At 40.5% G+C, this 68,324-nt stretch overlaps 1 protein-coding gene across 2 annotated transcripts; it reads right to left on the bottom strand.

Annotated features, from left to right (window-relative positions):
* Positions 1 to 27,999: 27,999 nt before the first annotated feature.
* Positions 28,000 to 65,502, bottom strand: ANKRD10 (ankyrin repeat domain 10). Of its 2 annotated transcripts, none has more exons than XM_039549945.1 (6): positions 65,187 to 65,502; positions 59,156 to 59,308; positions 50,875 to 50,966; positions 36,123 to 36,358; positions 32,548 to 32,643; positions 28,000 to 29,652 (listed from the first exon to the last, which is right to left on the bottom strand). In XM_039549945.1, the coding sequence occupies exons 1-6, from the start codon at positions 65,385 to 65,387 to the stop codon at positions 29,186 to 29,188; spliced, it is 1,245 nt and encodes a 414-aa protein (XP_039405879.1). In that variant the 5' UTR covers positions 65,388 to 65,502; the 3' UTR covers positions 28,000 to 29,185. The 2 variants fall into 2 exon arrangements, with proteins under 2 accessions (XP_039405879.1, XP_039405874.1); XM_039549940.1 differs by having other exon boundaries at positions 28,000 to 29,670; positions 65,187 to 65,488.
* Positions 65,503 to 68,324: the final 2,822 nt, after the last annotated feature.

The raw sequence follows: 68,324 nt of genomic DNA, 5'->3' as shown, positions 1-68,324 counted from the left end.
TGTCATGCTGCACAAGAGGATACTGAGGAACTGTTGGAAGTGGGTTTCCAGGGTGTCCTACCATCTATAGTTGTTATTTTATGGAAGGCACCATTGGCCAGAAGGTAGCACTCACATCCTTGGAGATTTCAAGGGGAGCCAAGGAACCTTCACTGTTCAAGTCAGAGGCCAAGGGTTGTCTTATTCTGTCTGACAGAGCAGAAACAGGCAAAATTATATTTGACAACTCACTGTCAAGCCATAGCTAAGCAAGGTTCTCAAAAAAGCACAAATATTAACTTCCATGAGTAAACTGTTCATGTTTTCTATAGGTGACTGAGGCAAATGTCAGACACTTGTATTTCTGGAAATATTAGGTGAAGAGATCTGTTATCTAATGCTATTAGTGATAAAAGATGAAAACAAAGGAACTTCTGGAGGACAAGTTGAAAAGGTTTGTACAAAAGGTTAGAAAGAACAGGTGTATCTTTATTTGTAAAACTGATGTAAATATTATTTTAGGTTTCATCTAACTTTAGGAGGGTTCATTGCCCCTTCCTTTCTAACACAGGGCTTTTTAGATCAATTTCTTGCTTGAAGTAAAAACTAGAGCCACAGACTCAGATATGCTATCAGTGTGGGTGGCTCCTTTCTATGCTGGGCCTTCACCTGAATGTTCTTGGACAGCTGAGATTTCCCCCAGTGAAAATATAGGTCAGGCATCTCTACTCTGTAGCAAGCAGCTGCTGGAGACTGTTTTATTAGTACCATGAAAACACTGGTCAACAAAGTTTGGTTTTGTCTGGGATCTCTGTACTTTTATGGAAACCAATTAGGACACATCCTCCTGGTAGGTAGACAAGGATCTCACACACACTCTTTTTTTCACTCTGTGTGTGTGTGTGGGTGTGTGTGTGTCAGAGGGATGTCGTAGACAAGATGAGTGGATGTGTTTCATTTTCTGCAATATACTGAATGAACCTTTGAAAGCTTATCTTTCTCCTTACCTGTCAGTTGCTTCTGGTGGACAGTCTGTGGCAGTGGATGCACACAGTGGATTGGCAAATTCTGTACATGCTTGCAGCATGAGATGACGGTAACAACAGAGCCACTTCTCCTTGTCCAGCACTACTGAACTTGGACAGACTTTAGGGGACAGGGTTGGGTTTCTTCACTAGGAGCAGAAAGGATTGTTATAGGATTGGAATTCCCAGCTGTCTGAAGGAGCATTTCCCTTCAAAGGGACATGAGCATTTCTCATTCCACGCCTCTGCTCCCCCCAAATAATTTTAGGTAAACTGGGATAATCAAAAAGATGACCACAGGAGAGAGATGAAAGGATTTTACATAAACTGTGCCAGGTGTGCAGATGACTGTTTGTATGTAGTAGCGTGTGGAAGAGGCTGTTATATATTATTGTCTTAAAAAAAGCCAGAAGCAAAATTTGGGGAATGATTGGCAAATCAGCCTTGTTTCAGTCTCTGGGAAAATCACAGAGTCCATTTCTGGGCACATGAAGAAGAATGAGAGCCCTCAGCACAGCGCTGCACAGGCAAATCATACCCACCCAGCCTGTTTGCCTTCTGTGATAAAATGACCACAACTGTGAATGTAGGGAGAGCACTGGATCTCATTTACTTCAGCTTTAATGATGTGGGTGCAGTTCGTGTAAACTTTAGCAAGGCTTTTAATGTTGTCTCCCATCATATTCATGCATCTAAATTTGGAATTTGTAGTCTGAATGGGTGGGAATCTAGACGGGTAAGCAGCTCTTTGGATGGCTGGGCTCAGAGGACCATGGTTAATGGGTCATATACCTTCTTCCTGGGAGCCAGTCACGAGTGGAGCGCTGCAGGTCTGTGCTGTGACCTGTCCTGTTTGACACCATTACCGTGGAGGAAGTGATGAAGAGCCCTTTACCTTGACAAGGCTGCCAGTGTCACCGAGCTGGAATGGTGGTACCATCAATAGGCTCGATGCTGCCATCCAGAGGGACCTGGACAGGCCGGCGTGGGCGTCAGGCAGGAATCTTGCACAGTTCAACAAGGACAGCTGAATTCATGCGGCTCTCCAGAAGTCCCCAGGGAAACACGTGCTAACTCTTATTTCAGAGATAAGAATCCATTGAAGCACTGGAGACAAGCTTGTTATTCCATCCGTGGGGATCAGCACCATAAAGAAAAAGCAAATAAGCAGAGTAACCCCATTAGCCCACGCTTAAATGATCCTGACACAAGTTTACGGCTCTGCAAAATGCCTTGTTTGGTTTCTCCCTTGGACAAAGATATTCCATGGTGATTTCTGTCAAATACAAATGGATGAAAATATATCACCAGCTTTTCTAAACCTTTTCCTTAATTGGGATGAAGGAGAAGGGAATCCCTGGATTATGTAATTCATTATGTAAGTATTTATGTTTTAGTTTTGCTGTGCCTCAGGCAAGTTCACAGCTCCCCACATCTTGTTTATGATAAATTTTAGACAAATTTAAAACTTGACAACTATTTCAGGCTGCTGTATTTTTGTTACTACTTCAGCACCTGGAAGTGAACAGAGCTGTTTGAAATGCTCACAGTGGTAACAAGAAGTTCCATGCCAGAAGACTACTTCTGAGTTTCTTAAATAAAATTCCACAGCAATGGGATTTTCTGAGTTTAGCCATCCATACGACTGGAGCAACACGGTACTTGTCTGGTCTTGGAGTGGTGTTTTCACCTTTGCAATTTTCTTTCTATATATCCTGTAACTTAGGAAACAGGAGATTTCCAGCGAAGATACCATATTTATCAGAAAGGAAGGTGAAATTTTTCATGAAAAGGGTGAGAGAAGACAGCATAGAATTGCACACAGGCCTATACTGTGGATTGTGAGCTGATGCCTCTGCCACTCTGCCCTCTGTGCAAGGTGTGAATTCCCAGCCTGGAATGGCTGTGCTGGCTGCCTCTGTGATGTCTGGAGGTGTGTGGTGGGCACAGCAGCACCACCACACCTACCCAAACTACGGTGATGTTATAGGCTACAGGAAAAAATGAAATTTTTCCAATGGAGCTGAACCTGGTCCAAGAGACATCTATGGGATGCCACTTGCTTAAGTGCACAAGGCTTCATGTCCTGGGACCTGAAAGACTCAAGCACTGGTGATGCATGTCCACTTTTGTGTTCCAAAGTGTGTCTGAGAAGTTGGGGAGGGCGTCCCATACAGCAGGTTTATTTAGGTGCACAGTTGTGTTTGGGACTGGTTTGGGAAATAGCCCTCTGTAGCAGCAAGATGTTCCTGGACATTATGTCTCACTTTTGCTTCAGGATGCCAGAAGAGAGGTGCAAGAGTCTGGCAAAGTCATGGAGCAGGAGACTTTAATCCTGTTGCAAAAGTAGCAGCTTTGAGCCTTGTGGAGGGTTAGCATGAGCCAAGGATGGAATGAGCAAGTCCCTGTCCCTTTGTACGCCCTGGAGGGACATGGGGCAGGTGCTCCAGAGGGTCAAGGGGTCATGTCCAGCCCCAGAGAACATGTAGACCTTCAAGGGGTGTGTTTCTTGATTGTGGTAGTGTGCCTGTGAAGCCACAGTTTATTGGTTTGCTGCAACTTATCTGCTTTATGCTAATAGAGAGCTGTTTCTGCAAATTTTGAATTTATTTAGCCCAAAGCAAGACCAGCTAGTTCTCTTGTGTATACTGGAAGCCTACTGTAAGAATCAAGAGTGAAGATGAACATAAATGAACCCAAAGAACAGATGCTGCTGTAGAAGACTGGGAATTGGGACTAAACTGTCATTCATATGCAGAAGCACAATTCCTACTGATTTCATATCTTACATCTCTACTATCTATACACACAGTGTCTTGTCACCCTGTCGTTGCTATCCTTTCCATCTTCTGTGACCAAATCTGCTGTCAAATAAATTCCTACAGTTTTCACCAAAGCCAACTGGAATTTACAATATGTTTTATATTATATTTTAAGTAGAAGTCTTGTTTTCACAAGGTTCAGTACAACTGGGAATTCATTTTGTTGTATTAGCATATCTTGATTTTTCACAATGCAAATGTTGCTGGGCTTTTATGAGATTGGACACATTAAATTGGTCCTTATGATTCCCTCTGTCATCATGAAATGTCTTGCTCACAATAACTGGGTAAGTGCAGATTTTCTAATCATACTATGGGGAAAGTAAAAGAAATCTGCTAAACAGACCAACAAGGAAAATAAATTGGTGTCTGTAAGTTGAAATTGCTTGTTAAAATGTTAAAAATATTTATGTTATAGGATGGTGGCCCTTTGAAAATGTGACTGTTTACAAAAGGACAGAAGCAGAGATTGAAGTAATATGGATAGAAACCTTGAGACACTCATATCAAAACACTTCTCTGCTCCTGTGTCCGGTTACCCACTCGAGCAAAGACCTGTCTGCATTCACCTGCCTTACATCAGATCCACTTCCAGGATCAGCATCAACACCTCTCCAGTTATCACCATGTTGTGATCCAAGACCTAAATTTTCACCCTGAAAGACCAGACACTGACCTGACCTGAGCCATGCTGCTCAGGGAATCCCACACCTTTTCCCATGATGCCATCCAGGGAATGGCAGCTACCCCTCTGCTGAAGTTTGCAGCTCAAAGCCAGACCTCTGTCCAGAGCAGATTTGCCTGCAGTCCATGCTGGGCCCATGGAAGTCCCCATTCACACACAAAGAGAGTCTGGAGACACCCAAAAGGAAAAGCTTTTGGCTGCCCCCAGTCCCTTCCCATGGGGCCACCCACGCTCTGCTTTGCAGGAGCCAGATGAGTAAGTGTAGGTGAGGCATGGTGACTACGAGCCCTATTACACATTTTCTTGTCACTTCCCCAGCAGACCCTGTGTTTATCTTGCAGATGATGAGCTGATCCTTTTGGCAAGACAGTGAAGGAATGGCATCAGGAGCTAGGGTAGTAGCACTAGCGTGGTCTCTCCTCCCCATGGTGCAGGAATGAGATCTACAAGGGTTATGTCTTGCTCAGCCTTAAGGGATATATGAAATAAAAGAGACAGCTAGCAGCTAGTAGCAGAGGAAGAGAAGGAAACAAAGGGAGATTTAAAAAAAGGTCTCTATGAGTGGAAAGTTGACACCAGGATGCTGGTGTCATGTGGGATCTCTGCAACCTGGGATAACCATTGATCCAAATGAGTACATGTACTGACTGGAGCCTGGTTCAGCTGGGCAGTGCAACTGGTAAGCTAATTAATTGCAGGCCAGCTTTCCATGATGTAGTTGTTGGCTACTGTTGTAGACCCATAAATTTTTTGTACAGGGGTTTTTGTTTAGGTTTTTTTTTTGTCTGTACTAGGTATTATGTAAGTTTTTTCTCTCTTAGAAATAAGCAAATCAGCAAACATGCAGTATTAGAAGGGGTGCTTTAATAGAATGTGAATAGGTCGAGGTTTAAATGAACCGGTCCCCCTTTGAACACTGATGTTCTCAGTCCATCTTTGCTCAAGCAGCTTCTCACACTAAGTCTTCTCTGAAAAGTGCTTGGAAAATAAAATTTTAAAAATAGCACCAGTTAGAAAAATTGAAATCTGTATTTTTAGAAGAGTTGAAAAATATCAATACTTGCTTTTAAAGACCAACAAGTTGTTATTTGAGAATTTCCAGTGTGGTCTGCAGAAACAAGTTTGTCACACCATCCCTATGTGAAAGTGAAGGCTGAAGGAGACAGGAGGTATCAATGGGTTCAAGTGTCACAGCAAGCTGATGGAAAGCATGGATGGAGCAAACTGGGAACTTGTAGCACGTTCTGAGGAGGGCAGAGCAGAAGGTGATATTTTGGCAGCCAATGTGTCCTTAAATGGGGCTGTGGTTACTATTCCTCTTTATCTTAAGGTTGGCTAAATTTCAACTCTGTTTTTTTATTATTTAAAACACTGTTTAGCAATCAGGACACTTATGGACAGGGGTGGCTGGCAGCCCTAGGGAGCGATGCCCTGTCCCTCAGTCTGGGGACAGTTTCTCCATGCACACTGCCCAGCCTTACCCATACAGGCAGCCATCACCTGCCCTCCTCATGTGGCTGTGGCTCTCCTGCAAGGAGTGATGCTGCAGTAGGGGGCACCTGGGAGAAACCACACGCTGCTGGGCTCTGGGTCTTGGGTTATTTGTCATCTTGCCTGAAGCCTGAGCTGCCAGTCCCTACTCGGACACCTCCGTAGCTTCACTTTTGTTTCTGCTCCTATGAAGCCTTTTATTTGCCTCTTTCATATTCTTGAGAAAGTGGCTAAATTAGAATAGATTCAGTAAATTGCATGGATAATATACAGCTTCAGTGACATGGCCTGAAGCTTTTATTGGCAACTGTTGTATCTTACTGCAAATTCTCTTTTGCACATTATTCCTCCCCACTAGGTTATGGAGAGGTTATTGCTGAGGCAATAATTTTCTCATATACTTGTTTGTGATTTTGTTCTTTCAGCTCATAGGAGAGAGAAAATCACTGTCCCAAAAGGATGTTCAGAGCTAAGTGCCCAGCTTGAAAGTGTGATGCAATTTTGGTATGGGGAGAGTGTGAAGCAGGAATTGCCAGGTGAAATTCCCCTATCTGTGCTGTGCAGAATTCATAGCCCGAGGGATTTCCCTCGACATTACCTTTAATCAGCAAGAATTTTTCAATCCCTTGCTTTCTGCATTAGCAGCACATGGACAGGTGTTTGGTGTTCGACCATGACTGCAAACAGTGACCACTAGGTGCAATCCTGCTGTTTGCTCATGCTGAGGAGGATGACAGAGCTGATTCCTGCTTCCCCTCAGGTTACTTCATGTCTCTGACCACACTGGGAGCACAGCCAACAGCAGGCAAGAAAAAAGTACTGCCAGCTCAAGATATATATGCTTCCCAGTTTTTATATGGTAGAGTAATGTAAAAAAGACTTTTGACTGGAGATCTACATTTTCAAGAGTGGCTACAAGCTTGGGGATGTAGTTTTGCAGGATGGTCAGAGCAGAGCTGTGCGTCTCAGAGTTGGGATCACACCTTCTAGCAACCAAGCAGCACAAGTCTCTGCTCACATTTAAAGTTCCTTTACTATATCAAAAGACATCCAGAATTTTTTCTAGGTGTCTCTGAGTTATGCCAAAGCTGCCAGTACCTTCACTGGACCCAGTCACCTGGTCCACCTTGCACCTCCTCAGTGGATTTAATCTCAAGAGGCTTTTCCAGCCTTAATGAATCTGTAATCCTTATTTTGTTCCTCAGTTTGCTGAGCCCTGGCATCCTTCCAGGATGACAATCCTGAGCACTTAACAAATACATTTCGCCAGGACTCTTGGTGAAGAGGGTCTCGTGTGTGTGTGTCTGCTCAGGGCAGGAGGGAAAAGATGTCCTCAAGGATGGCATGTCAGATGCTTCCTTGAATGGCAAATTACAATAGTATGTAATGCTTATTAATGTTCTAGGTACAACAAAATAAATTGACTAATCTATCCATCTATTCTCTGATGAAAAGCTACTTGTTTGGACTGGCCTCATTTTCTCTTTGTCTGCAGCTCTCTGATCGCATCCTACTTAATTTCCTCTTCCATCGAGACACCACATATCCAAATGTGAGTGTTGTTACCATGTTCTGCCTAATTAGTTATAATCATCCTTGTTGAGGGAGGCTGAATTCAGAAAAGTCTGGTAAAAACTGATTATTTTACCCCTCCCCCACGATTAGCCTTGACTGTCAGGCTAGTTTTTGTTTTTACTGTGCCAACCACAGCTGGTAAAATTTCCATAGCTCAAAGGCCGTCAGTAGGGACAGCCAGCATGGAAAGCATTTGGCAGCTTCTGAAGGAGGGTGAAGACAAGCTTGGGCACCATCCTCCAGCTGGAGGAAGACAGCAGAGACCTTGGACCAAAGCTTAGTTTATGGTGTACTGCTTCCAGAGTGGTGTTACGGAATTTTATTTACAGTACCTCAGGGGTTGCACTGCCCACCTGTGGGAAACCATGTCACCAGAGATTTTAGGAGCCTCCAGACAAAGAGGTGCCTGGCTGGATGTTCTTACAACTGTTGCTTTCATGTGGAATTTACTTGCACTGATATATTCCTTCCTTGGTTTCTCAGTTGTTGCCCCTCCTGAAAATATTTTTGCAGAGGTTTACACCCTGGTCTTGATGGAGCCTTTTCTGTACCTATGCAACCAGACCTCCACATGAGCAAGGAGCCCACACCAGGCTGGCATGGAGCTGCTGACCCTGTGGGCAGACACACCATGGATTTTTGCCCTTGGATCCCACTGTGAAACCAGGCTGATAGCCAGGCATCCTACTGATAGATGTTTTCTTGTAGAAACAGCACATTGTCTGATACATAACTGCACCCTTTGACCTCATGCATCCAATGTGTGATTGTGCCCTGGGTTGAGCCAGCAGCTGATCCAGCTCCAGGTGGATCCAGTGCTGCTGCTCAGGAAGGCACACTGAAGCCAGTGCCCCCTGCTTAATGCTCTCAGGCACATGGTGTGATTCTTCATGCTGTCTTATGTAAGGACAGGATTTAGACTTATGATCCTTGTGGGCCCCTTCCAGCTCAGTGTATTCTATGATTCTGTGATTCACTTCTGAGGCTTTGGACACTTAAGAAGCATTGGACTTGCAGGGCAAGGCAGCAGCAACTCTGCTGGCTGTGCAAGGCAATGACACGTGTGCAAACTGAGGGTCACATTGTAAGGACTTTTCCTGGGATTCAGGAAAGCTTTGTAAAGGAACCATAGAGAAAAATGACTGTAATTTTTCAGAGCTCACTGTATATAAAGATGACATTTACCCAGAGAAGACCTCTTTCTGCAGCATACAGACGTCTGGAATACACTGTCAGATTGATCCCTTGTAGCTGAAAATTACCATTAATGTTCAATGGCACACAGACATCTTAAATTATTAATGGCATTCCTGCCTGAGGGTAAACATTGTAGATTCACATTCTGAGATCTTCTAAGAGCTCTCTGATTGCTCACAACTAGGGCTGTTAAATACAGTTATTTGCTTTATACATCTTAAATGGATCAATATCAACTGAAGAAATATCAGGGGGATGGAGAGGGAGAGTAAAGGAGTAGGAGTAAATCTACCATCAATATCCCTTGTGTCTTAAGGGACTTTTAAATCTGACTTGAGGTTTTGTCCCTTAACTTCTGTGGAGCAGTTTGGGAACCAGCCCCAGACCTGCACACTGCCCTTATATTCATGGATGTCTCACGGGCTGTTTTCCGGGGTACCAAGAGTCTGCAGTTTATGAAGGGGGAAGAAGAAGACCACGCATCCGCACATGGCCCTGGCAGCAGGGATGCTGTCCTGGCCAGTCCCATGAGCTCTTGGTCACCCAGAGAACTTATCTTTTTGCTTTCCTCTCCTTATGGGAAGTTATATTTTAGTCCTGGATATGAATAGCTTGTTTCTAAAAAGACACACCACTAGAGAAGGCACACAGGGCTTCAATCTGCTCTTTGCCTTCATGCTACACCTTTATTGGGCAGCTGTTTCCACTACTGTTGATCTTTCTACTCCTGCCCCCTTGCCAGCTTCTTAAAGCCAACTGCCACAGGGGAAAGGTCAGGCTGAGGTGGAAGAAGCTGCTTTGCCTCCTTTCCAGGCTCCTGTTTCTGCTGTTCCTCCTTTTGCAGCTGTCTTGGCGTAAGGTTTCATAAGACAGCCCCCTGCTGCCAGAAAGGGGTGGTTCTCATCCCAGCCCCTGGCCGAAGTTCCTACCACCGCCTCTGCCAGGGATGTCATGCACCAGGTTCCTCTCTGAGCAAAAGCAGTGGCCAGGTTTTGCCATTTTGGTAGGTGAATGGGCACAGGAGAGGGTCTAAGTAGGTGCTAGGCATGCAAGGGAAGTGGTGGGGTAGTGGGGCCAGCAGAAGTGGGACCGACTCCCTTTTCTCAGCCATGGGCAGCTCTGCCGGCTCAGCTGGGCATCCAGCTTCAGCTGCAAGCAGCAGCTCAGCTTTCTTTCTGCAAGTGCTCTCTCGAAGCAGAAGGGAAGAGCCCTCGGGTTCAGGCAGACACACGCTGTGTGCTGTGTGAGGGTGCCAGGTGCCCATGCTCGCAGGAGAAATGCCAGGGAGAATTTCAAGCCCTCCCTTTTGGCAGGACGGTGCTATTTGCTATTACAGACTCAGTCACGCAAAAAGAGGAAAGCTTCTCCAGACAAAACTAGCACAGAAGCAGGGTGCTGAAGCTTTGAAAAATACTTTTCTTATGTCTGGACCCTGAAGTATTCATTTTAATTCTTGTAAGCAAAATAACTTTCTCTCCAGGGAAAAGAGAGACCTACCCAGCTGTTTTCTTTTTAATCCAGGCTAAACCTGTGAAGGCACTGGCATATCCTTTCTCATATGAAGATCCATCCTGGCTGGATTAACTCATACCATTTCTATCTATTCCATTCAATCCACACATTTCTCCATGCAACCCTGCTGCCCTCTGACTTCCCAACAACGTCAGAAAACTTCAGCACTGAAGTGAGGAAAATGGTGATTTAGTATGGCCTGTAGGGAAAAGGAGAAAAGATTCTTCTAACACTGTGGAGAGAACTGTTGTTATATTTGATGCCCCATTTGCCACAAACAATATCTTAATACAAGCATGTTTCACAATATGTTAATCTTAAATCAAGCATGTAATTATTAAGACTGATGTAGCACACCTAGAATCACAGCACAGTAATTAGTCCTCAGAGTGCCATTAGCTTAGAGCATTTTAAAATGAATGGTGACATTCAGAGATATCATAGGGTATGTTCACAATTCCCAAACAGTAAATCAGGTAATTTCATTCATCCCAGTGTCAGGAAACCTGTGGCCTGCTAAGGTAGGCACAAATGTATTTAGGATTTGAAAATGAGAATTAATTAATAAGACACTTGGGTCTGGAAAGATTGGATGGAATTTCAAAGTTAACATTTGAACCATACATTAAGTGGATTCTGTGTCACTTTGCAGTGTGGTCCACACATGGTGAGCAAGTACAGTGTAAGGCTCAGAGGTAATCAAACAAAAAAAAATTTAAACCCCCTCCAACAACAATAACATTGCTTTTGATGGAATGACTTCTCAAAATTTTTAGGAGGTAAAATATCACACTGACAAAGCCTGATCATTCCAAGCTCCCCAGGAAGCAACACCATAAGGAATATTGATACCACAATATGTTTTTGAAGACTGAAAACTCAAATCTGACCCCTGAAGATGTATTTAGCTAGACTTGACATTCAGGCCCAGAAGGCCATGCCAAGTCGTTTGAAAGTCTAGGACGTTGTTTTCAGCCGGCTGTTCCTTCATTACAAATGCACAAATGCCATTCAAAGTTGACCTAGAAAGAATTACATGACACTAATATTGCAACATGAACCCACCTCCAGGAGATGTTGCACAGCTCTGATTTTCTCTACTACATTGTAGTAGTAAAGCTGAAGTTCAGAAGGGGCAGTGCAGAATTTTGGTAGCACTGGAGTGCAAAAGCTATCTGACATAAGGCAGGAAAATCCAAAGCTGTGATATTTCTGCAGTCTACCAGGGCTTCTAAAATAACTACCCCAAATCCCCCCAAATGCTCAAGCACTTTGAGTGTATCACAGTCCCTAGTGTGGATATCAAGGTCAGCAAGGTCAAGCTAATAACCATCATAAAGTCAGAGGTATTGCAAACACTTTTCCGACATGTACGTGGTCCAAATCCTTCAGTGGCATAAATCAACCTGAGTAGAGTCAAGGAGGTAATAAATGGTCTCCTTAAATGACAAAGCCCTCCGTGGCAAGTCACTCTCCATCAGAGGCATTTCCAAGGGCCAAGGGCTGGCTGCCAGGACTTCTTTGCTAGGCAATGCCTGAGCAGAGGGTGAACAGAGTTTGTGGGTGAAGGCACTGCACACGCAGGTTCAGGCACTGAAGTCCTCCATGTGTATCAGGACTCCCATTTCATGTGCCCCTCACTTATTTATTACTCACTGAGCATTGAGCATACTCTTCTCAGCTGTGGAAAAGCTGCAGATTTTTGCCAAAGACGCTGTTAGAGAAAATATTTCTCCTTTGGCTATCACTTGATATTACTAGCTCTTACACTTGCCAGATGACTTATGAGAGAAACATCACTGTGCCTGGCATCCTCCAACACACTTGCTGAACTGTATGCACTGTTAGCCTGTCCCAAGGCATCCTGTTCAGCAATTTGCTATTTCTGTAAGGAACATCATCACCTCCTGGCTTGCTTTGAGATCACTTTATTGCTAGACAAGACTCAAAATGGAAATAAACCAGGTTTATTTTTATTTACTTTAAAGTAAAATGTTAAACAAGTGTAAAGTGCTAGCCTGCTTACTAAAGACTATACCTGCTGCCCATCCTGTGTTTTAGCTGCTCTTTTCTCTTTAACTGCTCCCCCCACTTGGCACAGCTTTACTTCAAACAATATATTTTTAGCAAGGAATCCTTTTCTTAACTTTTTTATTCCTGTTTGCACGGGGACATTTTATGTTTTCTCTTGAAGTGCCAAAGCATGTGGCTTTACAAAAGTGGAGTACCTCCATGTTGTGTTGATATGTTGATACTAATTAAGTATCTTTTAAATGTGAGCTGTTTGAGTAGAGAGTCCTTGATCTCCCAGTTTTTCATCTATTTACCCTTTCTCTTGAGTGTCAAGCAATTTGCAACCATCAGCTGACTTCCTAACATTTTACAAATCACACATACAGAAGGAGCCCTTGGGGACAGCACTTTTTTGTCTTCTCAGAGACGATGGGAACCTTTTCGTGAGCTGCATGAAAATTTGCCACTTACAGAGTCTAAAATGCCTGACTTTGACACACTTCTATTAGTGTGGTTCGTGTGGTGCCCTCGGTATCTGCAGGGGCTGCACATGACTGTGGTGTCACAGATGTCTGACCCAACAGGCCAAGTGCCAGGGGATTCTCTGGCAGAGCACTGGTGTCTAAGTTTTGTGAGAGAAGCACACTTCATGAGAAAGTAGAGAAACTAATGAAGTCACCAACACAATGAGCCTCATTGTTTCATTTCAGCTTTTTTGTCACCAGTCTGATCTTGATCTCCCTTGGCAATTTTTTCAGATTTCTCCTTCTGAAATTGGTGCAATAATAGGCTAGTGAAGACCTAACTGGTGAGTTGTATTACTCCAGCCCTGACCTTTAAAATTCAATGCTAACATGGTTTGAGGCTAGTGAACAAAAAAAGTAAAACTATTTTTTATTTAAAGGGATTTTTGTCCCTCTTGCACAATAATCATTCCCGCTAAAGTAATAAAAATTGAAGGATCTGCAGACCTCTGTCTTATATCGAGTACTGAGTTCAGAATTGAGTTCTCTAGCCCTTGGATTAGGCTGTAGGAGAAACAACAGGCAAAAAACCCCAGGAGTGGGCAAGCTTGTCTGTCTGTGCTGTGACAGACACAGGGTTAACAGCAGTTTCCTTACTCACTTGGTGGCTTCATCCAAGTGAGAGTAGCTCAAGAAATGCCTCATGCTTCAAGTGTTCCCCCAGCACTGGACATGCAAGACCAGGTATGGGCCACAGACACGTTTTCTGTCTCAGTGCTGCACACCAGCCGGGTCCAGGAGCAAGCGGTGTGTGATGTGTACAGGATGGAGATGCCATATTTGCTCTGGGCTGGAAACACCTAGAGGTCCTGCCTTATGGAGAGCTGGTCTCCACGCCCTGTGGTGAGTCAAGAGCTGGAGGAACAGGACCATTGGTATCTGTGTCCTGCACATCCTGCCTGAAGAAGCAAGGGGTTCCTCCCTTTATCCTGACAGCCCAGGAGGCATATGGGGGAGGTGGGCTTGCAGGAGAGTCCATTTAGTGGGTAATGTGCTTCTCCGGGTTCCACCCCATCTCTGATCAGGCTGCCCTTGGACCAGTGACACTGCGAAGCTGTGGCAGACATTTCTGAGCAGTCCCCTCTCACGTCTGTCTCAGCTCTCTCATGTGCGTTTCTTAGGCCACAGCTGCAGAAAGGATGGGGGTCTGACTGACCTTGTGTGTGCACAAACACGAGCTTCTGTGGCATGTCTGCCCTCACAGGGTGCTCTGTGCTGCCGTGGAACCAGTGCACTGTCCTCCCTCAAGTGCCACCTTTGGGGTTTCACGGCAGAAGACTGGCAAGGCCACCACGGGTTATTGGGGCTGACAGTGTAGAGGTGTTGTGGCTCAAAGGGGGATGGCCTCAGCTCCAGCATTTCCAACTCTCCATCTCCCTTGACTCCCCCAGTCCTCCTGCTCTGCTCATAAAGAGGAATCACCTGTCAGGCTGATGACCCTCAGGGTGATAACCACACAGTCCTGGCCCGTGTCAGTGAGCAGCTGTTGCTGTCTTCTTTGGGCTTTCAGGGCTTTTCTAGGTGAGTTCTCCTGATGGCTTTCCATTAAAACATGCACAGTCTCCCTGTTAAGAGAATCTCCCCAGGTGGAAAAGCATTTCTCAAATGTTACAGCAAAAGGCATACAGGTGACACACTTACACCAGGTCCACTTCATTTCAGGAAGGTTATGGAAAAATGCTGGGTTTGCTCCAGGCAGAGGCTCTTCCTCTTTCCTAACAAAGCTGTAACTCTGCCTGCAAAGAGGCATGTGGTGAGACTGGCCGTGGTGCCTCCCGGTACAGAGCTGGGCAGCCTGGAGTCTCCACAAAGCAGTAGGAATGGTCCTCCTCTCTCAGGGATGAGACTGTTTCCCCTTGCAGACCCAGCGAGCAGGAGCCCACCCCTTCTCAGCTGCGATAACCGTGTGGCAGCACAGCCTGTAGCTCACTCAGGCACAGCTTTCTCAAAGGAGGCTTTGTCCTGCCTGAAGGGAAATGCCCAGCTCTCCTCCTAGCAGGGCCACTGATGTAATACCACTTACCTATCCTGGTAGAAGTGACCTTCTGCTAAATATTTGTTTAGAGCTTGCATTATTTGAGAAGGGCCAGCTCCATGTAGTTTCCTACCTAACAACTGGTGCAGATTTTAGATTGTGGCCACCTTCTGGTGCAGACTGACCATTTTCTGAAAGGTCAGTTCAGGCCAGTGGACAATGCTGCCCTTCCTCCTCTAGGCCCCTTTATCTAAGATCTTTGAGGAAACAAGGATACAGAAAAGCTTTAACAGTACCTTTAGAAGTAGGGATATAAAAGTAGAGATAAATAAGCAGCTGAAGAGAGGATATGGGTGAAGTCTGAGAGAAATTTGTGTTGTGACCTACATTATTCAAAATACTTGTAAGTGATGTAGGAAGGAAAGCATCCATCATGAGGTGGGAGGGTTTGTTGGTCAATCATGGGTTTGTTCAGGTTGGAAAAGATGTCTCAGATCATGAGCCCACCTGTTAAAGCAGCACGCCATGTCCACCACTAAACCATGTCCCTAAGGCCACATCTGCAAAATTAACCTGACGTATCTGAACTGTGACCAGCTGCAGACGGTTGCAGAAGAGCTCAAGGTACCAATTAACTGGAAATAAAGGCAGAGGTGAAAGCTGCTGTTACTGCATTCACGATAGGTCACATAAGGAAAACAATCTTAACTATGTACACACAGGTATTGGGGGGCTCTCTATCTCCTCTAAACGCGTAAGAATTATCTGGTAGTGCCTTGAGAACACCATTTCAGTGTTAAGTAGTAGAGAGACTCTTGGTAAATACTAGGAAAATAAGGGAGCACAAATCAGCATGCATCGTTACACTGTAAATTTATGATGCATCCTCTTTTCATATACTGTCATCTCATCTCAAAAGGTTATCATGGAAATGGAAAAGAAGTGCAGGAAATAACAAGAATTTGCGGTATAGATCCACTTCAAAAAAGTACTGAACAGAACGTGATTCTTCTGCTTGGAAATTGGATGATTAGAGAAAGTCATAAGGAGAAATATGATGTTTCTCTACAAAACTGTGTGCTGCATAAGAAAATTTATTCACTGCTTCTCACAGAACTGTGGGTCACCAAATGAAGCCACCAGAGACAGCAAATGAAAAGGAGCACTTTTTCATGAAAATTGAATTTTCACGAAATACTGATTTTTTTGAGCTCATTGGCAAAGGATGTTCTAGTAGTCAAAATTATGAGGAGGTTCAAAAGTAATGAGACAAACTGATGGAGAGGAGGAAGTCAAGAGATATGGAAAACTGGTGTGCAGAGACACACTCTGACTGGACCAGCGAGCTGGGCAGGAGCTGATAGCAAAGCCAGGCAGCAGCATCGGGGGCTGCCACAGCAGGAGTACAATGAGGAGCTTGGGGCAGGTCCCCTGTGGCCAGCACTTGTTGTCAGAGCACATCTGGGCAGCAGCAGTTTGGTGCCCCAGCGCAGAAAGACGTCGATAACCCGGCGTGAGGTCACCCCTGCAGTGCTCAGGGCTGGAGCTGGCCCCTGAGCAGAGGCTGGGCTGGTCCAGCCTGGGCAGAGACGGCCTCGGGGGCACCGCACAGACAGCCCGGAGCCCGTGCGGAGGGGAGCGAGAGGAGGCAGCCAGGCCCTTCCCAGCCAGCGTGGACAAGGCAGCAGGGACTGGAATGAGAGGGCTTCAGGCTGGGCGCTGAAACCTTTTCCGTGAGGACAAGCAGGTCCTGCACGGGGAGGCTGGGCAGGCTCCATCCTTGGGGGATTATGAAACCTGGCTGGGCAAAGCCCTGAGCAACCTGGTCTGACCTCACAGCTGGCCCTGCTTGGAGCAGTGGTGCATGAGGCACCTCCTGAGGTCCCCTCCAGCCTGAATTTCCCAGTGATCCTATCCTCTTATCCTCTGATTCTCTAATCCTAATTCCTTTAGGGAGAAATTGTCAGAGGTCAGAAAGATATATGGGGGAAAATATTATATTGAACAAGATTCCCCTGATTTGAACTCAATGTATCTGTTTATTTTTAATGTGTTTGTACAAAGAAGTAAATGTAGACAGTAAGAAAAAAAAAAAGTAAATTTTATAAAAAATGGAGCACAATTCTGGGCATAATAGAGCACATGAGGAGAAGCCCTGAAGCCTGACAGTGACCTGAGCCTTATGACAATATGAAACTGTAACTGCAGTTGATTCATGTCTACCCTACGGAGCTATTTCAAGGAAGAGAAAGTAGTTTAAGGCATCCACTCTGTCTTGTACATCTTCAGCTGGTTCCTTTTGCAAGTTCCTATTACTCAGCCAATCAATCACTCTTGCCCTGTGGCTGCAGAGGTGTCAATGAAAGCCTTCAGTACCCTGCATGGTCCTGAATGCACTCAGTGGTGTGTCAGGCAGAGATAAAAACAAGCTCAGACCTGTGTTCCTAGGCTGAGTTTGCAGGTTTTGTGGCTGAGAACACGTAGCACAGGTGTTTTCCAGAGTGACCAGAGCTACTGGATCTGTAGTGCAGAAAACACAGGGGTGTTTTTCACTTAATTTCACACAAGGCCATTTTCCACCTGATTTCAGCCCATGTTTTGGTACTGAGTGAATTCCTGAAAGGATTGCAAGTGGAAACTACAGTGAAAGAGCTGTTGGTCTCTTGGAAGTCCCAGGGTGATGTTTCACAAATGTCCATGGTGCTGGGAGGCTGCAGCTCACCTGGTGCAGAACAGTTGCTGTATGGGCTGCGGGGTGGGAACAGTGTGAGAGACATTCCCAGCCATTTCTTGGTTACAGAGAAATCTCTGTGGTGTTCAGCAACATCCATCTTTTTATCTTTATATCTTTTTAGCTTTTTATAAGAAGGACAAATCAACTCCTCCATCAAGTACTAGGCAGATGCTGGCAAACAGTGTTGTTTCGAGATAGATGTGTGTTCATGAGTCATTTCATGATGCATATTCATTTTACCCTCAGGTAAATTTTAGGCACAAGTGGGCTTTCCTGGGCAGAGAAGAAAACCTTGGTGACATTGCATCTGAAATCTAGACCTAGCACTGCCATCACAGAATCACAGAGTCACAGAATGGATCAGGTTAGAAGGGACCACAGTGGTCATCTCATCCAACCTCCCTGCTCAAGCAGGGCCATCCCAGAGCACATGGCACAGGAGTGCATCCAGGCAGTTCTTGAATATCTCCAGCGAGGGAAACTCCACAACCTCTCTGGGCAATCTGTTCCTGTGCACCATCACCTTCATGTAAATAATTTCTTCCTTATGTTCAGGTGGAACTTCCCGTGCACCTGTTTGTGCCCATTGCCTCTTGCTTGGCACTGCCGAGCAGAGCCTGGTCCATCCTCTGACACCCTCCCTTCAGATACTGACAGAGATCGATGAGGTCACCTCTCAGTTGTCTCTTCTTGAGGCCGAACAGGCCCAGCTCCCTCAGCCTTTCCTCATAAGAGAGATGCTCCCGTGCCTTAATCATCTCTGTAGTCCTCCACTGGACCCACTCCCGGAGCCCCATGTCTCCTTTGTACTGAGGACCCCAGACTGGGACACCATTGGTTGCATCCTAATCAATGCCTTGTTCCACTTTGTGTAAGAGCTGAGGAACAGGCTTAAAGCATCATATTTTTCTATCCCTGAACAGCAATGCCTGATTTCCTAGGGCAAGACATCACCCTTTCAAATTAATTGATATAGATATTTCCAAAGTTTGATGCTACAAATCAAGCAAGAAATTAATTTCAGAGTGCAGGAGCCCTATACTTTCTTTCCCTCTCAAATCAGTTGAGCTTCACTCAACAAGTTTCTCTTCTTTTCAATTACAGTTCTCCTGTGGTAGAAAATAAATTTGTTTCAAACACACACGTTTCTCTTCTTTTCAATTACAGTACTCTCTCAAGTAATTTAATTTCTTTCAAGTCTTCAATTCACATACAACTTTCTCCCCAGAAAATGTATACACCTGGTAACAAAAATGCATTTCAGGCTCTATTTTTTCTATAGAGGTTTTAGAAGCTGGGTTTTGTCTCCATTACTTTTGAATTGACTAAGGCAGTTCGGCAAGAGATACTCATAACACATGAAAGCTACACAAGTGGGCTTTTGTTTGGGTCATCTCCTTTGGTTCCAGCAGCTGCCCTAGTCCAGCCACAGGAGGGACTGGAGTGCTGAATGTCAGAGTTCAAAACCTTCAATAAAAAAAACTTCAATAAAAATTTATTCACTTTAATTTGCAGCAGTAGCTGGTGTGGTAGTGAAACCCAAGAAGGGCTCATCATTAGGTGCTGTGGGCTGATATTTATCTCCATCTCGTCTTCACCGAGTAATAGAAGATGTGGAGAAGGACAGGGCTTACGATGAACATGAGGTACGGACAGAGGGCTGAAGGAGCTGCAGGTCAATTACTTCCTTGGAGCTGAGACTGGGATGATCTGTACAGTCTCTGGTTGCTCTGGGACAGGTGTCATGAAAGACTGGAGGACAACGCAATCTGCCAGTACTTGCACTCTATCCCTCCTGAGAATAAACACAGGACTGAGGTGACCATTTGGCTATAGTGTTCTACATGTGCAACACCATATATTCAAAAGGGGAAAGGTGGCAAAAAATGCCCATAAATTCATTACAACAAGCACTAATTTAAACTGCCCATGTAACAATAAGGGGTTCAGGGAGTGAGGTGGTACATGGCCCTCACTTAGCGTAGCAGAGATTTGTGATTGGACTCTGGGACATTTGTTAATTCAGCCAGTTGAGTCAGTAGCTTACTGAACAGGCAAGAATATTTCTCTGATGCTTTACTACAGCCACCTGTCAGAGGATGGGTAGAGCAGTCAGTAATCCACAGAGATCCCCAAGGAGCTTTCTGCTGCCTTTGTTCGCTTAATCACGGCAGAGAGTAACAATGATTCAGGCTTTCATTAGAGCTGTATGAGGGTTATGAAAGTGAGAGACAGCTCTCCTGAGTCAGCTCTCCTGAGCTCCAGTGATCTATCTCTACAGCTTGCACGTGGGGACAGAGCTGCTGTGGTGTTTTCACTGCTCCTGCCCACCCCATCCCCTGGCAGGTCACCAAGCGGGCAGGATCGCGCCTCCCATGGTGCTGGGCAGGTTGACCTCAATGCCTGTGGCTTCTGTCTTCAGACTCCTGCAGCTAATAGTGGTTTATTTCTCTCTGGATTTGGCTTTTATTGTGCACCCCAATTGACACTTGCTGTTTTTATCTATTGAGTCTGTATTTGATGAGATTCTGTCTTTTTTTGTTCTTTCCTTTTTTTGTTGTTGTTTTGTTTGTTTGTTTGCTTGGGCTTTTATTGATAGTTTCTCTCTCCCCATTTCACTTTGGTTTCAGATCTATCAGTAACTTCCTAGTTCTATAGCTCTGACCCAGGATCTGGCATAGTACTCAGTCTGTCTCTTTGCATATACAATACCATTTCTTTCCTTACAAAGGCTTGTTTTCCTAGCAACTAAATTGTACAGAGAGGCCCATATGTTTCCACAGCCCATGTGCTCTAAAGCATAGCAAATCACTATTTGGAAAAAGTGCTCTGTAGTCCCTTGTGCAAGCCAAAACACACTCCTTGGCACGATGTCTTTCCCATTTACAGTACAAAGCAGTCTCAGGGAGAAGGTTCTCAAGAGGGCACCAGAGCTGATGTGCACAGCAGAAATACAGGTGCAACCAGAGACCAACTCAACCAGTACACTCAATGTGTAATAATCTGCAAGATAGAAACCTCCCACATTTTAGATGCTACACAAGGCACATGCTGAGCTCCCCTTCCTGCAATGTGCAATGATTAGACTCCTTTAGAGGTTCCTAAGTACACTGAAACCCACATCTAGCCATTTGGAGCAGACAAGGGATTGTGTGGGAGTGCATGAAGTGTTTGCTGGGGCTTCATTAAATGCCTTCCCCACTTTGCTTTTGTCCTTTCCCATTTTTATTCTGTGTCAAACATCAGTTCTCACAACTGTCTCCCAATTTACTCCCCTCGCCATTTGAGAGGGGACTTTGTTCTCACTGCACCAGCACACCTCCTTGAAACCCTCGGTAGTGGAAATTACGGGAGTGACTGGAGCTTGCTTTTGATCTGCCACAAAAAACCACCTACTCTCTCCTGGCAGCCGTGGCTTCTGCTGGGTAGGGGAGCTGCCCCTTTTTAGCAGCCCCAGGCAGGGTGAGGGAACATCTGCTTGCTGCAGGCAACAGTGACGAAGGAGCTGTGCTGCATCTTGCTAGGAAGAGCCAATGGTTCTGCTCACCTTTGGGTTCAGACACAGGGAAGGGACAGAGGAACAAAGCAGCTGTTGGAAGGGTTCTTCCAACCTCTTAGCTGGTTGTCCTCTATTTCAGTCCTGTTTGATCCAGTTAATCCTTTTCAGGTGGGAAATCGGATGTGGAATCTGCTTCTCACTCCAGTCTTCCTGCAGCGTTTAGGCTTCCACAAAGCAAGGAAGCCCTCTCCAGGACTGAGACCTCCTTCCCATCCTTCCTCCTCCTGTGAGCTACGCACCTCCATTGCTGCAGTTTGATATCCTATGTATTGTTTCTCCTTGTTTTGGTTTGGGTTTTTTTTCCTAGCAGATTTGGAATAATCAGTTTTGGTTTCTCTCTCTCCCTCACTTTGCTGGTGCCTCTTCACTTTCAGTTCTAGGGTATTGCCCAAGCTCTGCACACCCTCAGGGAGAAGCAGAGAATCCAGGGTGGGGTGAGAGCAGAGCTGGAAATAGTGTAATGATGGGTGGGGAATCCTACACATTTGTGTTGACTGAGAAGCCAGAAGGGGGTCTTAAAATGAAATCTGAGGTAAAGAAAGGATTTTTTTTCAGACTGACACATTACAGGAGCAGGATGTGGAGGAAGACTGTTCTTAAATGTATAATAAATCAAACTTTTCTAGCAAATAATCACAGTGGGACACAATCTGTAACATTCAGAGTATCTGATATTTTCAAATAGGTTCCTATGGGAGAACATGTAGAAAAGGAGAAATGACATCTCAGTGTTACTGCCACTCCATGTTGGAGCTGCTGTTTTCTGAACTTCTTTCAGGATGAAAAGAGGCAAGCATGCTCATGTTTGCTGTCTTCAGTCTCACACTGGCCAGCTGACCTGTCCAAGAGGTCACCTGTGCATAACTCAGTTCTTTCACTCTGCAAATTGAGTCCAAGGGGTGATCTTATTCTCCAGTCTCTGGATTCAGCAGGATTATTCCCTCAGCTGTTCTGCCTTTTACTATTGGGGTCATGACAGGCTTAACCTCAGGCAGACTACCAAAGACCCAAAAAATAGGGCTTGTTATTTTGGGCTTGGTGCCACGCTAACCTGGTTATAGAGCTATCCAGCTGGCACACATCTGGCTGGGGCTGCACAGTGCTGGTCAGAGCAGCTTATTAACAACGTGTTGCAGCCAATGTGCCCACCCAGTCTGTGCCATTCCCAGCAGGGCAGGCATGGCTCCAGGGACTGGGAGGGCTGCTGGTCCTGGTGTGGAGAGGGATCTGCCAGGGGTGAGGGCCACTCTGCCACTGCTGCTTTACTTCTATCTGGAACCTTGCATCCTCCACCCCTTTGCCCCTGCAGGCCACATGACAGGTCTGGCACAACAATTCTACCCTGCTGATGGGCAGGGGCTGCCCGTGATAGGAAAAGCTGGATTTGCAGACACCTTGAAAATGTAAAGGTGGGTGCTGCCACTGTAGTTCAGATCCTTGTTCCATTTCACATCAGCATGGATAATGGTGATTCTTTAGCTCTAAAACAGCAGCTGGAATACTCCTACCTCCTGTAAAACTGCCATCTACCAGATGTACAGGACAACTGCCCCATTGATGGAGGCAGCTCTGCTCACGTAGAAAATCGCTGTGCATTCAAAAAAGGGGTGATCAACCACGTTGTACTTGATCACTGTCACAATGCTAACCTGTACCTGCAGGATGATGTTCCAAGACGAAGTGAAGATCTATCTGGCAAATGGTGACAGTTTAAGTGTAAGAGTGTCCAACCCATCAGCTAATGGAAAACACATCTGTGATTTATCAAGACTAGAATTTCAGCTGAAAATGCAGACTTGAAATATTAGTATGAATATAGTCCAATAAATAAATCCCTAGGCATTTTATCAGATGTGTTGTATATAAAAAAATCCTAAGAATTTTTCACTTCCTGGAATTTATAGAATTTTCTGGTTGGACATCTTAGAGTAGGAAGAATTGCTTGACCTCAGGAACTACCATTTAAGTAAGTGCTTCTCTACATCATGCATATACTTTTTGCTTGGTTCTTCTTACACTGTGTACCTACTTGACTTTCATAATTTTTATTTTTGGTACTGATTTTTAGAAAATATTTGTATTATACTGTATGTCAAATATAAAGTAGAATAAACTCAGGTTCTAAGCTACATAGCTAATATTACTGACACTTGATTCAACTCCCAACACCTTTTAGAAACAATGAGAATAAAATTAAAGAAACAAATCTCCACTTCTCCTCCCCATACAAGACCTGCCAAAACTGCAGACACTAAGAAGTTTGTGGTTGCCACAGGAGAGCACAAGTATCTTTGGTGAGATTGAGCTGCCAGCTAGCACTTACAAAAAGCGCTTGACCTTTCAGTGACATCGAAAGGAGAACTCTACTAATACATGGTATTTCCTCTGTAGTAAGGTTACATCCTGCCTTTGAAGCGAAAGAAACTCAGACAAACTTATCTTTCTCCTTTAGCTCACAGTTTTAGCTGGCAAGAAGAAATGTAATTAAGACTACACAAATTAGTTTTGCGTTCAGCTTCAAGTACTTGGTTATTTCCCTTGTGGAACACTGCTCAGATCAGTGATGGAGCCAGGGCACTTGTCCTCAGTGTCAAATATGTGTCTCCCCTGATTGCACTTCAGTCAGTTGAGGCTAATTCCTACTGCTTTGGAAATGGTTATCAAGTCCTGTATGTGCAGCTCCATCTCAAGGAAACAAAGAGAAGTTACTCAGTAACACTTTTTGGTAAGAGAGATGATGCCCAGCTTTCATTCTCATACCACAGGTAACAGTCATTATCCTTTCTGGGGGGTGGGGTACGATGTGAGTGTGGCAAAGCTTTCAAATTGGGTATTAATAATGTTCATAACAGAGCCAAGTAGATAGCTCTTTTATAATTCATTGCAGTGTATTAAAAAAATTTTACAGCCAGATATGCTTTTAAAATAAACCATCTGCCTTAAACCAGAGTTCTTTTGATCCTTGCCTGTGAACAACTAGGCACCAATATGAGACAGGAAACTCTGGGAAAGGAAGGAGAGGTGTGAAATGTCTGGGAGTCATTAAGCAGTGCAGCAGAAATGTAGTTACCAGTTGCCAGGAATAGTAAATCCTGCTTACACAAGACTCTTTTTTTCCCCCCCCTTTTCCCTGATTCAGCTGGGTCTCAAGGATTTCCTGCTCTGTGAATCTGCATTCCCCAGTCCAGCAGCAGCAGCAAAAGGGATGCTCCCAGGGTACCACCTTCCACTCCTGCCTCTTATGCTTCAGCCTAATTGCTGCACAGCACTGTCCAGCACAGGAAGATGCCACTTCCATTCCTTTTTGTCCCTGTAGGACACCCACAACACTGCTCCATCCCCAGGCTACCTGACCCCAAACATGGCATCCAGGACTTCCACCCCCTGCAACATTAAGAAATTAATTTTAGCTGTACCTTGACAGGAAGTCATATTTGGGATTTAGGGGCAAATAACAACAGCAACAACAAAAAACCACAAAACACCCCAAACTTAAAAAATCACTTATTAGAGCGGCAGAGAAGGTATGGGATTTTTTGTCACAAAGCCCCCTAAAAGCACAATTTAGAAGAATTTCACCAGGTTAGTAACCAGCCTGGAGAAAATAGATCAGGGTTTGAATACACTAGTGGGAAGTTGCAGCATGTGTCACATGTAATGGCACAGCAAGGGAGGAGTGGTCCAGCTACTTCACCCTCTGCTGCTGCTGCCCCACATTCCCAAACTAGGGGACATAAAGGACATACTGCACTGGCTGTGTCAGCATGGAAACACAAACTGGGCAGTTCTGTGCCGGTGGAAGGTGGTTTTTCACTGGCTGGGAGAGAGTGGCAGTACACAAAACAGGTGGAGGTGTGTGCAAGGCTGTAGTTCAGAGTGTGTGCTACTGATAACAGCTGTACTGTAGGTCGGCTCTAGTGCGGGGGACAGCAAGGAATCCTTTTCCATCTAGGTGTGTTTTGTGCTCAGGACTTATTTCCATGTGTTGTGAGGCAGCTCTTTTGGATGTATTACATTTGTAAATCGGAATGCCAAGAAGCTCCGTAGTGATTTGTAACTTGGATATAAAGACGAAGGTGAGGTTCAATTTCAGACTGCAGGAGGATGAGAGTTTGTTAAAGCAGTGAAATACACTGTATTACAGAGTGTCTTTTGCTAACTTACAGAACGAGAGCCTGATCAAGCATCAGGATTTGATCAGTAAGATACAAGACTAGCAATCAGGAAAGTTCAAAGGGTGTGAAAGTATTTGGCTCTTGAAGCCAAGCAGCATCTCATCTTAATCTAATACGTATCCCAAATGAAAGCCTTCTTCCTTCACTGTTAGAAGTTTGGACTAGATTTTATTTGGAATCGGGGGATTGTTAAAAATATTAAAGACTGTAACTACGTAAGAAGTAGTGTAACACTTCCCTTTCCCTCTTGCAGTGCTGCTAATTTTAACTACTCAGTCAGAAGTACTCTGTATCAAAACACGGCCTGAATCTGTACTGACTTGTATTTCTGCCAAAACTCTGCAAATGGTTTTGAAAAACAAAATAGGAAAGGAGCTACACTGAGGGGGAATTAGGGCAAAAACATCTGCATCAGCCAGAAAGAAATAAACTGAAAGTTCATACAAAACTGAGAGTCAAAGAGATAATGAGGAAGATGGTGAGAATAACTGGTTAGTGAATTCCATATGACATTCACAGTGGTGCTATTGAGTTACATCTGGCAGATAGAAAGAAAACTTTGTTTTGGACAGCCATTTCCAGAACCAAGATAACAGTAAGACAAAGCAACATCTAAAACAATGTTCGCTTGATGAAAGCCTTGAAAATTCTAGACTTGGACAAAAGGCCCAAGTATGAACAGTCCTTCAATACTACTGCCCTTGCCAGACAAAAAGCTCGTGAGACTTTAACTGCAGGTGTTTAAAACCCAGCAGTCTTTTCAGGAATTGCAAAGCACAGCTTAATGGCTCAGCACTGTTGTCAGCAGAATCTGAGACTTGGTAACTCAGGCCTGAGGAGGGTTTGTGAGCTCTGCTAGGCTTCTCCAACCACCTCAGCTGGTCTAGCACAGCAACCCCAAGGAAGTCTTCTGTATTTTAACAGCAAGATATTTAAAAACAAGGCCTCAGCATCATCAACAGGTACATGTGCCTGCCCACGGCAGGGGATTGGACGTAAATGACTTTTAAAGTCACTTCTAACCCAGGCCGTTCTATGATTCTGTGATACAGAAAGATGCAGCCACACCTGGCAGAACTCATTCTGTGCTTGACAATTCTTTACTTACCAGTTCAGCACAGAAGTGCAGCTGGATCTGCTGAGCTCATTACTTTTGTAACTTCATTGCTCATATGTATCTCAAATTACAGGACAAACTGAAAACCAGAAAATTCCAAGTAAGCATGAGAAAATATTTTTCCTGTGAGTGTGGTATGGGCTCTCAACAGCAGCATACACTTGGGTATGTATTCACCAGCCTCAACCACATGGGGATTCTGTGATTCCCTATTTCATGTTCTATTGAAAATTTATGGGATAATTAAAAAAAAAGACTTTAGATGGCCTTTGCTGTAAGTAAATACATTGTCTCGAAGAGCACCTGCAAAAGTGCCATCCTGGAATTCTTATCCTTATTTGATGTTTTAAAATTGAGACACCTCAGCTCTTACCTGAGTCATACTCTGTCACAGAGTTCTACTTTTGCAACATTAACTGTAGATGAAGACACACCCAGGGGACACACAGAGTGCATCTACATCTTACGGCCCTCACTGGTCTTCTCCACTTAAATCATAATTTACCAGTTGATTTAATGGGGCCTGACAACAGATACAGACCTTGGAATCTGTCTATCAGCACGTGGCTGAACACACAGGCACACAAGTGCTTTTTAAAATAAAGCTGCAAGTTCTCCCTTTGAATTTGAAGTACAATGTCTTCCAAGGTATTTTTAGGTGAAAACATGTGAAGAGCAAGTGAATGAAAACCAAATGTACACAGATTTTATAAATCTTGCCTTATGAACAGAGTATAAATCTTACCATGCTAAAATTATGTACCTAACATTACACCCTCATATGCCAATTTAGTTGCACCCCAAGCGAGCCCTCTAGGGATCAGTTTACGGCCATGAAGGGAAGATGGCAGCGCTTACTATGAGTTGCTTTGATTTATTTGAAAAAATACAAGAAAGCATGTGGAGCAAACTCAGCAAATACTAAGATCCCCAAACCCAAATTCTACAGCAAATGAGAGTCGCTGTCTTGTGCCAGTTCAATGGCAATGGCACACGCTCCTCTGGGCACTACACCAGCAAATTAAACCATCTAAAAACAGGGCCTGGGTGCAGTCGTCCAAGCACAAGCAAGTGGTTAATATGCATGCCAGAGATCTCATCTCAGGTGACACTCAGCTTTCACTAATGGTCTTTTTTCTTTTGTCTCCAGAAGGCACTGAGGAGTTTTGCTGGTCTGGCCAACTATCTGCAAAAGAATTGGTCAATTTTCCTGTCAGTGCTACTTTCAACCTGAATACACTGTGAGCATCTTGTGTGTAGTGAACCACGTGGAGTGTAAAGGCTATTTCAAACACTGACTTCCCTGCAGTCAGTAGCATTTTGCTTAAAAATGTTTGAATGAGACTATACATATTTTATTTTTTATTTATAAACAGGCAATATTTTAACCCGGTATTTTTTGAGCTGAAGGCTGATATGACTGTCATACACCAAATATCCAGTTTGTGTTTCTGTAATTCAGTCAAGGACAACTTGTTGGGCTGTTTCCATTTGCTTTCATATACTGACAAAGAGAAATTCCACAGCAGCACTGAGAAAGATTATGAGAATTGTGACATATAACTTATTTAACGCTTTCTTGACTTGCCGCTAAATAATAACATCTGAACAAAATATTCAGATACAATGTAATATGTTTATTTTTTTTTTAAAATCCAATTTGTAAAGGTCCCTTTTTAAACAAAACAAGAACAAAAAAAATCAACACAATTCAGAGGGCTTATCTCATTTATCATATTCTTCCCCACTCTTCACTTATAACACAAGCAGCAACTTATAGTATTAGTGCTCATATAGTGCACTTATATGAATTTTGATTTGTGTATTAAGCATTAAATACAATGTATTTTCCGTGAGCATAGCCCAAAGAGTACACAACATTACATTTTCAAAGCATATGTTAAAAAAAAAAAGACAATAAATGTATATCCAAGACAGTCAAACTCAAATATTTTGACTTGGCAAATTCTATAACGAGTAACAGCAATTTTCAACTGCGTACAAAGCAGAACAGTGCCAACATGCCTCCAGTCTGCGAGCTATGGTAAAATATCAAGCACACACATAAAGGAGAGAAGCCAAAGAAACCCACCACAGAGCTAACCTGAGGCACACCCAACTGCGACCAAACAAAGGCAGCCCACTTCCCCACTCTGTAATGCAAAGAGCCCAACAACAACAGAAAGCACTTCTACGCTACAGAAAGTGAAACAGCAACTTCTTCCAAATTTGTCTCTGCATTTTTAAACAAACTTGTTTGTAAAATTTAAAGATGAACATCTAATTATACCAAACAAATGTACAAACTATAAAGTCAGAGAAGCTCCAGAAGATTGCCACTTTCAACCTTGCATAGTGAGAGCTGGCATTGATATTGCTACCATAGCTTCAGCAGAAGATACGGAAAAGAAAAATCTTTACCTCTAAGTGATGCACATACGTAACATTTTCTTCACAAAATTCAGTTAAACTTAATAAAAGGGAAACAGCTCTAAAAAGGGAAAGATAGTGTTCACAAGCTTAGGAAAAAAATACAAAACCGGAACATTCCATAATAAAAAAATGAAAACAATAAACATTCCATCATGACAGCACCTATTTTATCACTAAATAAGCCCCATACATGCAACAAACTACAACTATTGTATAAGGCCGTCAAATTAAAGGTTTACTTTTCATATAAACAAAGTGTAAAAATAGCAACAAGTTGCAATCTTCAAATTTAATGCTATGTGAGGATTCTGTCCCCCTAGTATCATTTGGTAGCAATTTCAATATGCATTTGATATAAATGTCATTCACCTAGGAACCGTGGTACAAATACATTGTGCCTAGGACAGTATTGTCATATCTCTGCTCGACCTTGACAGAATTGGAATGCTCAACAACACTACTGAGTTCGGGGATGCTCTCAGCAGTATCCCCAAAACCATGATAGTGTCCATAGTGCAAAGTATCTCCAGGGTCTTCCACCCATGAGGGCCGGTTAGAAACACAGCTACTCGGGCTTCCATTCAGGTGGAGAGATCCACACATATCGGTGGAATTACTCATGGCTTTTTCCGGTTCCTCGGTGCCGTTACTGGCATGAATTCGATGCCTACTGGGAGAAGTTACTCCAGGAATGACTCCGTTAGGTGTTAATGCTAAGCACTCCTCACGCCTGGCATCCATCCCACTGAGCTGTTGTGCGGCGGTGAAATCCAAATGTCCATTGATGGCACATCCATTTGTCAGTGCATTCAATATGGAGCTACTGCTATTCATATCTGCATTAAGAAATACACCTGTCACCAACAATTAAGAATAGATTGAAATACATCAAAATGTCTCCACTATACTTCACCTACTTAAAAAATGTTTCCATACACAACTTCGAAAATAAATCTATCCTTTCTTTATAACAATGCAGGTAGTTCCAAGTAATGAGATCTGACCAGTAAGTTTGTGGCATGGATTCTTATGTTGAAAATGCAACTATCTATCTACATCTGTTCTGAAAATATGCCTATGTTAGTCTTTGCAAAGACAATGTGAAATTCTCCGATTTTTTTTTTTTTTTCATTTAACTGTATGAAATAAGTGCAGCAGACAACATTCTGGGCAGTGTATTCAAGGGTGGAATAAAAGGCATCTTTCCACCTTAACTGTAATGCCCTCTTGGGATGGAAGATTATGTACATACAAGAAGTGAGTATCTGTGAGAGGGTGAAGAGTTGGTTTTTTTTTTATTTTTCAGCTGTGATTTAACTGTGGCTTTTTTTTCTTTTTAGTTGTAACTCTCACAGTACAGTATGCACTGAAGTAAGTCAAACAGAGAAATGGTACATTGGGGTGCTAATATAAAATGTTTTTAAGTTCCTTTATTCAGAAAGTACTTCAATGTACCTAGCAGCTTGCTAGATAACATACTGGGCAGGTTTGTATTTAATTCTACATTTATAATAGCATGTGTACAATCCACATGCAAAATGCCATACAATAGCAACAGCAGAGTACACAGAAGACTAAAAAATACTAGTAGTAGGAAACAAAATTCTAAAAATGTGCATGCAAAAATCACTGACAACTGTTTTGAAGTAATTTCCCCTTTGACGTTAGTAATTAGTACAATAGGTTTTGTTTCCATGAACAGATTTCATCAGTCTGTCTGAAATGCATGTTTTTGCAGTGGTACTCAAAAGTACTAGCACAAAAAATGCATGATATGTTCCACCTTAAAAATATAATTTATGTCTATATTGGTAAAGATGAGCAAGGCAAACATAGCAACTACAGAGCTATGTGGTGACATTTAAAGATTTTACATTCTGTGATTATCCTTGGATACATGCACATATGTTTATGTCTCCATGAACGCATAAACCCATGTGCAAAACAGGATTGCATTTACTGCATGTATACAAATTAATTCAGTTAATTTAGTCTGTTGGCAACTTCCCACATTTGTAAAACACTGGGTTCCCATTTAAGTGACACGTAATGAGTACCACTGTCTGACAAGGAAAAATCTGGAGTTTTGGTTCTCTCTCAGTCTTTTGCATGGCTATTATTTGAAATACAAATTACAGCACTGATACTCCACAGACACCAATAGGTAACACAAGAAATGTGTCCAATTTGTAACTCCCTGGAAGTACTAACTGGAGTTTCCTGTTTAGTCCCTACATCAGTTAAAATAACCACATCAGCTAAACTCACTAACCATGAAGTCTCATTAAAAGTGGAAAAAAACCCCCACAAACCCATCAAGACTTCAAAGTTAATACTTCAGTGATGAAAACGCACAGAAGGAGTTTCATATTGTGTTTATTAACTGAAAAGTGCAAAATTTTAACTGTTTAAAAATAAACCCTTATAGGCTGGTTTTGCCAAATCAAATTTAATAAATCTGGCACTTCTATTAGTTAATATGCAAAAGTAGGTAACGAATAGTTCTAGTGATAATTATAGAATGTTATCATTGGTTAAAAATGAGCACCTATAGTAATAGAGTAATAGAGTATATTTATGAAAAAAAATAATTTTTCATAAGTAAGAACACTTAGTAATTATCACTGGAAAATATCATAGTCTACTTCTAAAGTATTGATTATATATATGCATATATATTTATTCCTAATATATTAAAATCTATTAATTATTATTCCCTTTGTTGAATTGGATCTGTGGTACAAAGCATAAACATACTTCTGGCAGAAAAAAATTGATAAATAGGAAATTCATTTCTGAATGTAGTGACGCACTATTGTAGTAACACCATGTCTTAACCTACAAAGTGCAAAAAAAGCTGACCCCAGACAGTTTAAATCAAACTCTATACACATCCTGGGGTTACCAAAAGCATCTTGATTAAGCAGCCCTTAAAAAATCTAGAGCATTAATATTGACCAATCCTAGCAACATTTTTGACTGTTTCATGATGATTGGTACAAAACACAAAATCTGTTTTCCAAGGTACACTAGTTCCAAATAGTAAAACTGTGATGTCTAATCTTCAATTTACATTAAAAAATCCCGTAGCAGGATCCTGCACTTATGTCATTGTGTCTGAACAAATTCTGAACACAGGATATATGTCCAGACTATTCTCTAGTATTTGTTACACTGTTTTGAATATAGTTTTGTCACAACACGTTATTTTCAAAGCTAGGATGTTTCCCTATCAAGTCTTCTTACTATCTACTCAATCAAAATTAAATGAATAATTTAACTTATTTCTGAACTTCCTTTAACCCAAAATTATAGTAACTAGAAGCAAGGCACAACGTAATACAAGCCTCAGGTTAAAAGTGAACAGCCATCATGGACTTCTGTTTACCTGAAATATTAAGAAATGACTAATAAACTTCTCTTTCACCATTACAATACATTGCATGAAACAGCTAATTTTCAATACCTACTAAACCCCCAATATAATGGGTGTTAACAGCAATACAATAGTTTTCAAGACTCCAGACAACAATGTGCAAAAATAAAGGACTAAGTTTTATACTTAAATTAAAAATAAAACGCATATTGATTCTTGCAACGACAAGGAGTTTGCATTGCAGAAACAGTGTATATTTCAATTTCTTTTGGTCCAACAGAAGTACTCTCCTGTTGTTTGGTGTCTTCAACCATTTGAATGTTGTTGTAGTTAACAGGAAACTGTCCACTCCCACCTGATACAACAGCAAACTCTCTATCAACGTGCATATTGTCAGCATCGTCCTCAACTCCTCCATTCAGCATGGGTATTAAGCCATCGAAACTGTAAGCTGACAAAAAGAGAGTCATGTTTAGCCATTAGTTCCCACTTGAAAACTCAGCCAACAAAAAGATGAGTACTTCCATTATTAAAGCAAAAGAGAGAATTACCAGGGTACCTATTAGACTTTGCACCCACATATCAAAGTTCCTAGTCTGATGTACAAATAGGTTAATAAATAGAAATTTAAGTTACTCATATTTAGGCTTTACAGGTGATGTGCCCAACTCACGTTTGTCTACTGTAAGTCTAAACTGCTCTCTTTTTCACTCCCAAGGGTCAGGTCCCAGTAACCCACCCCTATCCATACCAGACTGCTCCAGGGATCTCTTCATAGAGCTGAACAAGCAGATCTGTCTTCTGAGAGAAGCTGACAAGTGGTTAGACTGCTGGAGGGAATGCTTTAATAAGCACAATGGGCTTGACTTCACTACTGCTTCTTGTATCTACCCAGAGCACTGCTCCAGTATCATCCCAGCAGGCCCTGCCCGGCTCTCACGCTGACATTAACACGCTTTCCTACACACACTCGTAATATTATGTTATAAATGCCTGCTTTGGTGGACTGCAATTCAGCTCCCATTACCTTGGGCACAACCAAAATTTTCATAAACCACTCATTTTTAAAGAACCTTAAGCTCTGAAGTGTTCCAGGGCCAAAGAGATCACTGAGGGCCTAAATCACATCAGGGCCCTTGGATCAGCAGGCTTCAAATTACCCTAAACCAGGAAGGGAAAGACATTTTCTTTTAGTTACCTAGACGAGTATGAAAGTGCAGTTTCATTTTGGTCACTTCCATGGTGCAATTTCAGGAATGCCCTCCATCACACCTCACACAGAACACCCAAAGCATCTGTGCTGAGGCTCGTGACACTGAGACACTGGTTGTGAGCAGCACACACAGCACAGAGCACAAGTCAACCTGCTGAGGGCTGGACTAGAGGGGCCAGGATCAGGACTGACATGAATACAGCTGTGTGTCCAGTTGGCCCAGTGTGCATCATCATCATCACCATCTCTGAACCCGCGCACCACCTTCTGCTGACCTGCCCAGGAAGCAGGATGAAATTTCTGAGATTGATTTCAGAAAAATGAACATAACATCCAGTTTATGTTTTTAAGTCAAAATTAAAAATTATTTGGCATATATCCTGAGAGTGCTCACCAATTTACTTCTGTTAATTACACTTGAGTAATTAGTTTTTATCACAGTGTACAGTGTATCAGCGTTGCCTAATTTTGAGGTTTAAGCCTTTTTTTAATACTATGGACTTGTTAGGAGATAGACCTGTGTGCATATAAACAATTGCAAGCAATGTTTATCCACTGCCCAGTTTAGTTATTCCAGGGCACAGCACACCTTAAGCATTTATCTTCTCTCAACTCTAGTGCTTACAGGTTCTTGTAAGGGACGTATGTTGTCACAGCAAGTAGTTTTTTTCAAAGCAGTGAATTGTTCTGATTTGGGGTATGGCCATCAAAATCTGACTCCTCCCTGCAAATACAGGTTGCCTTCACTCTCTGAACATCTGGAATCTCCTGTGCAAATAGACTTTGAAGGACAACAGACCAGTGTGGTTTTAGTAAGTTTAAAATTAACACAAAATTGGGCTTATTCTTTACAAAGGCCAGCTAAGCACAAAGATGTACTGATACCACCTCATTACTCAGCTCTGTTGTTTACCAAAAAGCCTCAGGAACGGTGACTCATTCTCAGTGCAACAGACTTTTTACATCGATGCAATAGTTATTACTGATGCTGATGTCTTTGAGGGCAAACACGTCAGATTAGAAACTGCAGCTTCCGCAGCTGGGATGCGTCTCTTAGTTACTCCAAACACCTTCAAGCAAAAGCAGCAAAGCTTTTGCATTTGTTTGTGAAGGTCTTAAGAAGTCATACTGGTAACACTTTCAAAAATTACCGACTCCAATTCCTTTTCCAACATTTCTGTAATTGCTCAGGAGCACTCATTCACTTCAAGCATTGTCCATTTGCTCAATCTAATTTAGGTACTGGACCAGCTCTGTACAGCGAAAGGTAATGCAGATACTGCTACTTCATGGCAAAAGAGAGAACATGTGTAGCCCAGTGCCACCCCTCCTGGGGTGGGGAAATGCTGCCTATCGACTGAAAGAGACAGCTGCTTAGGAACATTCAGATGGAGCAGCTCTTCAAAATGCAAGATAAATTAACCTGACTTCAGGTAGTGCCTCCTGGTAGCAGATCAATGGACTGAAAACACCTTTCTGTAGTTGTTATGGGCACTTGTAAGTGCAAGTTCTCTTATCCTATGTAGCGACCTGGGAAATACTTACTCCTGAAGTCTTATATTTAACTGCACAGGGACTCTTCTCCATAATGAAATTTATCATTTAGACTAGCTACATGAAGCAACATATCCTGTTTATGACTGGCAATGGAGTACCCAGTTATGGTCTCTGATCCTGCTATAGGCAAAATGGCATCTGGATAGCAAGTACTGAACAAATACTAGAGTAGATATCAATGTGATTTATGTTACCCAGGTCATATTTAAAAACATGGTTTAGGTCTCAATTGCCCTTGCTATCTGGAATTAAGCACTGTTAAAGCCCATTCTATTTGGCTCACTGAAAGTCACATATGTTAGAAAGCGTCTTCAATGAAGACCTACAAAGTCCCTTTCCTGATGCTAAAGAAAAGCATCCTTTAGCATCATTAGGAAAAAGGAGGTTTGAGTTCAGAACTACTCCCTTGTTTTTAATAAGAATTTAGTGGGATGACCAATAGAAAGGAAGAAGATAATTCTCCTTAATCATGTTACTTAAGGTGTTCCTAAGATGTAAAAAACCATTTCTACATAGAGCTACCAAAAGGTATCTTTAGGTTATACTACTCCATTATTCCTGGCAAAGAAGCAGTATCCTCAATTCAAGGCTGGATAGGAAACCTTAAGGTTCATTCTAGTCTAACACCCTTCTGGTAAGATAGCAGTTCCCCTTGGAAAACAATCCTGGAAACTTAAAGAATGTTAACTTACAGACATAACCCCTCTAGATCTGAGAAACCTTTCTGCATTCAATTTCTTCCATCCACCCTACCTAGCAGTTTCCGAACTGTGAATTAATCCCTGAACAGAAAATTATCAGAACATCTGGGCATCTCTGTGAATCCATGGAATGTTATTTGACTCTCCTAAAGCTGAAGAAACTGAGGAAGGAGTAGAAGCTAATTTCAGCTCCTACTCCTCTGCGTAAATATTCTTGGCATCATACAGCTTTAGCACTTTCTGGAAATAGAAATTTCTGAACACGCCAAGATGATGATAGGAAAAACTGGGATCTTGCAGCATGGAATAATTGTATTAATCTGCTTCTTGTATTAATATGTAATTTAGATATGTGAGTTTGTCAATAATACTCAACATCCACTCCAAAAGGCTTTAAAACGTTTATTTTCCTTTCTCAGCAACAGTATCAACCCATCCCTTTTACCTCTGGGGTCTCACCTTCTGTTCTAGCCTTCTTTACTCCAGCAGACTCCGTATCTTCAAAGGATCTCTTTCGACTTGTCCCACCACTGAATGGATTGGGACCTGCATTCTGATGAACCCCATTTAAGGTGCCATTGCTATAGAAACGATTCAGGTGACAGTTCTGGAGGTTCAAGAGAAACTGGGCACATTCTTGGAAGCCCTGGGTATGTGCAAGGTCTGCTGCTGTCAGGCCACTGGCATTTCTCAAGCTGTACAATACAAAGAAACTGGATTACACTCATTCATCAGGCTAGTTGGCTGCTGCTGCTGCCCTTACTGACTATCTATCTGCTGGTGATGAGAGAAAACATACACTTAGCAAATTTTCCATTAAGAAATTAGTTATCAATCTTAGTTTTATAACTAACTTAACTTTTTGCACATATATCTCACTTCTAAGCAAAATTTGGGAGACAATACACTTTTAAATAAAATCAATATACTATGTGCCTTAAACCATCTTCCTATTTAAACTTCTCAAAATGCTTTATTCTAAAATAGTCTGAAGTAGCTGACCTTTACATAAACTTCAGACTAATTTAAGTGTCGAATTTTACCATCTTCTGCAGTTTATTCTGAAATCTATTGCTTTAACTTGAGCAAGAGATCAAATACTCAAAACAAACTTAACATGACTTGGCAATTGTCCATGGCATTCTGGTTTCTAAGGTAACAACAACATCACCATTCTTCCTAACAACAAAATATATACATATATAGTAAAAGATAGATAGATAAAGATGCTATACTTAGGTATGCTTTGCTTATACTTTTGTTTCTGGTTTGTTTCTCATTTCAAAGTGTGTGACATCATAAGTACTAGGACTTGCTTTGGTAATTTCAACTAAGACTTTTCTGTGCACAAGAGAATGGCACTGGATTTTGCATATTCTAGTGCATCAAGGAGGTTAGGAATGAAATCAGGGAGGATATGTAGAGATGTAGAGGTTTAATTTGAGAAAGTGCTGTATCACATGCACTTACACAAACATACAGGATACCTTATGCTTAGCAATTTAGGCTAACTTCATAAGGAACAGCACAGAAGTGGAGACAAGAGGGCCAGGAATGACGAAACTAGATGGTGAAGCAAAAGATGCCAATTAATCTTTCCTATTATTTTTCCAGACAGACATAACTAGTCAGAAAAATGGAATTTTTGTTTCTTGGCTTCAGTCGTTTAGACAAGACCATTACTTAAAAATCCAGAAACAGAACAGCTAACAGAATAAGAATTCAGAAGATTGATAGACCTGATTCTCTTCAAACTCCAGCTCATGAGAAGAAATCAAGGAACAAAGCCCAGATTTGCTTCCTAGGTCACTGTAACTTATTTGCTATAAGAAAATCTTTAGAAACTATTACAGCAAGACTACTTCCATAAATTGCTACGTCAAAATACTACAGTCACAAAACCCACAACCTAAACCAGGGTAATTTCATTCTGTATTACACTATTCTAAGTCACTATTTACTTGGACCTCTAGTGAAAATCCACAGAACACCAGTCAAGAGCAGTCTAGAAAGTAAGACTTCAGAACACTGAAAAACCTAGTTAGTCAAAAGAAGTGAAACTTTGAGGTGGTGGTATCAGTCAGAAGAGCTGCAAAGTGAATAATCTGTTCTGTGCATCCAGTGCAGGCAGTATACAAATGGGATTAATATGAACAAAGGATAATTAAAGTTAGCATCAGGAGAAAGTTTCAGAGTATAAAAGTTGCTGAATCTTGAGAGGGGTCTCTTCCCCTCATTTTAAGAGTGGTCTATGATATCAGAAATTCTACAGTCAAATCTTTCCCCTGCTGAACTGGATGACCTGCTGAAGTTGCTGCTAAGCAACATTTGATACTCCTTTAGTAATTCTAATTTACTTGTGCAGCGTAAGGATGTAGAACAATGAAACTACAGCTTAGGAAATAGAAATTTTAACAGATCTGTTCTGGTCAAAAAGAAAAGCTCAGTTCTCCGATACCTTTCTTAAATTTGCGAGCCCCAAAAGAACAGTAAAAGAAATCTAAGTAATAGCAAAATAAATAAAGTTACACAAAGATAAAAATGACAAAACCAATACAGTATTGAATGGCCACCTAATTTAATAGAAGTTCAAGGAGTCAGTAATTCTATTATTTAGCAAGTACTACTGAACACTAACTCTGCTTTGAAAAGTTGACTGTAAAAGACTACAGTTAAGTCACCATTTTCCAAAGGAACATCAATATAAGATGCCAGAGGCATTTGGAGATGTACAAACAAAGATCAAAGCGTGTAAAGCTACACGACCAAACTCTGGGAAAGAAAAACTAAATTTCCCAGAAATGAAAAAAGAGTTTGCCAAATTTTAAAATGCAATGATCTTCACTATTCATAGATCTCTCCCATTCCTAACCTCTTCCTGAACAAATTACTCTAAACAGGTAAACAAAGATGTGCTTGTTCTACAGAAATATTCTGGAAGCACTGCATAGGTTTCCAAGGGACTCAAGACTATTGGATATAACATTCTTGCTTCTGTGAGTTTAGAAACACCCCTCTTAAATGTGCGAATCTGAATTTAGCCTATCAAGTTAGCAATGAAAAAAAAAAAGAAAAGCTTAATAAAATAAGATTACAGGCTCTCGATTACTAGAAACTTTTTGCACAAATGTTATGGAAGATAACACAGTTGTTAAGTTCTCCCTGCTCACTTACCGTGGGAACACTAATTTGAGTATCTTTTCTATATCCATTTGTCAATTAATCAAAGCATGATTATTGGACTTTCATATACTTTCAAATTTCCATTAAACTGGCTTGCATTCCAGTATTAACAGGAAGAAGAAAAAGAAAAGCTGACAAATTTTGCAGAAACCTTCTGTCACTTTCTCAAAAGCAGGCTAGAAAGATAAAAAAGACCTACTTCTTTAGCTGATTTTTCTAGCTTTTTCTAGGAAGAAAAAATCTGTCAGTGGGAACACAAAAGGCAGCAAGAGCTAGCTGTGCTATATCAGCCTATCATAACTAAATGCAAGCAATCAAAAAAAAAAAAAAAAGGCTAATGTAAGTAGGAACAAAATAGGAAAGAAAATGCTCTTAACAGGTATCACAGAGTTTAACCAGACTGGAATAGTTTTATGTATTTTCAAAGTAATTTAGACATATTGTCAGATTCTGAGTCTGTAACAGAAAAAGTGTCATACAGTCCTTCCAGAAACCCTGGAGTACTTGAATAAATTAAAAAGCTGGATAGCTACTAGACCATTCTTTAAAAGTGTTAATCTGGACTTGGAGTGGAACCACCCTGTTATAGCTGTAATTACAAGGAACTGAGAATACATCTAATACTAAACCTGCAGTGTATGATCTACCTCAAATGCTGCCCATGTCTGACAGTGAAGCGTCTGCCTCAGCTTATCCCAGGAGCTAAGAATTTAAGTGTCATTACTGTAGACAGACTAGATTATATAGATGAAAATAGAAATGGTTCACTGTTCCGACCACACATAAGACTTAAGAGGAGTTCAACCTCTGATGTGCAACCCCTAGGTCAGCCCTTGGCTATGAACTGCAATTATATGTGAACTGACTATCAAGTTAAAAGGAGGAGAAATAGTATGTGATTCATTTGGCTACAAAGTGTCAAATGGCTATGACATGAAAGAAAATGAAACAAAAATCAACAAGGAGAAAACTCAAAGATAATCACTATATTCAAGTAAATTTTCAACTATTTCAGTTATTGTGTCCCTTGAAAGGTACTTCATTTATCGTACCTGCTGACATAAAGGAAAAATATTGGTAAAGGATATTATAACTGAAAGTAACTTCAAGACCTGGGCTGTGAAAGAAAAACACTGGAAAAAAAAGTAAACCAGTGGACAGCATGGACAGAATTACCTCACTGTTATGTCTTGAAAAAAACCAATCTTTTCCACCCATCCTCCACTTCTTAAAAAAGTTAAAAGTCCCTTTGGTACCAGCTTTGATCTTTTATCCTAAACATCTTGAAAGAGTGGAAGCTCCAAAGAAACTCAAAACACAGATATTAAATCTTCAGGCAAACTGTCCTTTTGTTACTGCTAATCATACAGCAAATATGACAGCTCTATTTCTGCAACTGCATTACTCAGAATTAAAAAATGAGTACAGAAAGTTCTAGCAGGTTTTACATTTTGTTTTGTATGGGCTTTTGTTGTTGTTAGCTCTTTTTTAAAAACTTCTTGTTTCATGTCATAGATGCAAAACTTAAGGACAAACTTATGTTTCTATTCAAGGTTTGTCTCTAGGCTAGGCTTCTAACTGAAACAAGCCAAAGAACAAGTTACAAACACTGCATTTTTCAAATGAATTCCTTATGAAGGAAAAAGCCAGCAGCAAGGAAGGTGTGTAAGGATGGAATGAAGACATAAATAAGAAAAGCAGAGTAAGTCCTGAAAAGTGATGTGTTTTATGTTTCGTCAGCCTTTATTAAACAGTATTGACTTAGTGCAGAATTTTCTGAAGGGTGGCATAGTTACTGTCAAATCAGACAGCAGTGCTCCAAAAAATTCTTTCTCTCTCCAGTAAAAAAGAAAAAAGTCAAAAACTAAAGACAACTCTCAAGGTCACTCCAGCTGCACGAACGGGTTGAAAAACTGAAGAAAGGACACTGAAAACAGAAGCTCTGAAAATATAATTCCTTTTTTGGCACCTGCTCCAGACAGGAACATACATGAAAGCATGAACTGACAAACAGAAGAAAAATTCCTTACTTAACATTGCCCAGGGCTAAAGGCAGTTGTCCGAAAATCAGTTCACTCCACGTTTAGAAAACACATACCTTGCATCCTTTCCAAGGCAATTCAAGTATTTGAAAAATGACTGAGTCCTGTTCAGGTTTTTTTCACTTAGCAGCATTTTAAAATTTTTTTGCTATAGTTTATCCACTGTTTCCATTATTACTAGAAATGAATTTAAATCATGAAGCATGGTATTATTTACCCTCAGCCTTCTTGTAGGCTAAAATCCAGGAGATGGGAATAAAAACATCTTGTTTTCTTCAAAGTACAGAAGTATAAGATGCTAACTCCAAGGCAAAAGAAGAAAGCCAAATGTAAGGAAGGATATATTTTCATATTATAAAGTTATTCTAGATAGAAAAAATCCACAAGAAAAGCTGGTGAAATTCTGAATAGGGATGAGTACGTGATTGTGAAGTTTCTTGACATATGACACTTGCATTGTTCTGTAGTGACAGGTGTTTTATAAACAAACTCAAAATGCACACTGATATATTAATGCTCTGACTTTTGCATATGCATTTATTCACAGACCTACAGTGCTTAAAACAACATTTAAAACATGTTTTTCTTCTTCCGTCAAGTGATGTCCACAGGCAGTCTTCAAAACCGACTAATCTTGGCATGAAGAGGACTTTTTTTTAGTATTCATTTTTCTCCCTCTGGTTGACATCATCTGAACTCCCATTCTAAATGCCCAGTTCATCTGAGAGTCCTGGTATCCAGTTAAAGCAGCTATAAAGAGGACACTGATGAAGCATGAGTTTAGGTATTTCCTTCTTCTGAAATGCTTTTTCAAAAATGTTGGCTGTTAGTGTAATTCAATTGTTGCTCAAAACCAAGAGACAAGTGCATTATCTGGCCAAACAGGATTGGTGTACAGAAACATGAAGTTAACTTTCAGATTCACTTTATTTAGGAGGAAATGTTTATTATTTCAATCTAATTTAAGAAGTTTACTAAAGGAAGGAAAAAATTCAAGGCAAGCTTTTAAAAAATATTCAAGACACTTCCACTATGGCTAAGCCATAGAAAGTAAAAAAGAAAGAAACCAACTCAAAATCTAGAATTGATTAAAAATGATTTTGTGCAAGGAAGATTTACTTCAGCGTAACTTACAAAATTTACTCTTTGAAAGATCTGTGGAAAGAAAACAAAGACTTGTGCTTCTCATATAGAATTATAAATGCTATTGAATTTACTTTAAAAAAAATTGCTTCTAAGTTGCTTTAGTTGTTAATTTTTCATATTCATTGGCAGAAAAAAGGCAAGTAGATTTCTACGTCTTTTTAACATAGAAATACACTATCTTCAACTTATAATGTCACATACCTTGAAAAACAAAACAAACATTTGCTACAAAAAGTCAGCAATCTTTTTGAAAATCATATATGAAAAAGAAATCTAAATGCTTAATTTGAAATAGTGATTACAGCACCTACAGCTTACTGTGTTTTTGTTAATGCCATGCGACAATCTAAGAAAATAAACCACAGTTTTCGTATATCAATGTAAAATCTGTTAAAAATTACTGATCTCAACTTATCTATTGTTAGTTTACAAATAAAAATGTAGATAATTGTAAATTAGGGTAAGCAAAGCATGCAAATCTATAGATTCTATATCTGAATTCCTAGATTAGCATTAAAACCAATCACCGCAACAAATACCTCAACAGTATGCCTTGTGTGCAGAAAGGAAGCGATACTGAACATTCAATGCCACAACTGTAAGGTTTTCGGAGAAGCACCTGTGGCAGTTTCAGCAGTTTCTATATGGAATGCTCCCCCTTTCTAGGATTACTTGAAAAAATCAAGTCAATTCGAATTACGTAGCTGTAAAACATTGACATGTGTAGTTTTTACAGTTTCAGAATCTTCTGTTTGATTTAAACGGGCAATGGTGCATAAACAGGAAACTTATATCATAAGGGATCACATATTTGCAGGCAACATTAAGATTAAAAGTACATTAACATACATAAAGTGCGGTAGCACATTATTCAATATGTAAGCCATTGTCATGTGACCACCTTAACAACAAGATACTAAGCCTTTTATGCCTTTAAAAGCATTATAACTTTCATCCTGAAACCAATTTTTCAGTTCTTCACTGAAATTTATATAGAATGGATTAAAGTTACCGGTCAACTCATGGCTTCAATTACTTTAAATTTAGTAGGCTGTATCTCAAAAGAATTAGTAGCTATTCCTATACAAAAATTAGCAGATACAAGGATTAAAACAAAACAAAAGAAGAAAGAGAAAAAAAAAGATCAGAACACTAAAATGCCCACAGTGAGAAAAATTGTTTCCTATATAAACAGTAGTATACTAGTCTAAAATTTCTAAAGCAAAATTATTTTAAAATACTAAACTTTAAGTGTTTTAACCCTTTGGTGTCCAAATACGGAAGTTATAAAATTGTTTCAAACTTTTTTTTTCCAGATACCAAGAGAAAAATAATCTTAACTAAACAAATGTGTGTTACTGCTGGGGACAGCTATACAAATTCATGCTAGAATTACATACTGGGCATCTACAAAAGCACAAGTTGGTGCCAAGTTTTTATTTCACAACAAAGCATTTGGCAGCTGAAATTATTTTACACTTTTAAAACCAGTGGTAGAGTTCCTGTGAACATCGTCCAAAATCATAACAAGAGGAACATACTGGACAGAAGGACTCTGCTTTGTGAAGCCACTTTTTCCACATAAAAATCAAGGTTCACTCTGAATTATGCAGCTGTAATTAGCTCCTCAATACTTCAACTCCTGACTGAGCAAACACTGGCAGAAGAAAGAACTCATTAACCATGGTAGGCGATGTTGCAATTACCACAAACATCACCATCAGGATTTTTTGTTGTACCTGTATTCCTGTTTATATGCTTTACTAAAGACTTCAAACAGTCCACTTCATTTTCAGCATCTTTTGTAAAAAATATTTGCATTTCCAAGTAAACTTTTCCCTGAACAAGATAGGCCTGACTTGGCATGGTACGAGCAACAATATTTTTAAATTCATATTTCATTATTTAAGAAGTGATTCCTAAAAACCCTTCACAAAGGGAAGGTATGGAAGATCATGGTGACTCTTGGAACAACAGTCTGACTGCAATACAGCATAACAGGAAAGACCTTTCCTATTAAAATGAAAATATTTCCTAGATCACTAGCAAAATGAAATTCCGAATAAGTGTCTTTACAGTACTGCAGCCACTTTAAATACAAAGAGAATGTAAGAGTTACTTCGCCAGCCTTACGGCAATGAGAACTATCACTGCTGTTGCTTTCATGTTTCTAGAAACAGAGCAAGAATTGCAAATAAAGTTGCTAACAATGAAGAAAGTGTCATGGATAACTACTGAGGACAGGTTCAGTGCAAACTCTGACTTGAAAAGACAAAACAGCTTGCAACACAAGAGTTCTACCAAGAGGACTCTAGTAGCAAATAATATGACATTATTTCTCCTCAACACAGCAACTGAAACCCAAAGATAGCTTAGAATTAGAGAAATGAAGGAAGCAAGCTTCTCTCCAATGTGCCAAACTTGGAAGAAAGTTCAAGCTATTCAGTACAAAAAGCATGGACAGTGAAAGTTTGGAAATAAAACTTAAGTAAAGAGGTAAATTAATTTTAAGGTATTTTTGTGCCAAAAGCAGGGAAAAAAAATCAAGAACAAAAGGACTATAGGTATAAGATGGTTTCATTATTTTCCCATAATGGGCACAGAGAGGGACACTATCAAACTACACTTTTTTTTTGGTGTCAAAAATAACTTGATGTGTTTACTCAAACAAACAAAATCTTTTGGATTAAGGAACTGCTGAAGTGCATAAAACCAGTTTAAATGCACTTCACAAAAAAGTTTTTCCAACTCAGATAGATTTTTCTCCCTTTATAAGAAAATTTATCTCATACAAGCATAATCAAGCAAAACAGAATGAAGCTGAAGAGTGATATTTTCTCTAAGTTACAATTATCAAAGCTCTTCCAGGGTTTGTTAAGCCTCCATGCAATGATACACATCTTGTAACCAATAGTTCTTGACACATATTAGAAAACTCTTCTGACCAACCTGAACATGTTCTGGGCTATGCCACAACTACCTCCTGGGTTTTTTTGTCCAGATGCTACTAGGTACTAGTTGACCTATGAACAACTATACTGAAAAGACACCAACTAGATCAGCACACAAAACCAAATCAACACAGCAGGCTAGAGCACACATTGCAATAAACAATCCTCTCATCACATATCTAGTCAAAAACTACTGCCTGATCAAGCACAGCACCCCTACAGATCACCACCACTGACATCTGGACTAACCATCGGAACGAATCAGACTATTATATTTGGGATATAATTGGTTCTTTCACTGTATTTAACTCTGGCCAAGCTCCACTTTGTAACATTTTGGTTTCTCCACCTGACTTAACTGTACCCAAGCTTCTGTTGCCGGAATAGCAACAGAATAGCTTATCTTGCAGGAGAAAAAAAAAAAAAAAAAAAAGAGAGAGAAAAAAAAAATCTCTATCTGAAGGGAAAATGCACACATTAATGTGAACATTAGCACAATATCTTAAGTGAAGACAGAGCAATCCCAACAAAAAACCCCAAACATTCCTGTCAGAAATCTGAGCTATCTGCATATAAAAGTCTTGGTAACACTTCCATATTCTTTACCCAGCTCTCTTAGACTGAAGAAAAGCCAAGAAACCAGCGCTATAAGGCTTCTCACTAATGAATAAGCTACCCTATCAACCTCACATGTATCTTGTGAACTTCCTCTTTATGCTCCAGAAAGGTCTTAAGTATCACTGCTTTAATGATGGATTTTACTTTACTCATAAAAAGCAGAACCTCTCATATTCTGCTCTATTTTCAAACTGATGTCACTAATCACAGTTGTTATTCCACCTCCAATAATCTGCATTCAAACTGAACAGGAATTCAGTGGTACGAGTTTGCCTCAGCTTCCTGCAATTATTTGGAATGACTGTATCCATGAGAACAACCCTTTTCCACACTGGTTTACTCTAAGACTGAGCCTCTCTCATTTTTTATCAGGTATCCATGCATATACATTCTGCTTTGGTATTTCCAGATCTTTTCTTCAGACTAAGTCCAAACTACTGCCTTACTTCACAACCACAAGCTCCTACAAACCACCTCAAGCACTTCTACAACCATAGCAACCAAACAGGAAACCAAACATGGAAGAAATTACCAAACTTTACTTGCAGATTTTTTTTGAAGGAGATTTAGTATTTTACCACTGAAATGTACATGCCACTTTGAATTTGCCGTTCCATAAGAATTTATATTAAATGAGAAAGGCAGAATAAATTCCAACATGTGTATCCTCTACACTGAAAAATGGTCAATGCAAGAGTACTACAGTGATGGCCCTTAAAATGCTTGTTACATACAATTAAACAAGAACTGCCACATTTTTTCCCTTAACTATACAGCAATGCCTAATAATGCAGCAATAGCAATTAATCCAGCAGTTTAACTGCTATCTGGAGGCAATCAGGTTTACAAAAAGAATGCATATGAAGTGTTCTGAGTTTGGAAACAGATTATACAAGCATTAATATACTAATTAACAGATAAGAACCTCTCTGTTGAAAAAGCACCTAAATCCAAATGATCAGTAAGAACCTGAAGCATTATTCTCAAGATGAGGTTAATTTAATGACTGTAGGAAAGAAGAAGTGGTTCTTCTACACTGAATCCATGCCATTATACAGCTTCTGAAGTAAAAAGATGAACAGTCGTGGCACTTCACAAGTAGGTAAACACCAGAAATGGACTGCAGTTCAGTATTACAAGTTTGGTAGTTAAGTTTGCTAGGCAAGAAAAATAAGCACACATTACAAACCCTCAGCTCCTAAGATTTTAAGAAATCAGGAAGATATCCAGAAACTAAGGCAGGAGATTTCTGAACCCTGAGATCCTTGAAGAGAACAGGCCATGTAAGCTTCCCCTCCAGTCTGAAAAGGAACCGAGGGTTTGCATCACAAAGGAATGGCCAGTTTCTGTGTTGGCCAATTTCTGTGTTGTCATCAAAATGACACATCGCTCCTCTTCTGTCTCTTCACTGGAGGTGACTGATTTTCAGAAAGTCAAGAAATCTCAAAAGTACGAGAAGAGTAAAAGCTGAGCTAGCAGAAGAATGGTCACTTGAAATAGAAATATATTACAAGAATTTCACAAAGGGCTAATGTAGCAGCACTAAAAAAAACCACAGTGTACAGACTTCTGTTATGAAGGATGGAGAGCAGTTGTGAAGAAAAAAGAAATTCATGCTGCCTTTTTAAACAACACAAGGCAGTTTGTAACAGATGAATTTGAAAAGAAATAAAATTAAGTCCCTGTCAAAGAATGAGAATAAAAGTCTTGCTGAAAAACTTAATATCAGCGATAGGACACTTCTGGCATTGAATTTACACACTCAGATGAATGCCAGACAGCTTTAATGAGAAAGTGGCTGAAGTGTCTGCCTGAACGAAATCAACATCACAGCATGAATCTGTCATCTGGTAGAAACAGATGTACTGGTATATTTATCCCAGCATGTCAGTTCTTCTACTCAAACCTCGATACCAGAGTATATTAAACTAGAAAGGAAATTATATCTTTAGGGTCTCATAACATTCTGCCATGGTATACAACCCAATTTTATCTAAAACTGGAAGATTTCTGGCAGGCAAATAAAAAGTTTTTCTACACTACTATTCAAATATCATGATCAATAAAACTCTTAAGCAAACAAGAATTTAAGCTCAATTGGATGGGTGCAGACCAAGCCACACACACCCCATTCCACAAGTTACACCTCTCTCTATCCCAGGATAATATAGTGTTTGAAACTTCCCTCTTAGCTTTAAATCAAGACATTAAGGAATACACAACTGCTTAAATGACAGTTGCAGAAGAATTTTTATTCAGAAATAAGTGGACACAATGCACAAGTGCACCACATGCAAATGGACATGAAAAAAAGAGGTTCAAGTCAGGATAATCAACGCTTGCATTTGCTTCTTTTTTTTTTGATTCAACAGTGTCCTGTGTTTACAGATGAATTTTGTATTTTTATATATGCTGTGATACAATTTATGTAACTACAATAATACACAGCATTTATGTAACAGTGCAAAAAAGCAAAACAAAACATGGCACCAAGAAGGCTTTTCCTCCACAAAGAGCTGTGAACACTTGTCTGTCACCAAGATAAATAATACACAATTAACCATACAGAAATTGCATAAATATGCCTTTTAGTGAAAATCCAGCAGTTATTATGGATACTTTAAAAGGTACTATCCACATTAAAAAGTCAGTTACACAGCAAACCTTTTCACTCATATGAGGACATTGTGACCACCTGCTTCCCCCTCTTCAAGGGTCCATGAATACCATAGTTAGTGGAGCAACCATTTTTATGGCTGTAGGACATACTGTGCACAGAATATGCTTCAGCTAAAATGAGAAGGTAAATACCACAAAAAAAATCAAAATATTTTCACTAGGGTACAATTATTATTTTTTAATATTAAAAATTTACACAGGAATAGAGACCCAAATTCTCTCTCATCAATTAGGAAAACAATGCAACAGCTTAATGAGATTTACAGACTGAAACATACTGTTTTTCTCTGTAAAAGCAATACACTAACAAGCCTGAAATATAGTAAACTCGAAAAATTCAAGTGAGGCTACTTTATTAAAACTAAAATTCTTACTTTGATCCTTAACTTGACTATTATCAATATTCTTTGGCTTTCAATATAACCAAAGAAGGTAATAAAGTAGAAACGTGGTAAACACTAATAACAAGATTACACTAGCCCAAGTTACTTCATTTTAACAGCAGTATCTCAATAACCACTCATTAACAAAAATACATTTCTTGCAATATTACATTATTGGTTACTAGTGCTTGTGTAATAATGAAATCTTAGCATCCCTGTTCTACTTGCTATAAAAAACTAGGGGTGATACCATTCTGGACTTATATTATAAATATCATGTATAAGTAGTATATTTGACTACTTGAAGTCACAAAGGGTATTCCATTCGTCCTTATGAAACTAGACTTGAATACCATGAACTATACGAAGAAATAAAGAAAAAAACAGATTAGAAGATCTAATCCCGGTAAAAATAAAAAGCACTTACTCATCCTCAGTACAGATCAGCACTTCAGTTCTAGTTAGTGCTTAGTTCTGTATTTCATAAAATTCTTGCCTTGGTCTTATACAGTCAATTATCATCTCAGTTAATATATACAAATTAGAACTCAAATATATGGCTAAAACCCCTCTCCTTTTCTTCTAACTGAAGCCATAAAATAAAGGAATCAAAACTTTCAGAGCATCTCCATTTTCAAGTTTTTACAAAAACCAGGGAATTGACATAACCATTAATAGGGGCCAGCTTTCAAAACCAGATGACCCAAAATTAACCAGTGTCAAAAGCATATATGGATTTGGCCTAATTTAACATACTGAACCTGGAAACTGGACTCTTAAGGAAAAAAATCCTCACCCCTATCAGTCAATAGCTAACTCCCTCAGGTAACAAGGCCAAGTCTTTATCCTCTAAATGATTAAACATGGGTTGCTCCACAAGCCTATTGCATTTGCATCCCTGACTTTACCATTCCCATGATAGGACCTGATGTTTAATTACCTATAAAACTTGTGACAAATCTACTAAAACATAGATGGAATTCAAAGTTAGAAAACTGAGAATTCAAAGTATTTCCCATTCACTAAACTGCTACAAATCTACACTGCTACTACTGCAAATAGCTTTGGTCAAAGACAGATATCACCCATTTCACATTGTTTATGCAGTTCCACAACTTCTCTTTTGGTTGGCTGCTTTGCAAAAACCACAAGATTACATACTAATTGATGATGATAATTAAGGTTTGCTCAATTCCACAGTAAATTTAATTCCAAGTTTATCTTAAAAATATCCAAAAGTGAGTGAAAAAATGGGAAGTTATACATTTATGACTGGTTTAATGGGCTTGTCAATAACTGAGACAGCTTATTTAGTTTTTCTATGAAGCAATCTCTTCATACAAAGCAAGTTGTTCACTACTGTTAACTTAAAAGGTAATATATTTCCCAAATACTCTATGATACCACTAAAAGAGTTAAATTCTATGTTAGATTTATCAAGGCAGCATTACAAAAACAGTAAGATGGAAACCAAAGGGTAAAACAAGAAATTAACTACATGATCTTATTTCACTTACAATTTCGAAGTTTCATATTGCAGGTTAAAATACAGTAACTAGTTACCATTTAAGATAATAAAGCTAGTTCTAATTAAAACAAATTGCTAAAGTATTGATATTATTTATAAGCCATAGAGCTTATACTCAACATTTCTAGGTGAAAACTGCATCCATTTTGTCCATGCTGTAAGTTGCAAAAGTTTGTGAGCTTTTCTGAATGTTTTTGCAGTACATAAACCTTTAAAGAAAAAAGTTAACAAGGCAAATACACAATACACTAACAAACAGTATTAAACTAATGCTGAAGAGTGTGTGAATTGCTGTTTTGCACTTGATGTTGCTTTTGCATTGTTTTCTATATTTATTCACCAGTGCAAGGTGTAGATTTCTTGTAAAAAATAACTACATGCTGAATAAAGTGTACAGTTTGGGGTCATCTGACAGAAGCATGATAAATATTTTAACATATCAGATATAAGTGCAATACTTATGTAGCACAATGGTATCATTTAAGGAAAATAAACTTTACTACTAGACATGCTAAGCATCTTAGGTTTCATTACAGTTAAACATGTCTAGCTGTCATTATTATTTTGATCATGTGTCTGCTGTTTTGACTTTTCTTTCTGAAATTAGTACCTATGTTTACCAATCTAAGTTAGTCAGCTACACACACAACAATCAACAACAAAAAAAAATACCTCACTTACTCTATTTGCGCACCATGAGCCACAAGGGCACTTATGGAATCCATACTACCAGACCGTGCTGCTTTATGAATAGGAGTTTCACCAACATAATCCTGCAAAGACAAACTACATTTTGTCAAGCATAATCTTTTTAAAAATTAAAATCTTGTAATTACATTACTGACTTTAATTAAGAAAGCAGATATATAAAAGCAGCATTTATTACTAGCTAGCAAAGACATCAGGTACTTTATCATTACTTTAAAGTCTGTGGTTGGCTGTCAGGTACATTAGGCATTTAGCAAGAAATAATGCTAAAGGCATTTAACTCACATGGTAAGCCTTATCCAATAACTAGGCAATCAGCAGACTCATATTCAGCAAAACTGGTTAACCCTCCCAACATATACCACCATAACACATTACTTATTCTAACACCTTCACTTCCTGGCACTTTTGTTCCCCAATACATTGGGCTGAGCAAGTCCTCTTGAACCTGAGAGCAGCAAGGCTGAATCTGTGGGACTGTGCTGCTTTCAGATCTTGCTGACACACTGACTCAGTCCTTGAGTGTTGCACCATCAGTACTCGGCAGGAGAGGAGCACATACACAGAGCTCTGCTGTAACAGAGGTGTGCCCCGTGTTTATAGGACAGGCCAGATCTCTCCCAACTCTAACACATTGATTCACATCCTATGTACTTGTCTTTTTAAATTTTCTTTGTCCATTCATATTCCATTATTATTAACCAGCACATCCAATAATTTAATTTTTTTGCATAATGTGCAAACATACACGGGGTAGTATATTGCTTTTCAGGCAACTCCTCCCCACTAGCTGTCTTAGGTAACACAGAGAATCTACATCTATTTTACAAATCCAAAAAAGCAGCAGGTAAATTCATGCATCATGATCTACAGGCTGTAGAGGAAATTCAGTACTTGCAATTAACCATCAGTATTAAGAATCACAAAGAATCTGTAATGAAACATTGCCTTGGAGTACAAGTAAATGTTGTTACTAGTTTGTTAATGTGATTCAGTCCTCAACACTTCCAGTGTAGCAAGGGGTTTTTTTTGTTTGTTTCATTTTCTTCCCCCTTCTCTTTCTCTCCAAACTTTTGATGGACTTCACTAGTCTGTTCCAGATATTAAACATGTTCTAACTGTATGTGCCTCAGTTTAGTTTCCCTGTTCCTTTTATTAAAATATCAACACTAGCTACTAAATTTAACACAGCACCTTTACTGATTCACCAGTGTTTACACACAACCACCTATCTCCACACTTCATCTCTACTTGAAATGTGAATATATTCAAAATGTTATCTTATCATACTACCTAGAAGCTACTAAGTGTCCTAAATTGTCTGCCAAGCTTTTGAGAAATTTAATCCTATCTTTTAGACCATGTAAGTATAACTTGAAAGTGAATTTTGGATTATGAGGTATGTGTTCTCAATTTTCTACTTGACAATTTTATTTCATGGTAAAATATCTTTACAAGAAGTTACAAATTCACTGAAGGTAAACCAGCTTACCAGTGCTTAAGACATATATTCAACCAAACACTGAACTACCTAGCCACCCAGGAGGGAACAATAATGGCACCAAAGTTTACTTTCTTATAAACTAAGGAAAATTGTTGAGGCTGACAAAGTTTGGAGACACAAAAGAGCAGCAAATGCCTTAGAGATTAGAAAAGGGCTTTACAGCCTTTCTTCCAAAGTGGATGCCATCAGCTGATGAATAGAAGACTGCTTTCCAATGAAGTTTATGCAATTTTTTCTATTTATAACTCTCCCTGAAGTAACAGGAAGAGAGAGAAGTTTAAGAGAGGATACAATTTTGTTAACTATCATACATGGAAATTCATTTGACACTAATTTATCCAGAAAAAAATTCTTCTTTGTGTAATAAGTTTTTTAATCATAGAAGCTGTCTTCAATTCATCATTCTGTTACAGTTTCCTCCCCTCCCCCCTTTTGTTAAAGTGGTGAAAGTATAGAAAGTAAGTGATTTGCCTCTTTTGGTCAGCATTAGTATCTACAAGGTCAACCCTAAGTTAAAAGATAATAACTCAATATGAAGCTCAGTTTAGGGTTAGTTGGCCATGCATATGACAAAGATAACAAAATCTCCCTAGCCCATAAACCTGGCACACTGCCCACAGTAGGACCTAGAGAACTAAATTATGGTGTCTTGCTGTGGGGAAACACAAAAAGGATGAGAGAAGACCTTTGCAAAAGGACTCCTTAACACTGCATTTGAAGAATGAGCTAAGCTTGTAGCAGCTACCACTTCCATCACCAAACAGAAGAGGTTAGTATTTCAGAAGAGAATATATATCTTGAGAAGGGCTGCTTTTAATCACTGGCCCAGGAAAGCATGTGCCTAAAGCTAAGGAATTCAGAAAATACTTAGAAAATGCCAGAATACATAGATTTAGATTTTTATGGCATTCCTTTTAATTACAGCACTTAAATTTCAGTCACCATTACTATCATGTTGCTTTGAAATTCTCTTAAGGGGCCAAATATATTTGCACTGAAACAGTTTCCTAGCTCCCCTCAGAAATTCTCTCTGGATTATGAGCTAGACTGAAAGGAAAAAAAAAAATATCCCACTGAAAGATGGCTTTTAAATTTACTTATTTTTCAATGCATCCAAAACCATGCATACAGAAAAAACAAAAAGTACTCTGAATCTCAGAACAGTTCTGTTTTGATTCAACAACTGGAATGAATGTGACCAACAGAAAAACAAAGTAACATTTTTTTCCAAGAAGCTTCTGAGAGCTGTTCAGGGTCTAGCCCGCCAACACATTTTCATGTCTAAGACACCTCTTCCCTATCCCTTTTTAGCTATGTGGAGCAAAGGAAGTTATTTTATTTTGAGAGGATCTACAAATTCCTGATTATCCTTGATAACACCTCATAATCCTTTAAATTGTTCACACTTCCCATCTGTGCTTGCGCCTTTTGTAGTAATATGCCAGGAAAGGAAGCATCAATAACTTGTACTGGCCTTTCACAACTAGAGCAGAACTTGTCCCTCTGCTGCAACACTGCACCAACAGCCCAAACTTGTCTCACAATCTAGAGGACGCATTATAAATAAATTAGTAGAAACTCAAATTAAGTATCATTAATTTAGCATTGAATATAATACATTTGATTGCTTCTGTGGCTACTAAATATTTTGTGCTCAGTGCTCTTGAAGAAATGGCAAAAAATTCGTGAAGCATCACAGACACATTTAGTTTTTGCAACTCACTGCTGAATGCCTTCCTCCTACCCCTTGGAAAGAATGGCTACCCCTTTCACACAGACAAGGGCAGTCCTCTCTAGCTTGGGGTCATGACTAGATTACCTTTGATTTCTATTCCATTTTACTGAATAAACATCTAGCTTCCTTTCTTATTCTCTTTTTATTTATGTGGCTGAAGAGTCTTTTTCTTTTTGGCTTTAATCAGTAAATCTATCTCAGCTTGATTAATCAGTTTGCAGTTCCTCACTAGGCTGCTTAACCTCAAAAGACATTTCCTCTACTGATTAAAGACTCTGCTCAAACTCCCTTCCAAGGCCTCTTTCATGCATGGGTATTTTTTCAATTCAGTCTAAAGCAATTTTTTACTCTGTCTGTCTTTTTGGGACCCCAAGTTCTGTTGGCTTGAGGATAGTCCAGTTGAATTCAGAGTACATTTCCTATTTCATTCTCCAACTTCCAAGTCCCTGGATATGATTCAATTGATTTCACTCACTGGTACCTTTACATTCCTTCCATTTATCAAAAAAACAAAACAAAACAAAAACAACCCAAAAAAACCCCCAAAAGACAAAACAACACAGCCAAAACAACAACAACAAGACAACCCAAAACAAAAAAAAAACCCCAAACACCCAACCAAAACCAACTTACTTACAGGTATTTATTTTTAAGATAAAAAGCTCCCACACACATTTACACTGAAAGCTTTGAACTGTGTGTACTGTTTTGGCTGGGACAGTTAATTTTCTTCATAGCACCTGGTAAGATGTTTTGGATTTGTGACCAGCAAAGCGTTTTTAATACACCAATGTTCTAGCTAGGAGTGTGCTGGGATGTGGCACAGCTGGAACCACTGACCCAAATGGACCAGAGGATTATCCCATACCATATGACATCATGCTCAGCAAGTAAAACTGGGGCAGGGGGAGAAGTTTGCCAGGATGTTTCCTTTTTCACCTGTTAAACTGTCTTTCAACCCCTGAGCTCTCACACTTCCCTTCTGATTCTCGCCCTCACCTCACTCGGTGGGGGGAACAAGGAAGTAGCTGTGTGGTACTTACGTGTCTACTGGGGTTAAACCTCAGCACTATGCAAACACTTCCGAAATACTTCTAGTATTGACACCTGACTAAGACACAGAAGCCCTATTTTACTTGATAAGAAATATAAATGAACTCCATTCCTTAACTCAACTGACTGAATTTCAAGCTCTATTACATGATCACATTTCCAAACACTACTCATTTCTTACATTTCTTAGAACCAGTACCCTAACCCTTTCAGAAGCTAGGAAGTAGAAACTAAAGAACACTGAGTACTTTTCCTCCTTTGCTAAAAAGGCTTTTGAGAGCACATGAGAACTGATGGAATCTTTTGATCTGGATTTAGTCCTAATTGTTGATTAAAATAAAAACTGTAATACACTAAAAGTATGTTTTCTTCCTCCCCACCAAGGTTATCAGCCTGTTCACAGTTCTTGCTACTATGGGCAGTCTAACCATCCTAAAACTATCTGCCACCACTGCCAGGTGATGGTAACTGACTGCATGAATAATAAGTTGCATCCCCTGCAAGGGTGCAGTATTTCTTTTCCCTCCTCTTTATGACAGGCCACACAACACTTATTTTGGCCAATCAACAAAGGCAACATACAATAGAAATGTTTAATAGCCTGAGGCTAGAGGGGAAATATACTTAAATGAAGTTAATAGTTTTCTAAATCAGGAAGTACTTGTTATTATCTGACATTAATATGTACAACAGACCAGAATCAATCTGTGTTGTGACAAGGATAAACATCAGAAAAAAATCCTCAGGAAAAGTAGCAGGATAATTGCTTTGCACTGTTACAGTGAACTAGAGCAGGCAGGCAGCCAAATGCAGGTCCTGAGTCACATTACTAAGAACTATTAGCAGGCACTGCCCGCTGAGGTAAAAAAAAAAAAAAAAAAATCAGAAACAGTACAACACTCTCTTGAATCCACTGCTGGGTAGAAACAGAGAGACCATTGCTCGGCATGTCATCTTTCCTCCTGTGCATTTCTATATGGCAATCCTGGGGGGAAGGAACTGCCCACTGATGAGAGAGAGATATGATTCTAGCCAGCACATACAGTTATATAAGAGGGCTGGGCATCACAGGATATACTCACAGAATTTATTTGGGGAGCAAAGTACAGTTGGGACAAGCAGTTTTCAGCATTTGTCCTTCATTGCTGTTGCCTGAGAAGTGTCCTGGGCAACTGTCACCAGCAACAAGATAAGACATTTTAAAGTTTTCCTAAACTTCAGGGCAGGCAGCATGAGCTACAATACAATACCTCAGGGCAGATATGAGAAAGCATGCATGCAAATTCTACTGAGTACCGGAGGTTTACAGTAAAACTGAGAGACTCGAGTGGATTCCTTTTCAGAAGCTATCCTTTTCTTTTTCCAGAAGTGAAGGGTTAGTCTGTAGCCAATGACCAGAAGTCAGTTTGGAAGGAAAAGTTTACTAGTTTAAATATCAAGCATTCCCAGATCTTTCTCAGCATGTGTTTTGTATCCAGTGTCCATGGAACACTTGTCCTCACACAAGCATTAGCCAGTGACTATGTCTGTTTGGAGTACAGCATCAGTCAGCGAGCTGGAAGGAATAAACAAAATACACATCAGGAAATAGTGCTCCAAAAGCTCAAAAGTGTGGGTGGAAGCCCTAGATGATCACCTAAAAGTGCTGGCAAGTTAAATAAGGAACCGAGGTCATTTAAGGAGTTCATATCAAACAAGAACAGTAGAATTTGACTGCAATTCAATAAACAGCTGAGGGAAGTAGGGAGAGCAAAACATGCACTGTGCTTTACATAGCCATTTATGAAACATTCCAACTATCTGTGGGATAAGTTTTCTGCTTTAGTTATCACCAAGGCACACTGCCTAGCTTTCAGTGCCTGTGCATTTGAAAATCGATGTGTGACTGACCAGTTGCATCCTAAGAACTTAAGAGACTATTTTGTTTCCACTACCATTTCAATTAACCAGAGGTATCTTATTTTATCACTGAACTGAGTCTAAAATATCTCTTGTAATATGTTCAATTAGTATTTTGTGGGGACAAAAAAAAGTTACTACATTCATGTGTAACTTGAGCCTACCATGAAATACATACACAGCACTCACAGTGTCAGCCCTCAGTGTAGCCTCTATATTTGTATCTGTGGTCTATCATTACCTGCCCTTAGAAGTCTATAGGATACTATCACCACTATCTGAAAACTTGACAATGTGGAGGACCATTTGCTCTGGCAACAAGCCATCAACATAGACTCCTGAGTCACTGGCTTGCCTTAGTGACTTCTTTAAGCTGGATGAGTCTCCTGCCCATTTTTAACACTGCATATTATACTCCTTCTGCTTTCTTTTAGTCATCTGCATGCTGCCCTCAGCCCATGGAGAGACCTCTCCACACTCTTCTCCTCTTCTTCTGGGAGCTAGCTGCTACTTTCTTCTTTGCTACAACCTCCCTCATCTACTACATGTGATTTTTTCCCCCTCATCATGTTCCAGGACATCAAGCTTGTTCTTCAACTCCATTTCAACCTCACTGGTCAGTTCTTCTCTTTATCCTCATAGCTGGAAACTTTCATTCTTCTCATTCATTCACTTTCATTCATTCTTCTCTTCTCATTTAGCAGTTATTTGTGTATCTTTATTCTGTGCATGCCATGTTTCCTCTCTAATCACCGTTTCTTTACATTCTTACCTGGTCTCCAGATGCATTTATAGTTCTTGTATTTTCTCTTCTGAAGATTCTACCACTATGCAGCAATAACTTATTGCATAAGTTACTTTTGTCAGGTATCAAGGAGAAGATGCGATCTATAGCCTCTGCATCCAGTCACCTTCATTGTTTCTACAATTCTCCTGGTGTCTCACAGCTGTTCTCAATGCACCAGACTTCTTTTCTGAAAACTCAACACAAACTTCCCCATTTCTTATTTTTGCACAGCTTAAAAAAAAAAAGAACCAAACTCTAGAAATGCAAATGTTTAAGTTCTTCAGCAGACTTAGCTTAACTCTACTGCATAGAAAACACAGTCTGGCCCTTAAATATTTTAAGGGAAGTATGATGCAAGGTTTAACAGGCCAGACATTTTATGGAACCTGTGCTTTATCACAGCTTTTAATAACAGCATATGCTGTAGTATTAATTACTCTCATAGTATATTAAAAATACTTTTGATTACCATTAAAAAGGACGTTATGTATGCCCAGCATACACAACAGATTCATTCAGTACTTCAAACATTTTCTTCAAAAACATGATAGATTTTAAGCATTGATTCTGTTACTGTACCAGTGTACAACAGTCCTTTGCAGGAATTTTGCTATATTAATGCACTCTCTGCTACCAAATAAATTACATACAGTAAAACTAATGAAAATTATAGTAAAAAGAAAGCAAAAAAATTTTTTTTAATCACCCATTCTTAGTAAAGTACATGTTTCTGATCTGTTTTCAGAAAGTTACTAGAAAAGCTTTAGAAATAATCTAAAAGGAAAACATAAAACCAGATGCACCTTGAAATAAATCAAGGCAGACCTTACTAGTTATATGTACGAGTAAATCATGAAGCACCACAAAGGTCTCATGGCTCTGTGGGTAACTGTAAATTTTTCAATTCTTAGCATATTTAGTAAGCATTGTGCTCCTCACCAGTCTTTTTCTTGCCCCTACAGCAGCACTACAATATTGGAGTATTTGCTAATGCTGCCAACACCAAAGCAACATTACCATTTTGTTCAAGAAGTAGCGAGATGTCAATTCCTAAAACAAATGTCCTCAAAACCCCTAGGGGCTTAAAGAACATTTATTAGTCCTATCTCTACTGCCATGTAAAATGTCTATAACTGATCATTAAGTTATCTGACTTCAGCTGATGTCAAAAAGAAAGTGTCTGTATGTTAATGTAAGGATCATACATGTCATAAAAAGGGATCAAGACACTCCTTCCAAAACTATATGCATACGTGAAATAAACATGAATCCATACCTGTTTGTTTATGTTGGCCCCCACTTGAATCAACCAATTCAGGCACTGTGGATGTCCTCCAAAAGCAGCAATGTGGGCTGGTGTTTGAGCAAAACGTGTTGTACTGGCATTTACTGAAGCTCCAGCTCTTACTAACTGCATTAGGCACTCCAGCTTTAAAGACATGAGGGAAAATAAAACCAAAAATGTTACACAGATGTGCTATGACAATTAGCATGTGCTAAATAAATATATAAAACCTAAAAAAGCTAAACTTTCTAGTAAGACCACATAAATGAAAAACAAGACAGAATATGAAATCTGGGATTTCCTCCCTCCTCCTTCACTTCTCCCTCATTTAGTCATAGACTATACCCGAAAAGCACTTAATTCTCACCTCCAAAACTGAATTTCACCTTTATTTTCAGGAAAGAGGAAAACAGGACATAAATACTTCAATCCTAACTACAAGAGATATCCAATTCACTTTTGTTAAGAGGGTGGGAGGGCAGGAAAGAAAGAGAGGGGGTTGTGATCCAGCAAACATGATACTAACCAGGTATTACTAGATAACATTTGCAAAAAAAAAAAAAAAAGTGTTCTTAGGAGATACATAGATGCACTCATACTCGCAGGAGAGTTTACAGAAAGCTAAATCAGAAGAACATAAGATTTTTCATTTCATTAATGTATTCCTGGAGTGACAGAAGATTGGTAAAGAAAAGTAATACTTAACAATATCTATAATATGCTAAATCTATAAAAGGAATAAATTAATTTCAACACTTTCTTGTTATTACTGATGAGGAACTGATCAAAACAAAACAGGTTGCATGTTTGTGGCAATAAAAGCCCTTTTTGTTGTAAAAAATTGCATTATTTTGTCAAACTATATTCCACCTTTTTTTTCTAACATACTAACCAGAAGTGTCAGATAACCAGATACTATTTTTAAATGTTCATAACTTCTCATTTGTAGAAACTAGGCAAACCACAGCTACGATGACCTCAACTTTCAAAAATAGTCAAAACAACACTTCTTTCCGGTCACACAGTAACATTGTCTTCTTGTTCACAGGAAAAGGAACTCACTACACTGAAATAAACAATTTAGTCTAGGCATCCATTTATTGCGGGTAGAAAACAAATATCACTGCACACAAACGCAACAGCGAAACAAAGACCCTCACACTGGCTCAGGCATTGGTCCACATGTAACAAATCTATGGGTCTCTCAGTGTCTCAGTTACAGAAAACATCAGCCACACCACAGCTGTGGAATAGTCTGTCCATAAAGGGACAATTAAAAATCATCTGAATGTAGGCTGGCAGCTTGACTCAGATAGAAGCATCAACACCAGGATTATAACATTCTTCTCTGCTGCTGTATGTCAGCCTTTCTTTCTCCCTCTCTCAATCTGTAAATTCCTGATCTTGCTGAATTATACACATGAGATAAAAGTACCAACCACTGTAATAAAGTATTTTATATCAGTTTTGCAAACACATTGTGAACTTCATTTGTTTCCTTCCCTCATATAATTCAAACAAACATATATGAACCTTGTCCTTCTCGATATGCAGAAGTAATTTTTTTGGACTGTAATGGAGTTAAGGCTGGAGACAGTTGTACCATGAACTCACTAACTGCATGAAGTAAAGGTGAGGACACCTGGAATGTTGCATATTAATGATTCTAGCTCCATAAACATCAACATTGCCAAAGCACCTTTTCAAAAGAAAACAAACACTTTTGTTGGAAAAAAGAATTACATCAAATAACTGGTGTAAGAAAAATTTTAAGTTTAAAATTTATTTTAAACTCCAACACTAGACTACTGTACTACATTTTGTATTTGCCAATATTAGACTTTCCTTGATGTTCACATTAGCACCTGTAATATTGCCGTCAATCTTTAGTGATTATTAATTAAATTGTAACATTGTAATTATTAATAAGTCATGTGAAAGAAACCACCTCTCCAGCTACAGCAAGAGGTTCATCTGTGGTAACTGAAAGCAAATATAAATTTCAGCCAGTTTATAGAACAATAGACTTTTAATAGAGTTAATTTGAAAACATTTCCAGACAAGGATTACAACTTCAGGAAAGAATAATATTTCCTGCACAGGCACCGGGCTGAAAGAATTCCGTAATTAGACAGGCATTACAGCCCATCAACAAAAACACAGAAACTGATTCACCAGCACTATCCTGCACTGTTTAAATCTGTTTTATAAGATGGCTACACACTATGATTATCCCTACAACTTAATTTTTAAACATTGGTTTTTCTTTTTCTTTGCATACTCTGACTTTAGAGTCATAGGGCTTTAACAATGAATACAACATTTCATCCCATTAAAAGCTTGAGTATTGATCTTCTGTATCATGTCTGTCAGAAAAACCTGCTTCTTCCAACATTATGGGAGAATGAGGTGAATTACATCCATGAACAGGAAAAGTCAACATGACAAAAAACAGTATCTCATTTGATCATTTATGCTTGAGATCAGGACACACAAGTCCACTTTCATCAAATAACCTAAATTTAATACAGTGGATATTTTCCAACCTAAAGCAGAGGTTAAATTGATTTAGTAAAGAAAGACAGGCCTCCACATAGGCCACAACACTGGCAAAAATACCAAGGAAGAGACAGGCATTTTTATCTCTACTACTTTTGTTCCAAAAGAGACAGACTATATTTACTACTGTTTTGGTCCCTATAATGTAAACAATCAAATAGCAAAAAACAAAAGCCAGAGAAGAGCACAAGCAAATAGATGTGGTCAGAGAAAATAAAAATTCACATGCAAGTGATTAAAAAGATAATTAAGGTTAGTCCAAAACAAAGTGAATTAAAATTAAGACCAAAATCAATTTTTTTATGCAAGTCCTGTATTTTCTACCTCTCTGGTAGCTTTTTCAGATTGTTAACATTTTTATATTCTGACCCATCTTCTCAGAAATCTATGGAATACCAGGGTAATTTAGGGCATGATATAATTAACTCCAATTAAAATACAGAAACTCTAATGGTAATTAATTTACATCTCAGGAGACAAGCACTTTTCTGCAGTCAGAGAATGTCCTGAAAATGTGAACTCCACCACAGGTACTCAACATAGCAAGTAAATTTGCACTTGCTACTATCTCTAAAAGGAGGTCCATGCTGTCATTAAACACCCAGATATTACAACCAAAAACACAACCCATAATATCTATCACCTCCTATTGACTCTGCTGGTATTTTAAGTATTACTTGTAAGCTGTAGAAGTATGTTTTGGGGTAAGTTATTCAAGAACTCTGTGTTTTCACTTTTGGTCATAAGAGACTCCATTTTTACTGGTACTAGTGTTACACCAGTATTCCCCCCCATAAGCCACCTTTCCCCTTTCACTTATTCATTTATAACCAACTCGACCACTGCTACTACTTCCTTACTGAAGCATATCTACAACTGCATGCAAGAATGTAGTTCTACACAGCTTTACTGTAAAATTCTTTTGTACTGCCCTTTGATACAGGGAGGGCCATCTTCCATGTTCAACCTGTGCCACAGGTAAAAGGAAAGAAACCTCTCTTTGAAGTTCACCAAACCTGGACTCTTGCTGTGTGCACAGGCACACACATGTGTACATGTATGAACTGGCTTAGACTTCACAGCTTAGAGTAGCTCCAGAAAGGACTTCTTCCAGAAGGGAACTAAATCAGTTTTGTCTTTTCAGCCTCCTACAGAGCTGCAGCGAGAACCAATACATGTCTGATGGACCATGTTGCTAAATGGCCCCATATCAGACAGACAGACATGAAGTTCTGTCATCACATAATTTCTTTGAGGAAAAGAAAAAAACCAAACAAGTGAAAATTCCACAAAATCTAGAAAAACAAAGAAGTGAAGAGGAAGAGTCCTGTTCAGTAACTATCAATGAACAGTTCAAAAATTAACATTTGAAAACTGTGGTACTTTGAGAAACAGAAGAATTCTCCATTTTGTTTAGATGAATGTGAATTTGGGAAACAAAAAAGCCATAAATGTGAATGTAAGACACGCATCTGAGCAGCTCTTGTGTCACTGCTGGCAACACTCTGTTGACTAGTGAAAGGGAAAAGTGTAACTATGCCACATAAACACAAAGCCAGCCAGGTTTGGGATCCAATTACACTACTCTTAACTTTTTCAGTGTGTTGTGCAGTCTTTGGCTCTGAGAAAGGAACACAACTAGACTATAAAGTGTGCAGATAACTTCCATAAATTGTTGCCTAGATCTGATGGCTTTCAGGAAAATACATATACACAAAATTCTCTAAAACCTGTTTATAGTCTATGTCACCTTTGCAAGTCTCATTTCATTTGTCAGATTCCCCCCCATACGTAACAATACCACCCATCAAATCTGCCCATACCTAAGAAGGAATATGGCAAATACAAGCACAACATGTTGCAGGCCAACTTGTTCCCTTTGTTTGCTGTTTCTGCAAGAGTCTCTTCAACAGAAACTGGAATGCGCACAAAAGCTCACACAACCTAGGATGGTTAGCAGAAGGCTGAAGATGCTTACAGGAAAAAACAAAACACATACACTATCCAAAATCTTCATCAAATAATCCAATATCCACTACCTTGCAAAAGCAAGACTGCCAGAAGCTCATACTGAAAAGAAATTCTTAAAAGACAGAGAAAGGAAACAGAAGACTGTAAGGCTGATTAGTATCTTCGTATTTTCTACGAGTGTACTTCACAAGGAAAATAAAGGCACTCCACTTTTTTCGGAGTGCAGATTATTAGTTTCTTTCTGAACAGATAAAAGGCTGTTCTACATTTTAGATTTTGTGGGTTTAGGGGTTTTTGTTTGTTTGTTTTAAGCCTGAAGACGACTTAGCTATGCTTCTAAAAGCTTCTCAAAGAAGCAACCGCAGGTAAGATCACATAACATATAGAAACCATCTCTTAATGTCCTTTTATAAACCATGACAACTGCCTAAGTACAGCAATCTTCCTCTTCTGGCACACAACCAGTAAACAAATAGAAGTATATGGGAAATGGGAGGGAGAACAAGAACAAAAGCCCCTCGAATTCTGAACCCAGACAAATCAATGAGGAAAAAAACCAGATCCCAACCCTCTAGGCTGGAATCCTTCATAGTCTGAGATACTCACTGCATCAGAAGCAGGAAACGCATATATAAAAATCAAGAAATTAGAATACCACTCAAGATGTGAAGTTAGTGTAGCTACCTCTTATGTTTCGGTCTTTTCTGCAATGCAACGACGCCAGAGCAGAAAATTCCATACGTGTGAACCGCAATTTATTTTTCCTACTGAAGGCAACAGAGGAGCGCCTTATAGGCACAACAAGCACCTTCTGCCCGAACTCCTAACGAGCCGGTTGTCATAACACGGGCACCACAACACAGCGGTCTCCAGGTGCGGAGCCTGAGGACGATACGGATCGCGGACAGACCGCGCAGACAAAGCAGAAGCGCCCCGGGAGGGAGGGTCAGCAGGGAAGGAGGATCAGCAGCGGGGCGTGGAAGGGGTCGCGCCGCGGCGGTGCCTCTAGCTCGCACGGCCGGCGACCGCCGGGGGTGTCCGGAGGGGATCAGCTGCTCCTCGTCATTTGCTCCTGGTGCCGGCGGCCCGGGCGCCGTTTCGCAGCCCCGGTGCGAGGCGCGGGGCCGCCGCTGTCACCCAGGAAAGCAGCGGGGAGGGAGAGGTGCGGCTGCCGCCGGCAGTGGGGATGGCATGAGTGATGCGGAGACAGCAGGTGCCGCCAGCCCCGTGACCTGCGCCACCCACGCCTCGCTGACCGCGGGGGCAGGAACGGAGCCAAGGGCCACGGCTGTCCGCTCCCGTCCCGCCCGATTCCCTGAGGAGCGGCAGGAGGCGGCGAGGAAGTGGGGGGAGGGGGCGGCGGCGCCTCCCAGCACAGCGCGCGCTAGGGGCAAAGATGGCGCCGCGTTGCGCGCGAGCGGGAATCGCGTTCCCTTCTCCTTCCCGTACCCACCCCCGCTCCCGCCGCCGGCTGAGCCCAGCCAGGCCCCACCTTGCCGAAGTGCGCGGCCCAGTGGATGGGCGTCCAGCCATAGAAGGAATCCTCGGCCGCCAGGTCGGAGCGGGGCGAGCTCTGGAGCAGCGCGCACAGGGCGGGCAGGTCCCCATCGCGGCAGGCGCGGTGCAGGGGGAAGCGCAGGGTCAGCAGCTCCTCGCTAGAGAAGCCCGCCTCGGGGCCGGCTCCCAGCGACATGGCGAGCGGGAGAACGGCGAGAGGGAATGGGAAGGAATGGGGGAGGGAGAAGGGGGAAAAGGAGCGGGCGGGCGCGCGCTGCCCCGGCGGGAAGCGGCGGCGACTGCGGCTGGCGCGCGCGGCCCCGGCACAAAGGGAGCGGGCGGGGCCGCGCGCGACGCTCCGCCCCCCGGCGGGCGGGGCTGGGGGGCCCTGAGGGAGCCCGGACCGGGGTGGAGGGGTCGGCGCCAGGCGGGGCGCGGTGGGGAGAGTGCGGCTGCCCCCTCCCTCCCTCCCGTGCTCCTTCCTCCTCCGTCGCCTGCTCCTCCTTCTGTCCTTTCTTCCCTGTGTCGGTCTTTCTTCTTTCTCTCTCCTTTCTCTCTCCGCACCCCCTTTCCTTCCCTCACCGTTTCCTCCTTTCTTCTCGCTCCCTCTCCCTCTTTCTCTCTCCTCCCCTCCTTCCCTCCCTCCGCTCCCTCCGCTCCCTCCATTCCGCTCTCCTTCTCTTCCGCTCTGCGCCCGGGTTTTCTGTTGTCCGAGGAGGCAGAGCTGCTCTCGCCGCCGCCTCGGGCCGGTGTGGCCGCAGCGGCCGGGGCAGGGCGGGAGCGGCCCGGGCCCGGCGGGAGCGCTTTGTGCTCCTGCGGCGCCGCGGGTGACAGGGACGGCCCGTGTGTCCGCAAGGAAAAGGTGCCGGCGACAGGGCTGTGCCGCGGCACCGGCGATCGTGGTGTTTGTTCCCGTACACCATGGACGTGCTGTCAAGCCAGCTTCAGCACTCGGAGGTCACTATGGGTTTGTGCTGCTCAGTGGATTGCAAACCAAAGGATAACCCTGTCAGTGTCTGGTTAAAATGACAATGCCAGATTTTAAATTGCAGCCAGAAACCAGTCCTTGAGTAACGGCTTCACAAAATGCTTAAGAAGTTTCTGTTGGTTGCTCCTAATTGTTTTCTGTCCAAAGTATTTGTGAACGACTTTTTCTGACAGTGGTAAAATTTTATTGATGGTAATGAAGAGTAAAATTGTTTAAGTACGCTCATCTGTCCTTGAAAATCACAGAACCATGGAATGATTTTGGTTGGGAGGGACCTTCCAACCCCCCCTGCCACACCTTCTACTAGACCAGGTTGCTCAGATCTCCATCCAACCCGGCCTTGAACAAGTCCAGGGGTATCCACAACTTCTCTGGGCATCAAGGGATATTCCTTTTTCAGTATACATTATTAAGCAATGCAAGCCAGGAATTATGTTCAGAGGCAAAGAAGGTACAAATAAATTTCTGTTAAAAGTATCAACTAACATAGGCATTTAAAAAGCTTTTCTTTAACATTAGGTTACATTGATCATTAAGGTATTGTGAAATACTTTTTTTCTTAATATAGGACTTCTGACTTCTCAGAAATTGTGTTTCCGTAGGCATTCCTCACATTTATTTGGCTTCTTTGCATTTGGGCATATATAAAGCTGTGTGTGTACAGTATCCAGTGCTCAGAGAGAAGGTTCCAGCACAAAGAAAAACACCTGCACGCAGAAGGAACTGTACCTTGGCTTATAGCCCAGCATGAGACATCCCTCTGACATACACTTCCTGGAGCAAGTACTCTTTTTGTACATATGTTAAATCTTAGAAAAGGAATTGGACAATCAGCATATGGGGCAAACTTTTAGCCTTCAAAAAGGCAATTAAGGAATTCATTCACTGTGGAAAGGCACTGATACAGAGTGGGTGTTTGGCTGGATTGTATTGCTCTCATGTAGAGAAGGTTCTTTCCAGAAAGCTGTTGGAACAGCAAACCGGTTGCAAGATTTGGCTTAAGATTTTCCTTAGAATATCACAAGGATGGCCTGAGCTAGAATCAGTGGATTTAGACTGTAAAAATCATAGCAAAATGAAACACCTTTTTAGTGTTCTCAAGGTTTTGTTTTGATCTGCACAGTCAAGTAATAACATACAGCTCTCTGTACTTAGGACTAGCAGCACAAGTCTGGTATCAAGAAATTTAACTCTAAATTCATAAAAATAATTAACTTGAAATGTAGCTATATTTTTATAGCTGTATCAAGTCAGAATATGAAGATGGAAATCTTGCTTTCAGAAACTTTTGTTTTAACCTTATGTCTTCTTATTTAAACTGTAGAGGCTTATTTCATTTTTCTTTAAATCTGCACAATGGGAATAATAAACTCCTGTCCTGGGTGGTGGTAAGCAACTCAATTGGTCAAACTGCTTTAGGGTAAAAAACATAACACTGTGATATGAATATACAGACGAGGGATTTCAACATGAGGCATTACTGCAGCTAATATTTGTATCCCCTATATGTTATTATATATTCACCAAAATAAAATATTGCTTCAGCTTCTAGAATGCTGCCAAGTTATAGGTCTCAGAATAACGTGCAAAGGAGGATGGATTATAAATCAGCCCTTCTATAGATGGTGACACTGAAGCACGGGAAAGCTAAATGCTTTGGCCAGGGGAGGGAGTACTTTCAGCTACAGCAACTTTCAGTTCAGTCCCTTATCCTTTGCTTTACAAAAACGTTCATTTTATGTTGGACCTGGCCTTTGTTTTCACAAGCTCTAAAAGCTCGTCATCCTATATGCACTTCCTATCCTGGGTTATGGGGATTTGTTCCCCATGTACAGGTAGGCAGATGCTAACACCTTATATCTGTATTCCTTGTTTGAGGATTAAATAATGCAGATCCTGTATGATGGAGCAGTTGAAAGAAAAAAGGGAAAAAAAAAACCCAAAAAAACCAAACCAAAACAAAAAACCCCCAAAACAAACCACACAAAACCCAAAAAGAAACAAGGAAAAAGACAAACCAAAACAAAATCCCCCAACCTATACCACAGCTTATGTCACAAAAATGGACCTTACCATGATGTTTGGTCTTAAAGAACAGAGTTTCCCTGTTTAAAAAAAGCAATCTGTTTTTTATAGTGTTGTGTA

The sequence above is a fragment of the Corvus cornix genome, chromosome 1 (assembly GCF_000738735.6).
Source record: "Corvus cornix cornix isolate S_Up_H32 chromosome 1, ASM73873v5, whole genome shotgun sequence".
Classification (NCBI taxonomy): domain Eukaryota; kingdom Metazoa; phylum Chordata; class Aves; order Passeriformes; family Corvidae; genus Corvus; species Corvus cornix.
This window is presented reverse-complemented; position numbering and strand designations above follow the sequence as displayed.

Coding starts and splice junctions, on each gene's coding strand:
- ANKRD10 (XM_039549940.1), bottom strand. CDS start 65,387: ATGTCGCTGGGAGCCGGCCCCGAGGCGGGCTTCTCTAGCGAGGAGCTG. Junction 59,309..65,186: donor GGGCCGCGCACTTCGGCAAG/GTGGGGCCTGGC, acceptor ATGTCTTTAAAG/CTGGAGTGCCTAATGCAGTT. Junction 36,359..50,874: donor GCTCATGGTGCGCAAATAGA/GTAAGTGAGGTA, acceptor TGTATTGTACAG/CTTGAGAAATGCCAGTGGCC.